Raw genomic sequence first — 71,299 nt, 5'->3', positions numbered from 1 at the left:
GTGGGCACCTGTATCCCAGCTGCTCAGGAGGCTGAGGTAGGAGAATGGTGTGAACCTGGGAGGCAGAGCTTTCAGTGAGCCGAGATCGCACCACTGCACTCCAGCCTGGGTGACAGGGCAACACTCCGTCACAAAAAAAAAAAAAAAAAAAAGAAACAAAAAAAGAAAGATGGGATGGGAGAGCAGAATAGAGTCTCCACATTTCCCTCATGGGGCTGCTAAAAGGAATATTATCTGATAAACGATGTCAAGTCCCAAACATAGCACCTACCTTGGAGCAAGCACATAAATATTAGCCATTCTTCTCGTCGCTGTTGCTATTATTATTGTAAGTGTTCATTTCAGTGCTTGCTGCCACAGAGTGGAATCTCTTACAAAGATATTTTAGGCACCAATTAGGGTTCCACATTTAAGAGACAATTCACAGAACTCGCTTGAAGTAAGGAAAGGATTGTGAATATTGCCTGTTCCCACTTGATCAGCCAGACGCTGTCCTCCTCTGCCTGCCAGCTGGCAAGTTTTAATTTTCTTGCTCTTTTAGTTTTTTTTTTCATTAATATGTCTGCATATAAAAGTGAGGCAGGAGACTGGCAGGACTTGTTTTCTGGTCACAACCCTGCTGACCAAAACAGGATCTGGCTGACAGGATAAAGTGAAGAAACCACTGCAACCAGCAGATGGAGACAAAAGCCATCCCTAGCTGTCATCGTTACTCATTAGCATAAGACATTCCCACCAGTGCCATGACAGTTTACAAATGCTATGGCAATGACCCAAAAGTTACTACCCGTTTCCTAGAAAGTTCTAAATAACCCGCCCCTCAATTTGCATTAACCCACCCCTGAATTTGTATGTGATTGAAAGTAGGTATAAGTAGGTATAAATAGAATTGCCAGAAGTCCACAAGTTGCTGGTTCTGGGTGCACTGCTTGTGAGTTAGCCTTGCTCCCTGTGATGGTTAATATTAAGTGTCAGCTTGATTGGATTGAAGGATGCAAAGTATTGTTTCTGGGTGTATCTGGGTGTTTCTAGTGTTGCAGTAGAGATTAACATTTGAGTCAGTGGACTGGTAGAGGAAGACCCACCCTCAGGAAGACCCACCCACATTGGGGGTCTTGGCACCATCCAGTCGGCTGCCAGTGAGGCTAGAAAAGAGCAGGCAGAAGAAAATGGAAGAAGCTGACTTGCTGAGTTTTCTGGCCTTCATCTTTCTCCCATGCTGGATGCTTCCTGCCCTCGAACATCAGACTCCAAGTTCTTCAGCTTTTGGACTCCTGGACTTACACCAGTGGTTTGCCAGGGGCATTTAGGCCTTCAGCCACAGACCGAAGGCTGCACTGTCGGCTTCCCTACTTTTGAGGTTTTGGGACTTGGACTGAGCCACTACTGGCTTCCTTGCTCCTCAACTTGCAGATGGCCTATTGTGGGACTTCATTTTGTGGGACTTCACTTTGTGATCATGTGAGGCAATTGTCCTTAATAAAGTCCCTTTCATATATACATCTACGCTATTAGTTCTGTCCCTCTAGAGAACCCTGACTAACACACTCCTTGAGGAGCAGAACCGTTCAATAAAGGATTGCTGTGTAACACCACCGGCTGGCCCTTGAATTCTTTACTAGGCAAAGTCAAGAACTCACCTGGGCTAAGTCCCAATTTTGGGGCCCCTCTGTCCTGCACGAAAGGGCCACATGTTTCAAACATTTCAAAAACACATTATTCTTCAATTGTTTTAGAATGTGTGGTGTGGTCAAAGACAGGCAGTTATCAGAAAACATTTTCTCATTTTATATCTCTTTTATTTCCCTGTTTCATAATGTAAAAGTGAATACTTAAAAAAAGATATGTAGTCCTGTAACTCCTACCCCTTACCAAAAATAGCCCAGCCTCACATAAGTTTAGTGTCAGCAGATGACTATGCTCCTGCTATCTCCTGCTGCATGACCAAGCGTCCTCTTGCTCACTCTTGGCTGCTGCTGGATAATGTCAGTCTCTGCCTTCAGTTCCATGTGCTTTTGTGGGGCCCACTAACGTTTCAAACGCCCGTCTCATTCAAGATTTCCTCAAGGCACACACAGGTTGCATTGTGATGCCAACCACGTCCTTTATGTTGTAATACTGGCGTTTCTCGAAGGCAGCAAATAGCAAGCATAAAACGTGGTCTTTATCAGCCTGCACCCTCTTTCCCTCTTCTTTCTTTTTCTTCTCATATGCAATATTATACTGATGATTAGCAACAGGTTTATAACCAGCTGTGACAACCTTGTCCGGTTTCTGTAGGGTTTTGGCAGGTTTGGCAGCTTCCTGTGTTTGCATTCTCTTCATTCTCATGTAGTTTTAATTTGCAGCTGGTTGGCATTCCCCTCGTTGTACCACTGTTCCTTCCGGTGAGAGCTGACTCGGTGCACGCTTAGTCAACACTGTGAACATCTGCCTCTGAGCCCGTGCACAAGAAACTGAGGCACCCTGTGTGCTGATGGGTGGGTTGTCCACCAATATTGTGAATGTTTTTAAGTTCCTCATTCAAAGTAAATGACAGCTCAGACTTTCTCTGATTCTTGGCAGTCTGCAGCTTCCCTACTTCACTACTTCCAGAAGCTTCGGACCACTCTTACGACAGGTATTTGGGAAACTCCACTAGCCACAACAGCTGTTCTGTTGGATTGCTTCCAAGTTGAGTTGCATGCTCTGGGTCTTGGGTCCGCTGCCTCCAGGCGCCATGTACGCCTGAGCTGAAGGTGCAAAGGGTAGTTGAGTTAGGGTTGAAGCAGAAGCAAGACACCAAAACCCACGTGTTTCAGCTGCCATGAAAGTGTAAACCAAATGCTGACTTCAGAAATGTTAAAAACTAGAGTCTTAGAATCTAAAGGATACTGTACAAAAATCGTCAGTTAATTCATAAGGAAAAATTGGAAGCATGTTTAAAAATGGGGAGGTTAATAAAGAAGTATGGTACCTCTTTAAAATGAAGTACTGCACGAATTAAAAAGGATACAGTAGCTCGTATCTAATAACATGAAAAATTTTCTAAGACATAGACATCTCTTTCAGGCTTTTACTCAATTGTGCCTTTTGCAGAGTGGCCGCCCTGGACTACCCTGTTTCTCCCTATCCTTCCCCGGTGTTTTCTCCTGAGTACCAGTCAACACAAATATACTAGACACCCCACTGGGTGACTCACGCCTGTAACCCCAGGCTTTGGAAGGCCAAGTAGGGAGGATTACTGGAGCCCTGAGTTCAAGACTGCAGTGAGCCACGATTGGGCCCCTGCACTCCAGCCTGGGTGACAGAGCTAGACCTGTCTAAAAAATAATAATAAAATAATTTTAAATCTATATACATATTTACACACACACAGTAGATACTATTCATATTTATTTATTCATTTATTATTCTGTCTTTCCCACTAGTAAGCAGCATGAGGGTAGTTGGTGGCAGTTATTCACAAGGTGTTTAATAATTTTGTTTTTTGAATGCGCAAAAGGTCTTATTTTATGGATTTGTTTGCTGTTTATTCATCTAGCAGAGGAGGTGCTCCTGGGGAAGGAGGATTGGGCCAGGGGCCTCCTGGGCCCTGCAAGGTCCTCCTGCTACTTCGTCTGGCCTGGTACCCCACTCCTCTGGTGCTCCATGCCCTAATGACATGGTGAGAATGGCCTCTACACAAAGTGAGAGGCGCAGAGGTCCTGGGGACAGGGATTCATCCTCCCACCTGGCCTGGGCCACCATCAGACCGGGCGTTAAGGGGAGGTGGACAGTTGCCGAGCCCTGGGTACCTTGGCTTGACCCCAACTGTGGGCAGGGACCCATGAGAAGGTGAGAAATTTCTTTCTTTTTTATTCTTTTTTTTTTTTTTTTTTTTTTTAAGAGACAGGGTCTTGCTTTGTTGCCCAGGCTGGCCTTGAACTCCTGGGCTCAAGTGATCCTCCTGCCTCGACCTCTGGAATGGCTGAGACTACAGTCAAGCGCCACCATGCTCAGCAGAAATTATGTGCTAAAATAACCTCTCAGGTGCCCTCTCAAGCCTCAGGCAAAGAGAGCAAACCCTGTGCAGGATGAGCATAATCTGACGAGATGAAGCTGGGGAGGGGAGGCCCTCCCATCAGGCTGGGGCTCCCCAGAGCAGGCCGGAAGCTGTGCAGGACGAGGGCTCTTGGTGAGAGAGGTCACCGCCAAGCAAAGCCTCTCCTTGAAAGTCAGAACAGACCTTGTGCTGCCACCTTGAGGGACTGTCTTGATTGGGTTACATTAGAGCCATCCTGAGAATTCAGACACCTTGATTTGATCTTGGGGGTTTCCCAACCCTCTTAAAGCAGGGGTCACCAACCCCAGGGCAGCAGACCAGTACTGAACCATGGCCCGTTAGGAAACAGCCCCACAGCAGGAGGTGAGCTGTGGGCGAGCATTGCCGCTTGAGCTCCGCCTCCTGTCAGATTACCCGTGGAATTAGATTCTCATAGGAGTAGAAACCCTATTGTGAACTGCACGTGGGAGGGATCTATGTTGCTCGCTCCTTATGAGAATCTAATGCCCGATGATCTGAGGTGGAACAGTTTCATCCCAAAACTATCCCTCCTGCCATCCGTGGAAAAATTGTCTTCCACAAAACTGATCCCTGCTGCCAAAAAGGTTGGGGACCACTGTCTTAAAGCATGCCCATAAGGGTGGGTAGCTCAATGGACTATTTCATCTGATGAATGATTTTTCCTTAATTCTCCAGTTTAGAGTAGGTTAGAGTGAAAAACAGCTTGCTTCAACTCCCCTAGAAAAACTTCAAGATGCAGGTTAGGCCTTCTGAGGAGTTACTAGACATGTTAATCCTAGCACCTGACCAACCACTTCCACCATGCACTGAAATTGCTGTCACCACCCTGTGGCTAAATGCAAAAAAAAAAAAAAAGTCCTTATTTTACTTCTCTGATTGCTCCCTTTATCATCTTTTTCTTTCCTTCTTTTTATACAGATGGGGACTTGCTCTGTCACACGGGCTGGAGTGCAGTGCCATGATCATAGCTCAGTGTAACCTCGAACTCCTGGGCTCAAACAATCCTCCCACCTCAGCTTCCCTAGTCACTAGGATTACAGGAGACTCCACCAAGCCCCAATAATTAAAAAAAAAAATGTTTTTATTTTTAGAAATGGGGATCTCACCATGTTGCCCAGGCTGGTCTTGAACTCCTGGCTTAAAGTGATCCTCCAGCCTCTGCATCCCAAGTAGCTGGGATGACAGGTATGAGCCACCATGCCCACCTTGCTCCCTTTTTTCCCCCAATTTTTATTTTATTGTGGCAAATAAAACATAAAATTGGAGAGGCACGGTGGCTCATGCCTGCAATTCCAGAATTTTGGGAGGCCAAATGAGGCGAATCGCTTGAGCCCAGGAGTTCGAGGCCAGCCTAGGCAGCATGGTGAAACTCTTGTTTCTACAAAAAATACAAAAACTGGCTGGGTGTGGTGGCTCACACCTGTAATCCTAGCTCTTTAGGAGGCCAAGACAGGCGGATCACTTGAGGCCAGGAATTTGAGACTAGCTTGGCCAACATGGCGAAACCCCCTCTCTACTGAAAATACAAAAAAATTAGCTGGGTATGGTGGCTCATGCCTGTAATCCCAGCTACTTGAGAGGCTGAGGTGGAAGAATTGCTTGAACCCTGGAGGCGGAGATTGCAGTGAGTGGATATCGCGCCACTGCACTCCAGCCTGGGTGATACAGCAAGATCCTATCTCAAAAAAAAAAAAAATTAGCCACGCATGGTGGCACACGCCTATAATCCCAGCTATTCAGGAGACTGAGGTGGGAGATCTCGTGAGCCTGGGAAGTTGAGGCTACAGTGAGCTGTGATCACGCCACTGCACTCCAGCCTGGGCAACAGAGTGAGACCCTGTCTCAGAAAAAAAAAAATGCTTACAGTCTTCATTATTTTTAACAGTCCAGTTCAGTGCTATTAAATACATTCGTAATGTGCAACCATCACTATCATTCATCTCTTCATCTGGTAAAACCGAGGCTCTGTACAGAGCCCCATTATCCCTGGTTTCACTCTCTGAGGTTTCAGTTACTCCCATCAACTGGGGTCTTAAAATAGGTGAGTACAGTACGATAAGATTTTTTGAAGAGAGAGACCACAATCACACAACTTTCATTACAATATATTATTATAATTGTTCTATTTTATTACTAATTAGTTATTAATCTCTTATGATGACTAATTTATGTTCTTTTTTTTCTTCAACTTTTATTTTAAGTTAAGGGATACAGGTGCAGCATGTGCAGGTTTGCTACATAATTAAACGGGTGCCATGGTGGTTTTCTGCACAGATCATCTCATCACCTAGGTATTAAGCTTAGCATCCATTAGCTTTTCTTCCTGGTGCTCTCTCTCCCCCAAATCCCCACCACCACTGCCCAACAGGCTCCAGTGTGCATTGTTCCCTTCCCTGTGTCCATGTGTTCTCATCATTCAGCTCCCACTTGTAAGTGAGAACATTCGGTATTTGGTTTTCTGTTCCTGAGTTAGTTTGCTGAAGATAATGGCTTCCAACTCCATCCATGTCCCTGCAAATGACTATGATCTCGTTCCTTTTTATGGCTGCATAGTATTTCATGGTGTATATGTAACATATTTTCTTTATCCAATCTATCATTGATGGGCATTTTGGTTGATTCCATGTCTTCACTATTGTGAATAGTGCTGCAGTGAACATATGTGTGCATGTATCTTTATATATTCGAGTATATATGCAGTATATATAAGGGAGAATATCTTCTCCCATGCTGTGGGCCACCTTTTTATTGTGTTTATATAGTCCTTTAATGCACATAATTTATAAATTTTCATGAAGTGCAATTTGTCTATTTTTTCTTTTGCTGCCTGCCAAATCCAATGTCATGAAGCTTTTGCTCTATTTTTTCTTCTGAGAGTTCTACAGTTTTTAGGTCTTAAATTTAGGTCTTTGATCCATTTTGAGTTAATTTTTATGTATAGTTTTAGATACGGGTTTTACTTCTTTTTTTTTTTTTTTTTTTTTGCATTTGGGTATCCACTTTCCCCTACACCACACACAAGAGTTTGCATTTACTCAAGTCACTTACCTAGTGAATAAAGGAGCCAGGATTCAAACTCAAATAGTCTGTTTCAGCATGCTGGTTCTTGACCTCTATCTGTATAGCCTTAATGAGCTAAGGGTAAAAATATTCAGAGGACTAGGGGACAACTTTTTTTAATCTAGTAGTTGGAAAGTTTTCCAAAGGAAAGCACAAAAGTCATGAAGCAAAACTTAATTACATAAAAAATCAAAATGTCAGCATTACCGAAGACTCTATAAACCAAGCTAAAAGACAAATGACAGCCTGCAATTATTTTCAATTGCAATATCTAAAACAGAGAAGGAGTCAATATCTAGATGATATATAAAGATTGTGACAGTAACAAAAGAAGAAAATTACATTTTAAATGAGCAAAGATAACGAATAGGCAATTCAGAGACTACTTGATCAATAAGCATGAAAAGGTGTCTAGGGAAATTAAATCAAAACAAGAAAAGCAAATTAAAATGAAATTTTTTTTTTACCCATCAAATTAGTGAAATTGACAAAGTTTGTTACTATTCAATGTCTATGTGATGGTTAGCTTTTTTTGTTTGTTCGTTTTTCGTTTTTTTTTTTTTTCTTGAGACGGAGTCTTGCTCTGTCTCCTAGGCTGGAGTGCAGTGGCATGATCTTGGCTCACTGCAGCCTCTGCCTCCCGGGTTCCAGCGATTCTCCTGCCTCACCCTCCTGGGTAGCTGAGATTACAGGCACATGCCACCATGCCTGGCTAATTGTTGTATTTTTAGTAGAGACAGGGTTTCATCATGTTGGCCAGGCTGGTCTCGAACTCCTGACCTCAGGTGATCTGCCCGCCTCGGCCTCCCAAAGTGCTGGGATTACAGGCGTGAGCCACTGTGCCCAGCCAGGACTGAATTATTAATAAACTATATTATTCAGCATTCTGCAGAGAAACATAACCAATAGGAGATTGTATCTATATATCTTGATATAACTCTGTTGATAAATAAGAAATTACTATCAGGAACTTATTATACATATATAATTGCTTGGGTCATGTGATTACAGAGGCTGGCAAAGTCCCAGATCTGCAGGGTGAGCCACCAGTCTGGAGAAACAGAAGAGCTGATGTTCCAGTTCAAGTTCATGGTCACTCATCACTCTGCTGGAGAATTCTCTTTTACTACATGGGGATGGGGTGCAGTTGGCAACTTTTGTTCTATTCAGGCCTTCAACTAATTGAATGAGGCCCACCCACATTATGAAAGGCAATCTGCTTTATTCCAAGTCTACCAACTTAAATGTTAATCTCATCGAAAAATACCCTCACAGAAACACCATGAATAATGTTGGACCAACTATCTGGGCACCCCATGACCCAGTCAAGTTGACACATAAAACTAACCATCATGGCCGGGCACAGTGGCTCATGCCTGTAATCCCAGGTCGAGGCAGGCAGATCACGAGGTCAGGAGTTCGAGACCATCCTGGCTAACACGGTGAAACCCCGTCTCTACTAAAAATACAAAAAATTAGCCGGGCGTGGTGGCAGGCACCTGTAGTCCCAGCTACTCGGGAGGCTGAGGCAGGAGAATGGCGTAAACCCTGGAGGCGGAGGCTGCAGTGAGCCAAGATCATGCCACTGCACCCCAGCCTATGAGGCAGAGCAAGACTCCATCTCAAAAAAAAAAAAAAAAAATCAGTCCTGGAAGAAGTGGCAAATGTTAAAAATAAAAATAATTCAAGAAAGGGGGCACAGCCACACATACATACAGCAGAGTAATGCTTGGCTGGGCGCAGCGACTCATGCCTCTAATCCCAGCACTTTGGGAGGCCAAGGTGGACAGATGGCTTGAGCCCAGGAGTTCAAGACCAGCTTGGGCAATACGGTGAAACCCTGTCTTTACAAAAAATATAAAAATTAGCTGGGTGTGGTGGTGCACACGTGAAATCCCAGATACTCAGGAGGCTGAGGTTGGAGGATGACTTGAGCCTGGGAGGTCGAGGCTGCGGTGAGCCATCATCATACCACTAGACCCCAGCCTGGGCAACAGAGCAAGACTTGTCTCAAAAACAAACAAACAAAAACAAACACCAAAAAGCATAATAATACTCAGTATAGGATACACTGATGAAGTAGAGGCTGTGGTCCAAGGTGAGAGGCTTAGTAATGCTATAGCCTTTCTCTTCTGCCCTAAATCATACAAATGAAAGAAAAATATGTTTATAAACCCTTTATTTTGGTGGGAACCAAAGAATGGCTTTCCTCAGTAGGCCAGAAACTAGTAGGACACCCTGAAAGCCAGACTAGATTGGCTAACAGGATATGTCAGTCCAAAGATGAGTATACAAGAATCCCAAACATTTGAGGAGTTCTAAAATCATGAAAAAGAGAGGCACAATGGAGACAGAAGAAGCCCCAACAAAACAGAGTAAACAGAGCAATCAGAATAGGACTATAGGATGGTATGGTGGCTCACACCTGTCATCTCAGCATGAGGCAGGAGGATCTCTTGAGCCCAGGAGTTTGAGACCAGCCTGGGCAACATAGTGAGACCCCATCTCTATAAAATAAAATACAATTTAAAAAGAATAAGACTTTAGAAACATTACCATCCCCAGAGATGAAAGATGATATCACATCATAGACAATAGTTAGCTAAAGAGCTTGGAAGTTAAAAACAGTCTGAAATAGGCCGGGCACGGTGGCTTAAGCCTGTAATCCCAGCACTTTGGGAGGCCAGGGCGGATGAATCACTTGAGATCAGGAGTTCAAGACAAGCCTGGCTTAAAATGGTGAAACCTCATCTCTACTAAAAATACAAAAAATTAGCTGGGCATGGTAGCAGGCATCTGTAATCCCAGCTACTTGAGAGGCTGAGGCAGGAGAATCACTTGAACCTGGGAGGCAGAAGTTTCAGTGAGTCGAGATCGCGCCGTTGCACTCCAGCATGGGTGACAGAGTGAGACTCCATGTCGAAAAAATAAAAGAACACACACAAAAAAAACTTAGTCTGAAATAAAATCTTCAAGAACCACATAGCAGCAGAGAGGCAGGTTAAGTCTACAACTTGGTGGTCTTCCCCTTCTAGGAGGTCACCAGGTAGATGCTGAACTTAGTGTGCACACCCAGTTAGCACAGTGCACTACAGCCTAGAACTCCTGGGCTCAAGCAACGTTCCCACCTCAGCCTCCTGAGTAGCTGGGACCACAGGCATGTGCCACAGTGCCTGGCCTTTGTTTCTGAATTTATAAGATGGAGAAAGTTGTAGTCAAGGATATCAAAGGTCTCTTCCAACTCAAAGTGTCCTAGAATCTTAGACTCTCTTTTAGTGGACTCTGAGTCACAAGGCAATCAAGCAAAGAAGGAAAGCAGAACACTGAACCCATCAAACAACCCTCACTTCTCAATGGAGAGCCACGCAAAGGAAATTGCCCTGCCTCATTCCTGCCCGAGTTCTACTTCATCTCACTTCTTCCCCTTCCGTGGCTCGGCCTTCAGCTCCCTCCCTTCACTCTGTCCTGTCTCTTGTCCCTATGACTTCTCTGTCTCTTCTCCCCTGCCTGCCTCAGTCACCAGCCACTCAAACCCTCTTCCTACTTCATGCCCAGACCATCTTCCTCCTCTTGTCAGTTTCTCTCCTTCCCAACTCTCTGCCTGGACCACCTCCACCCTGGCCTATCCCCTGCTCCTCCCACCACCTGCCTTCCTCCACTCCCTCTCTCTTCCATTTGCTGCCCCTTCCAACTTGCTCCCCTCTCCTCCCACACCCCTCCCTTTACCCCTGCCCCACTTCCTCACCCTACTTCTTCCACCTGCTGCATGAGCCTTGGGCCCAGATAGACCTCCTCTGCTCCTGCTAGGACATCTGCCCCAACCAGCCCTCACCAGACCTGATGATTCCCACACTCCACTGGGCAGGCCCTGTGTCCCTACCAGTGAGAACCTGGCTTGTCCCAGAGCTCCTGGGAATGTGATACCCAGTAACCTGGTGACCCAGTGAACATGGAGGACACTGGATGATGACCTGCAGACATACAGCGTGGAGGGGCATCTTCCTCAGATAAGGGCCTCTTTTCCAAGACTGGGTTCTCAGCCACCACCACGTCTTGGTTATCTTGCTGCCTGAGGTTAGCATGTGCCTCCATTCCCATTCCTTACATCAAATTTAAGTGGAGATCTTATTATTTGTACATTAGAGATTCTATAGGGATTAAAGTGCAGGGAAAATTGCAAGTGGACTCTGAATTCTGATTATTCCTATTGATTTCAACACTTAGGTCATGGGCACTCTGATAACACACACAGACACAGACCATCTTGCACAAATGGTTCACTGTTGCTGTCAGTGAAACAACCAAGTTTCTGTCTAGGTCCTGGGGCTTGCTTCACAGAAAGCCAATGACTAAGACAATGAGTACTGACAGGAAAGAAAGCTTTAGGCTTTAATTGGGTGCTGCAGCCAAGAAGATGGGAGCTCAATCTCCAGTCCATCTCCTTGACCGGTTAAAATTAGGGGTTTATATAGCAGGGAAGAAATACAACAATTTGTTGGAAAACAGGAACTAGGGAGGGGTAAGGAAACAAAACCAGGGGTCTGGCATCTCATTATTTGGATGAGGCAATCTGGTGAGTTTCAGTTCTTTGATACTTTCCAAGAGGCCTGAGGGTCCTTTCTGGAGGAAGGAACTCAGATAAAACAAATATAAATTTCAAGCTTTCAGACCAGAAGGGTCAATTTCTATGTTTATCCAAGGTCAATTTCTATGGTTTTGTTTATTTGTTTTTTTGTTTTGTTTTGTTTTGTTTTGAGGCAGAGTCTTGCTCTGTTGCCCAGGCTGGAGTGCAGTGGTGCAATCTTGGCTCACTGCAACCTCCACCTCCCAGGTTCAAGCGATTCTCCTGCCTTGGCCTCCCAAGTAGCTGGGACTACAGGTGCATGCCACCATGCCCAGCTAGTTTTTTGTATTTTTGGTAGAGATGGGGTTTCACTGTGTTAGCCAGGATGGCCTTGATCTCCTAACCTTGTGATCCGCCTGCCTTGGCCTCCCAAAGTGCTGGGATTACAAGCATGAGCCACCGCACCTGGCCCAATTTCTATGTTTATCTCAAAGAATTGTCTATAGGACTGTGGGATTGGTTTCATTACCATTACCCAATACAGAGGGACCAGCCTGGAAATATCAGGCAGCTGTAGCCTGATGGTGTGAATGGAATACTCTTAAGAAGTTCTGTTTTCCCTGCCCTTTTATATAATCCAGGCAACTTGATTTGGATCGCTTGATTTACTTCTATGTCATATTTATCCAATGAAGTCCATTTGGCCATAGAACACATTTAATCTTGGGATGAGGAAACTTTTTTATTTTAACCCTTAGGAGCAGAGGACTGAGCTTATCATATTCTCCAATTCACGACCTACTTTTATTGTTGGGCTGGGTAAGGCCCCTCTTTTATTTATTTACTCACTTTCATACCCATTCCTCAATTCTACCACCTTCATTTAAAAAAACTCTCAAAATATTTTGATATGAATTTGTATCTATTCTTGTGAAATGTGTGGTGTTATTTTGTGGCTATATCTTTAGTTTTTGCACATATTATGCTCTAGATTTCATTTTTTCTATCTTGTCACCCAGCACTCTATTTTTAAGATCTGTTGATGTGTGCATATGTCATCTGTGCTTCTAACTTCTGCACTGCATCCTTAGGGTGTCTCCTCCACATTGTCCTCATTCATTTCCCCAGTGGTGGACACAACCTGGGTTGCCACCAACTCTGACCATGATGGACAGTTCTGAACTGTATACATGCCCACTTTTGATACATGTGAGATTTCTCTGGGGTAGGTACCCAGCACTGGGAGCACTGGATTGGAGGGCTGAGTTAGAGAAGACGGCAGGGGCCTACCCTTAGAAAGACCATCACTTGACTTTCTTGAGTATATCCAGGTACTGATAGGGACAGGAAGCAGAGAAATTCTAGGCAGAAAAGGGTACCTAGAGAAAACCCTATCCTCAAACTGAAAAGCCTAAACCATGGCCCAAAGTGAGAACTTATATCCTAGTTTTCCAGCTCAAAAGTTGCCTTTTCCTAAACCACCATGGCCCCGCCCTGCTCCATCCTGTGCATATAAAAACTCCAGACTCAGCCAGTATATGGGACTATGGCTGGATGTTAGAAGCGGTTTGACTTCAGAGGGACAGCTTGATGGTATAATTTCATAGAAGACTCTGGCTGGAGACAGCTGGACTCCAGGGGAAGATTACCAATCCCCCATCCCCTTTTCAGCTTCCCTTCCCACTGAGAGCCACTTTCATTGGCAATAAAATCCCCCACATTTACCATCCTTCAATTCCTTCATGAGACCTCATTTTTCCTGGACACTGGACAAGAGCTTGGGAGCCACGAATGCAGATATAAAAGGCTGCCATACTGGCCCTTTGCTCTCACTGGTGGAGGGCAGGGCAGCCACCCCATGTGACAAGGCAAAGGGCCCGCTGAGTGGTTAGCACTTAAGCCATCCACGGACAGCAGAGCTAAAAGAGCACTATAACACGCCCTCTGGGGCTTCAGGGGTCACAGGCAGCCCCACCTGGATGCTGCCATGGGGCCTGAATGGAGTTTGCTCCTGCCAGTGCCAGAGTGGCCGGCCAGTTTCAGCCACTCTAGTCCACTCATGCACTCCAGTTCCCACCTGGTTCACTTCTACACTCCCTCCTGTGAGGAGTTGAGAGTGGCAGGCTGAGTAAACAAGGCATCCCTGTCACGAGTCCCACGAAGGGGACAGGGAAATATCCTGCTTCTGTACCATCTCATTTGTATCCCAGGAATAATCCAAGGAAATCTATTCTGCCCACCAAGGTTTTCCCACTTTGAGAATCCACCTCTTGCAGGAAGAGGGAATGTTTCCAGTGTTTCCATCCAAGCTATGATCAATTGACCCCTGCCCTGGAATTTATAAGGTAACGGGGTTTGGAAGGTGATGGTGGTCTAGATCCTACACAACTGTAGACATCTGATTTTCAGATGATATATGTTGTAGGTGATTAGCGACTATCCGGGCTGGTGGCACAGATGGTAAGAAGAATTTACCAAGCAGTTGTAGGTAAAGAAGGGCAGATTTATTAGAGAAAGTATGAAAATATGTTGCAAGAGTACAATGGGCAGGTCAGCCAGAAAGGAGCTGACTGCAAAGAGACAAAGGCTTACTGGGGATTTTATAGGATGGTGCTGTGTGCTGAAGAGGGCTTTGTACAGTATTGATAATGCCCTGGTTACAGAAAGCTCACATGCAGGTGTCTGGTGATAAGTTGGGTGCAGGAAGATTGTGAGTTATTTGCACTGGACCGTGAAGAAAGGCAGATGTATAGCTATCTGCTTTTTATTTTCGCCTTCCCTCTGTCCTGCCAGCCTGATTCATTTTCCCTAATTAGGAATCCACAATATATTTTTAAATTTTTTTGTAGAGATAGGATCTCACTGTGTCACCCAGGTTCATCTTGAACTCCTATCCTCAAGCAATCCTCCTGCCTCAGCCTCCCAAATTGCTGGGATTACAGATGTGAGCCACCATGCCCAGTCTCAGATGATATTTTAAAAACAGACATAACTGAGATATAATTTACATGAAATAGAATGCACCCATTTAAAGGGTACAGTTTGATATATTTTGATAAATGTATACACTTAATGGAGCCACCATTCAGATACAGAACATTTTCATCATCCCCCCAAACTTCTTTGTGATCCTTTGTAGTCAATATCTCCACCCACCCCAAATCCTCAGGCAACACTAACTGATATTTTGCCCCTGTAGATTAGTCTTGTGTGTTCTAGAATGTCATTTAACAGTATTTACCTTTTGTGCTTGATATCTTTCATTCAGTATTGTTTTTGCAATACATTTATTTTGTTGCCTGCAGTGCAGTGGATTGGTTCCCGGACAGCCACAGATAACAAAATGCTTGGATGCTCAAGTCCTTTAAATAAAATGACATAGTATTACACGTAACCTACACACATCCTCCTGTATACTTTAAATCATCACTTGATTATTTATAATACCTAACATAATGTAAATTCTATGTAAATAGTTGTTATACTGTATTATTTGTATTATTTTTGTCTTGTTTTGTTGTTTTTTTTTGAGACTGAGTCTCCTCTGTCATCCAGGCTGGAGTGCAGTGGCGCAATCTCGGCTCACTGCAACCTCTGCCTCCCAGGTTCAAGAGATTCTCCTGCCTCAGCCTCCCGATTCCAGGAACGGACCACCATGCCCAGCTAATTTTTGTATTTTTAGTAGAGACAGGGTTTCGCCATATTGGCCAGGCTGGTCTTGAACTGCTGACCTCAAGTGATCTGCCCACCTCGGCCTCCCAAAGTACTGGGATTACAGGCATGAGCCAACCCACCTACACTTATTTGTATTATATTTATTGTATTTTTATTTTTTAAAACATTTTTGATCCGTGGTTGATTGAATCTGCAGATGCAGAAGCTGTGGGTATGGAGGACTGACTGTATTATCAGCAATTCATTCTCCTTAGTGCTGAGTATTATCGCATTATTGTAATACACCACAGATTGTTTTTTCACTGCACCTATTGCTAGATGTGACAGTTTTCAATATGTGGCTTCTCAACTCCAAATCTACCCTTCATTGCCTGTTCTGCATAGTGACATAGCCCCATTAACCATGTCTCCTTTGCAGTGAGAACAGTGTTGAGTTTTGTCAGTAGATGGCGCTGGTAGGACAGTGCTGGAGGGAGAAACTTCTGGAGCCAGTGTGCTCCTGTTTTGCTTCTCTTTCTCCTCTAGTGCCGCTGCTGCGAGGGGCAAATGCATGGGGACATCCATTAGGGTTCTGCTCTGGCTGTGTGTCCCCAGCACGTTCATGCCTCTGAGCTCACAGCCCCAGGCCTAGCCCCATGCCCACCTCCCATAGCCCTCCCCACATGGACCCTACCCATCTCAGGCCTTGTACGGAGGTGAGCGGCCCTGGCCCTCTGACTCCCTGTGTGCCAGCTGCCAGCATGGCCCACCTGCTCCCTGCAGGATTTCCATGCCTCCCAGGACTTGGATGACTCTGCCTGTGAGTGGATTCCTGACTCTGACTCTCCCTGTGCATACGCCTGCCAGCCTTGCCTGCGTGTACCTGGGGGTGTTGCCTTGCTTACCTGAGACTCTAGACCAGGTTTGGGCTGGGAAACCCAGCACACTTCTTCACATCACATTCATTACATGTTTTCCAACAAGGTTCGAATCCCAGCTTTAAGGAGAGGGCCCTCTTCCAATTTGTTCCTTTCTTGGGCACTCTCCTTCAGCCTTAGGATAGTCTTCAGAGTTCCGTTTACACCTTCAGAATTACTCCTCTGCTAGAATTAATCTTTTTTTTAAAAAAAATAAATTTTATTATATATATTTAAGGTACACAACATGATGTTATATAAGATGCATATATATAGTAACATGGTTACTATAGTGGAACAAATTAACATATCCATCATCTCATATAGTTACTCATTTTCTCCCCTGTGGCAAGAACAGCTATAATCTACTCATTTAGCAAAAATCCTGAATAAAATACACTATTATTAACTGGAGTCCTTATGTTGTACATTAGGTCTTTCCATTTGTTCATCCTACATATCTGCTGCTTGGTATCCTTTGACCTACATTCCCCATTTCCTTCCCCACCACACCGACCTTGGTAACCACGGTTTTATTCTCTATCTCTGTATATTTGACTTTTTTTTAGATCCCACATATAAGTAAGATCATATATTTTTCTTTCCGTGTCTGGCTTATTTAGCATAATGTCCTTCAACTTCTTTCACATTGTGGCAAATAGCAGGATCTCCTCCTTTTTAAAGGCTGAATAATATTCCATTATACATATATATAACTTGTATATATATGTGTTATATATATATATATATCAGTTATATATATATATGCTTATCCATTCATCATTGTTTCTATATCTTACCTGTAAGATATAGAACATTATCTTGTAGGTAAAATAATGTGAATAATGCTGAAATAAACATGGGAGTGCAGATACCTTTATGAGGTGGTGATTTTACTTCCTTTGGGCTTATATGCAGAAGAGGGATTGCTGGGTCATATGTTTTTTTTGTTTGTTTGTTTGTTTTGTTTTGTTTTTGAGATGGAGTCTCGCTCTGTTGCCCAGGCTGGAGTGCACCCGGCCATCTGTCTTTTTTTAAATCCTAGCCACCCTACTGGATGTGAAGAATATCTCACTATGGCTTTGATTTGCGTTTCAAGTGCAACAATGAATATCATTTCATGTACTTATTAGCCATATGTATATCTGCTTTGGAAAAATGTCAGTTCATGTCCTTTGCCCATTTTTAACTTTTTTGTATATTTATGATTGAGATGTCAGAGTTCTTTATGGCAATGAGGGGGAATCCATTTCTTTGACTTTGGTTTCTGGAGACTGTTCACATTCTTTGGCTCATTCTCCCCTTCATTCATCTTCAAAGCCCCTAACACCACATCTCTCTGACTATTGTGCAATCAGAATGGTCCTACTCCCTCTGACCGCAGACGAGAAAGATTTCCTTTTTTAAAAAAAAAAAATTTATTTTTGAGACAGAGTCTCACTCTGTCCACCCAGGCGGTAGTGCAGTGGCACCATCATAGCTCACTGCAGCCTCAAACTCCTGGGCTCCAGTGGCTCACTTCAGCCTCCTGAGTAGCTGGGATTACAGGCGCTCACCAGCACACCCAGCTAATTTTTAAACTTTTTTAGAGACAGGGTCTTGCTATGTTGCCCAGGCTGGTCTCAAACTCTTGGCCTCAAGCGATGCTCTCACCTTGGCCTCCCAAAGTATTGGGATTACAGGTATGAGTGACCGTGCCTGGCCCAGACTTCCCACTGGTAAGGACCCATGTGATTAGACTGGGCCCAGATAATTATCCCAGATAATCCAGGATAATCTCCCTATCTCCAAGTCCTCAAAATACTCATATCTGCAAAGTCCCTTTTGCCATGTCAATTAACATCATCACAGATTTGAGGATTATAGTGTATCTTCACAGGGCCATTATTCTGCCTACCATACCACCACCACCACAGATGATGCTTCAATGCAAATTCTTATATGTATCTCTTTAATGGATCTATATACAAATGTACTGATCATAAGGTCTGCATAATAATTGGACCAGGTAGTGTCAGATTGTTCCCCAAAATGGCTACACCACCCTTATTCCAACATTAGAATCTGAAATCGCTGTATCTTCATGTCCTTGCCATCATTTGGTATTATCCAGCTTTCTCATTTTTGCCGGTCTCTTGTAGGTATAAATTGATCTCGTTGTTGCCTTAATTTGCATATTAATTATTAATATTAAAAGTTCTTCCTTGCTCTTAATTCACAAAATTACTTATCTTACTTTTTTAAATTAACTTTACATTTTACCTTTCAATTTTGAATCTGTCAAGCCATTTAGGGCTTCTGTTTATATCTTGGTTTAGGTAGGGATATTTTCTTTGTCCAGATAGTGACACAGTTTTTTTCCAGTTGTAGTTATGAGATCTTGCTATGTTCCCCAAACTAATTTGGAACTACTGGTCTCAAAGGATCTTTTTGCCTCAGCCTCCCAAAGTGTTGGGATTACAGGTGTCAGCCACTGTGCCCAGCCAAATTTTCCTAACATATTTATACAATCCATTTCCCCCTGTTGTTTTAATGTGCTCCCTTTATCATATATTAATTTTCCAGATATTCATATTTCAATCTTTGGGCACCCTTTTTTACACAGAAGTTAATCTAGCCATTCATGGACTTGTATTACTGCACATAAATTGTAAGGTAAGTTTACTTCTTAAAATACCAACTGAAGGCCAGGTGCGGTGGCTCACGCCTGTAATCGCAGCAGGTTGGGAGGCCAAAGCAGGTGGATCACCTGCGGTCAGGAGTTCAAGACCAGCCTGGCCAATATGGTGAAACCCCATTTCTACTAAAAATACAAAAATTAGCAGAGCATGGTGGCGTGCACCTGTAGTCCCAGCTACTCAGGAGGCTGAGGCAGAAGAATTGCTTGAACCCAGGAGGTGGAGGCTGCAGTGAGCTGAGATCGCGCCACTGCACTCCAGCCTAGGCGACAGTGAGACACCATCTCAAAACAAATAAACAAAAACCAACTGAAATTTTGATTCAGATCACATCGAATGAGCTGGGCGCAGTAGCTCATGCCTGTAATCCCAGCTACTCGAAAGGCTGAGGTGGGAGGATCACTTGAGCCCAGGAGTTCAAAGCTGCAGTGAGCAATGACTGTGTCTCTGTACTCCATCTCAGGTGACACAGTGAGACCCTGTCTCCTAAATAATAATATATATGTATATATAGAGAATTTATGGATTTGTGGAGAGCTACTGTCTTTAAACTATCTCATCGAAGAACAGTGAATTCCATTTATTCAGATTATCTTTTTTTTTTTTTTTTTTGAGACAGAGTCTTGCTCTGTCAGAGTGCAGTGGCGCAATCTCGGCTCACTGCAACCTCTGCCTCCCAGGTTCAAGCAATTCTCTGCCTCAGCCTCCCAAGTAGTTGGGATTATAGGTGCCTGCTACCACGCAAGGCTAATTTTTGTATTTTTAGTAGAGACAGGGTTTCACCATCTTGGCCAGGCTGGTCTTGAACTCTTGACCTCATGATCCACCCACCTCGGCCTCCCAAAGTGCTGGGATTACAGGCATGAGCCACCATGCCTGGCCGAGATTATCTAACTCTATTATAATTTGAAAGTTATCTCCATAGAGGCATTACATATTCTTAAATAGTCCCTAGATGTTTAATGACTTTTATTGCTATTGTGAATAATAACTCATACTTATTTTTCATTGGTTTTGGCTGTTATAGAAGAATGCAATTGATTTTTGTAGGGTTATCTCATATCCAGCAACCTTGCTGAATGCTCTTATTTGTCCTAATAATTGATACTGGGGTTTTTTGGTAGCTTAACAATCAGATGTTATTGCTTTATTCATGTGTTTTTGCAAGGCACCGTGGTATGGACTAGAAAAGTTGGAATGACACATGAAAGACAATAGGAAAGTCATTGTGAGGCAGGATGCTTTACTACATTTTTTAAAGAGACAACAAACGACTCGCTCCGTCACTCAGGCTGGAGTGCAGTGGCACAATCATAGCTCACTGAACCCTTGAACTCCTGGGCTCAAGCAATCCTCCTGCCTCAGCCTCCCAAGTAACTAAGACTACTGGCATGTGCCACCATGTCTGGCCAATTTTTAAATTTTTGGTAGAGATGAGTTCTCACTATGTTGCCCTTGCCAATTTTGAACTACTGGCCTCAAGTGATCCTCTTGCCTCAGCCTCCCAAAGTGCTGGGATTACATATGTAAGCCACAGTACCTGGCCTATATTTTACTAATATTTTAAAACCTATTACTTTGCTCACTTTTCCTTCTTGCATTTCAGCCTTTCCATCCAGGATCATTTCCCTTAATAACAAACATGTAGGATTGATTGCGTTCCAGGTGTTGTTCTTAGATATGTTTGTTCTATCTGAAGAACATCCTTTAGAATTTCTTTGGATCTCAGTTTTTGTTGTCTGCTTTTTGTTTTTTAGGGGGTGGGTGGGGGAGGGTGCAGTTGTTATTGGAAGGAATTGCTGGATAGAAGCATAGAAGTTCTTAAACTCATGAGAGTATAAGCCATGTCTCAGGGAGAGATCAGCAGTGGGAAAGAGGGAAAAGACAGAATCCTGGGAGGCCCCAGAGCTCACATATTGATCTTATGATCCTTCCTTCAAGAGATGGTGCTCACGGAAACTGCAAGGCCAAGGGCCAGAGCCAATGCAGTGGAGGTAACCTGGAGGGCTCTTGGGAGGAGGGTACCAGCCTTGTGCCAGCAAGCACATGCCATGACGATGCTACACTTCTTTTATCCATCTTCTGTACCCCCCAAACCCAACCCTAGGAGGACAATGGATCTGCCCAGAAATGACTAAATGTTAACATACTGTTCTGCTCCACCATGAGACAGGGAAAGGAATGGGTGCTCCAGGCATCCGTGACTGATGGAGGGTGCAGCACATAGAAGTCAACCACTATGTTTACTGCTGGTATCAGGTGTGGCTGCAATAAGCAAAGCCAAATGCCTGAGCAGAGCTGCTGGACCCAAAAGCTCAGAAAGAAAGGAAGAGTGGGTCGACAGCTGTGGCCTTAGCTCCATCTTACCTTCCTCTGTCATTGGCTATCCCTGTGGAGTCTGTGGAAATAGAAGGCTTTGAGGGCCTGGAAGCAGAGGGCCTGGGAGACAGAGCCAGGAAGCTGCCTGGACCTGTCAGATTTCATGGCTCAATAACATTGCTGTGACCATAAAGTTCCCAAACAGGAGTCAGAGGCCCAGGCCATATCTTTCATGCTTTTTTCTGAAATGTACTGCTCTCTCCTGCCTCTTAACCAAGGCATCCTCCTCCTCCTCCTCCTCTTTTTAGCCACCTGGAACCCTGTTTTCTTCCTCCTAGAATGAAGAACCATCTATAGAAAGCAACACATGAAACCATTTTCAGACTGACTTTAATCATGTTTTGCTGCCCAAATACTGTACATGCAGAAGCCATGTGAAGAATTTTCTCCTCAAGGGAATTGGCAAGAACGTACGAAACAGCCGGCAGTCCCTCCCAGCTGTGCACCTGCCACCCGGGAACCACAACAAGTTAGGAAAGATGCTGCACATAGAAAATGTATAGAGCACAGATATAAAAGGCTAATTGCTTCTTATCTAAACAGTGTGCTTGTCAGTCCCTATCAGCTGTCTCTCTTTGCAGGATGCTTTTGGAAAGTCTAAAAAAAGGGGTTCTTGCCTTCTGTGAGTTTACATGCTAAAGGAGTTGGTTGAGTTATCAGGCCCACTCTTCCTAAGGAAGCAGCTGCCCCACCTTCTGAGATGATGTCTGGTTAAAGACATTCTGGAGGGAGGAGTGGTCTTAAGAAGCAAACTACTTTGAAGGGAGATAAGTTCCCTCTCTCCTCCATCAGAGAACATTTCCTTTAGAATTCTCAGATCTTCAACTCTCCCGCTGATGTCATCCCAGAAGCAGAAATGAGGAAAGACCCAGCCTCATCTGCTGGTGGGGACACTGACCTACTCAGGATGTAGCTGAGGTTGTGACATCACATCAGCACCTTGAAAATTGTCCATTGTAGACGACCCTTAATTATGTCTCATCATTACACAAGAATAAAAGAGGGAGGACAAACCACGAAGAGAGGAAAGCAGAGTCTGTTAGGATTCCCAGAGTTCTTGTCTGAGGCAGCATCTGGGCGTGGACCAGATGAGGGCCTGCACCCAGCCTGGGCATCAGAGGCTGGAGGAAACCAGCCCTTGGAGACAGGAACCAGGTGCACCAGGCTTGCAACCCTCACGTGCTCCGGATCAGACTTTTAATCAAAACCGGGAGGGAACCATGGGGAGAGCAACTAATGCTCCGATTTTGCAGATGAGGAAGTTGAGGCCCAGAAGAGTGAGGAGCCCAAGGTCACAGTTTCTGGCAAAACTGCACAGAACAGCCTTTGATTCCCTGTAGCCAGCTGTCCCTGTCCAGATCACTGGCTAATGGGGTGGATGCTCAGTTGCTCCCGGAATTCCCAAGCCCCATTCTGTTAGCCAAGCTGACTGGAACCCAGGCTCAGGGACCCTTCCTGGCATCATTGTGAACTCCTTGGGAGGCCCAAGGCCCTGTCCTTACTGGCCAAGTTTCCAGCCAGAGCCCTGGAAGGGTTTCCCAAAGCAGAAACACTCATGCTTTTCAACAAGCACCTGCCCCAAGCCAGTCTAGGCCCCTGAGAGAATGCAACTTTCTCTCACTGATGTGGCTTCCCTCACAGGCACAGCCATGCTGGGCCCACACAAGCCCAAGCTCAGGGTTCAGGGGGAGGGGAGGGAGGGAAAGTTGCTTTGCTACATGGAAAGATTAAGCCCTTTATCAGAGAACAAGGTCCCACCATCGGGCATGCCAACATCTGAGCCACGTTTGTGCAACTCAGCTATCAGAGTTGGTGCCCAAGGAGGCCAAGTTGCTCTCTTTGGCATCACTGACATTGCTCTGAGATGCTCAGGCACGCTTTTGAAAGAACCCTTTCCCAGCCAGACCAGGCCAGTCCAGCCCCCATCAGGCCTCACCTGATTGTGTGGGCTTCCCCTGCTCTTCAATCATGCTTGTTTTGTTTTGCCCCAACCTCTTCTGACATGAATGAAAAGGTTGAGGGAGAAGGCAGGGGGGATGTGTCCACATTTTCATCTCCTCCCTGACTACTCAGTGAAAGACAGTCCGGTAGAAGCAGCAGCATTTTAAAGAATCTCTTTACGTGTCAGGATACTGGAGAAGAAAACTCTGAGGAGTGGAAGAGAAAGGTAGGAGGAGGCAGGGAAGCAGGGCTCTGCTTTTCCATCTCCCTGCAGCCACTGCAGAAGCACTGCCGGACAACCTTCTGGCCCTGAATGATGTGCCATCTCTCCAGCCAGGTGGAGGGCAACTCATCTACAACATCAAGCAAAGGCAGCAATTTCTTGCAGAGTTTGCACAGTGCTAGAGGCAACCAGAGAGACACAAAAGAGGAGCATCACTAAAGCCCCATTGCTTTCTGGGCTGAGGAAGATGGGGAATATGAGGTATTAGGAGGGCTGGAACCCCAGGGGAAGAGGAGCTCAGCATCTCCTGGGCAGCAGGGCATGGAAGAGGGGCCCTGGTTGCATGTCAGGGCTCCTAGTAACGTAGGCTAAGATTGTGCTACATTTCATTTCCAAAGAAGTCCCCTTGGAGGTCTTTATTGTCTTTAAAAATGGAGGCTTCTGCTCTCCTCAAGGCTGGCAGTAACGAAGAGACCAGGCATGCTTCCCTGGTGGGTGACATGAGCATGGGAGGACTGGCTTGGCCTCAGTGTTCTAACCGGCAGTGATTCCACAGGGGATGAGCTCTATGGGTGGCCTTTCTTGGAGCTCCTGGGTTCTGCCTCAGCCCCCATGAAATGCTGGCATTGCCTGGGACTTGCTGCATCCCAAGAGCCTCCTAAGTGTTCCTTTCCTAGTAGAATTGGGTGGTAGAAGAAACCAGATGGGGAGTCATTTTGGAGATGGTTCTTCCCTGAAGGATCAAGTTCCCCTTGTCAAACCAAGACTTGGCTCCATTTACTGGAGTCTTTTTCATACCAAAGACCCATTGCAGGGAAAAGGAGTCTACGAAGAAAGTGGGACAGAATGAACAGAGCAGAAATACAAAGACAGATGCTCTGAGTCATCCATCACTGTCCCTGCCCACAACCCAACATCACTGCAGGGCCACTCCTGTCTCTGCCATATGCACGGTGAACCTCGCCTGACCAGAGGAGGTGGAATGACAAAGAGCTCCATTCCTGTAACCACTGCAGGGTTTCATCTGGGCGAGGGGGCATTTGGAGCCAGGACACTGAACATGGCAGTGAGTTGGCCCCAGGGTGGGAGACTTCTGGAGGGATCATGTTCCTTCCTTCCCCACCACCCCTCCTCAAACAGCAGATGCTCCCCCACCCCAGCAAACAACCAGGAGTTACACTTGTGCATCCTCCTCTTCTGGGACAGGCTAGCTCCAGAGTGGCTTTTCAGACAAGCCCCTGTATCCAGGATGCTGAGAAACAGACCCTTAAGTGCAGCCATACTGCATCACACAGATGTGTCAGCCTCACACAACTTTACCCTCATGGGGTAAAATCCAGGTGGGGATGAGTAACTTATTTGGTGCAAAGGGTTAAAAGAATAATTCCCCAAGGTCAATTTGGGGAGGAAATTACCTTCTTTTAGAGAGATGGAATAGTGGAGCTGGCAGCCGGGGATTGTAGATAGGTCAGTCCAAGTTACCAGCACATCAGACCCCTCCTCCAGCTAGAACCTCCCCCGTGCTAACCCTTCCCCAGAGGCAAGGGGCACCATGGCCTGGAACCCCCCAGTGGCAGGCCTCTCTGTAGGCAGCTCCCCACCAGAGGAATGAGGGTATGGGTAGCCCCCATTTCCTGGGGTGACTGCTGGTCTGGGTATCACCACTCAGTGCTACATCTGCAAACATCTATACTATCCTGTGGGTCACTAACAACCTTATCATCCCAAAGGTGTAGAGTATTTTCACACCACCCTGACAGTGACTGCTCTAGGGGTGAATATATCATAAACAGGAGATTAAAATACCCTTTTGCAAGGGAGTTTCCTTCTTGATCCCCCACTAGGGTTGAGGAGGACAGAGCCCTTTGTCCATTTCTAAGAACTTGACGAATGCAATGGGCCTGGGGAGAGCATTTCCGCCTAAAGAGAAAACTCAGCCCAGTGGCCTCCTCCCCATCTCTACGCACCCAATGGTCCCTTTCTCTGATAATATAAGAATAGAGGCTCAGGCAGAGACAGGAGCCTGGGAGCTAACTCCGTTCATTTCCTTCCTGCCCTTACCCACTTCTTGTCCTGTGGGCAGGCCAGGTGGGGTTCTGGCTTCTTCCCCTATCTTTCTTGGGAGGTGTTATAGGACTCTGGCTTCAACGTAACGCAGAACCATGCCAGCCAAGGAGGCCCTTTGGGCTGAGATGACCTATCCGCAAGGCGCCACTGCCTCCATGCCCCTCCGACTTTGGTTATGAATGGAGGCCCCAAGTCATTCAGACCCCAAGACCTTTCTACTGCTACCCCAGGTAGCGCACCCCTGCCTCAGGTGCTGGGGCCACAGCCATTTCAGCACCCAGGCATCACGCCTGGGGAGAGGTGGAAAGAGCGCCTTCCCCACACCTCCACTGTCCTGCTGCTTGCTTCCCTACCAGATACAAACCCAAGGGCTGCTCTATCCATCTCCTGAGCAACCTCTCGCCTTTCACCCTAGAGCTGAGGAGGGACAGGGACAGGTCTGGGCATTCCTGAGTCAGACTTCAGGATTCCCACGGGACAGATTTCACAGGGTCTAGTTCAGGAACTGGTCCCCACCAACAGGGCCCAGTTGTCAAATCAAGTCAGGGTTTGAGTGGCTGTGAGAAGCTCCAACCAGACATGGGTGAGAAAGCAAGCAGAGGCAGGTGGGTGCCTGGAGCAGATGGCTCTGCAGAGGGCAGCAGTGGGGCACAGGAAAGCAGGAAAGCCCGGGGGGGTAAGTATTGCTTAGACAGAGCTGGTGATGGTGGCAGACGAGAGTCCGGAGCCAGCTAAGTCTGAGCTCCCAGACAGGGACCCTGGTCTGGAAATGCACAAAAACTGGAGCCCCAAAGGAACAGCTTCATGCAGCGAATCCCCAAATGTCAGATGGGATCCTCAACAGTGGCAGGGAACAAGTCAGCCTCAGCCCTCCTTATTCCAGCAAACAGCCCTACCCACAGCACTTCCTTACCCACCACCAGGTGGTAAGTCATGCCCACCAGGAATGAGCCCCGAGGGGGTCAGGGCCACCCTCAGGGCCTCAGGAGGACTGTCTGCTTTAGCAGATAACATGCCCTCTGTGGCTGCCTGCCCAGGCCCACTGGCAGAGCTCCTTCGGCATGGCGGAGTGGGGAGGCTTGAAGAGACAGGAGATGAAGAAAAAATGCTAAGGGGGCACCTGGCCAGGAACCCTGGAATCAAGACCTCGTGCTTCACTGGAAGAAGGAGGAGGTTCCAGCCTCACAGAGAAAGTCATTTCTAAGCCCTCAGCCCCCTGGGTACCCTCTGCCTCCCCGGGGCCCTGGTCAGGGAGCTAGGTGGGCATGCTACATGCTGCAGAACACATTCAGTGGCAAGAAGAGCTGCTGAGGCAGCTCTGGTGGGGTGGGGTTCCCAGAGGGCCCTCAGTGTAGCCAGCTGCAGCGGATGCTACATTTCTCAGAAAACAGCGGCAGGGCCAGGAGAGTCAAGAGTGGAACAAAAGACAAGACAGAAAACAAAGCAGAGACCACCAGGAGCAGGCACAGATGAAGAACACACAGGCTCTGCCCCAGGCCAGGACCAGGAGCCAGCACAGGTGAAGAACACACAGGCTCTGCCCCAGGCCAGGACCAGGAGCCAGCACAGGTGAAGAACACACAGGCTCTGCCCCAGGCCAGGACCAGGAGCAGGCACAGGTGAAGAACACACAGGCTCTGCCCCAGGCCAGGACCAGGCAGCACCGACCAGTGGCCGCGTGCCCCACCTCCACCCCTGGAGACTCCTCAGGGTGAGTCGTGTCCACACAACACTCCTTTGGGTTTCTTTTCAACAAGATACAAAGAGACATGGAGACATTTCAGCCCATATCATCACCAGGAGTGACTATACCCAGACAAATGAACAGATAGAACGTGGTCACGTACACACACACACACACACACGCACGCACATACACACACACACACACACACACACACTACAGTCTCCACTGCCAGCTGGGATGAGCCCAGTAGCCAACAGGCATGCAGCAAGACAAGGGGTCCAGAAAGACACGAAGACTATGTACAGGGGAGGACATGGGGCCAGCAGGCGCCCCTCCCCACACCACCATCCTGGCCTCTTCCTGACATCCTTAAGAGCATGAGGGGCTGGTGGCACTCTCCAGGGAAGACTGGGACAGGCGCCTGGTGAGGGATCCGAGTGTGGAGTCTGCCACTGAGGAGGTGGGGAAGAGTTTGTACCAGCCGGCGACCGTGGCGCTGAGGTCCAGCTCGTCCAGCATGATCTGGGCCGTGCCCATGAAGCACTTGTGGTCCATGCGGCCGTAGTCTCCCCAGACGATCACCTGCCAGGAAGAAGAGAGGGAGGGAGTGAGCCACCTCCCTAACTCCAGGACTGTGCAGCAGGCCCAGGAACCTACAAGTTTCAGCAGGGCACAGATGGAGCAGAGGAAGCCAGAACTCAGACTGATTTCACACAATAATTTACTGAGCACTTGAGGTGTGTTAGATACGATCCTATGGATCTTACCTAGATTCTTTCTTTCAATTGTTATAACAAGCCATGCAGGTGGGGGCACTCTGAATCATTATTTCCACGGAGGAAACCGTAGCTCAGAAAGGTTAATCAGCTAACCTAAAGTTGCACAGTAACTTGTGGCAGAGCTTGGATTAGGACCTGGGTGTGTGACTCCAGAGCCTCCCAGCATTTCAGATAACAGCCTTCCCCAGGAAGGGGCAAACTGAGAGTTCAGTACTTGGCCATAGCTCTAGCTGTGCTGCTGGCTTGCTGTGGGACTTGTGTAAGCTCCGTGCCCTCACTGAACCTCAGTGTTTCCAGCCACACCACTGGGAGATTTTTTGAGACGGAGTCTCACTCTGTTGCCCAGGCTGGAGTGCAGTGGTGCAATCTCAGCTCACTGCAAGCTCCACCTCCCGGGTTCACGCCATTCTCCTGCCTCAGCCTCCCAAGTAGCTGGGACTACAGGTGCCTGCCACCACGCCCGGCTAATTTTTTGTACTTTTAGTAGAGATGGGGTTTCACCATGTTAGCCAGGATGGTCTCGATCTCCTGACCTCGTGATCCACCCACCTTGGCCTCCCAAAGTGCTGGGATTACAGGCGTGAGCCACCACGCCCGGCCGTTTTTCCTTTTCTAAGCAAACACCAAAGATTATTCTTCCCACTCCCCAAAGCCTAGGGTTCCGCAGTTCTTTTTTTATTTTTAATTTTTAAGAGACAGGATCTTGCTCTGTCACCCAGGATGGAGTGCGTCGGCATAATCATAGCTCACTGCAGCCTTGACCTCCCGGGCTCAAACAATCCTCCTGCCTCAGCACCTCGAGTAGCTGGGATTACTGGCACGTGCCACCATGACCAGCTAATTTTTTTTTTTTTCATTTTTTAGAGATGGGATCTTGCTATGTTGCCAGGCTGGTCTCAAACTCTTGGACTCAAGTGATTCTCCCGCCTCAGCCTCCCGAGTCTCTGGAATTATGGGTGTGAGCCACCATGTCTGGCTCTGCAGTTTAAATTTGCAACTCCAAGGCCCCTTGCCACAGAACCATCTCAGCCCAGAGGAACAGCCCTAGATGAGAAGTTGGATGGCCCAGACAGCCCCTGGCTCTAGCCTCTTCTCTCTCACCTTCATGGCCTCAGGCAAGATCAACAGCCACCACCATGACTGTTGATACCTAGTGGGTAGCTGTTTATGTGGCAGGCCCTATGTAAGGCTCCCTACATGCAATCCTCTGTTTAATCGTCACGTCTACCCATGGCTAATGAGTGCTGAGCTGGAATCTGAACCTAGGACTGAGCCCAGAGACTGATCCACCACTGTGCTTTATCCCCACATGACCTCAGGTCCTTCGTCTATGAAATGAGCGTGAAGATCCCTCCCTCCCAGGACTGTTGAGAAGGGCTAACAATACCAACTGTGCAGAAGGCCTTTGTTGCTCTCAAGTAACTGGGATGACAGTCACCTGGTCTGGGCTCACCCCAAGCAAGTGACTTCATCTGTAAGAGACTCTGTTTCCGTAAAGTGAAGAGAATCACACCTACTCCACAGGATCATCCGCAGGATGAAATGAGGTCGTGTTTGGAAAGCGCCTAACACAAGCCTTGGCACTGAACTGATGTGCAATGAACATTAGCACTAGGGGAAGGAGGAGGCAGTGGTCACATGTGTCCTGGTTCTACCTACCAGCTGTGCAACCTGGGGAGCAATTTGGTTACGCCCAAAACCTTGGTTTCCTTATGAATCAACTGGGGACAATAATACCTCACAGGGTTGTGAAAGTAAATGAGTAACGCAAATTAATGCACCTACCACAGCACCTGGCACAGGATGAATCATAAATGAAAAACTTTAAATTACAATTTCCAGTCTGTGAGTCCACCCTGCCCTACTCGCCCTGTGACACCCACCTGCAGCACCTTGCCCTGTGGTCCCTCGTCAAAGAGCAGAGCCTGCTGGTACAGGGGATCACAGGTCTTCTTGGTCATCTTTGTCTTCTTCTTGGCCAAGCAGGCCCCATTCTCCAGCAGGTAAACCTTGATATAGGTGGCTAACGGAGGAGAGAATGTATGACAGGGAGGGGTCCAGGACAGACAGCTACGGCCTGCCCATCCCCTAACTGCCAGGTGATCTCGGAGGTGAGCAGGATGTGTGGAATAAGCCAGCCAGTGGACAGCAGGCAGAAGAGGTGACTCAAGTACTGACTCCTCCATCCTCCCTTACTCCCCGCCTTAGTCACTGGCCTTCCAGGCAAGCTGTGACTCCACTGTAAGGAATCCCGATTTAGGCCATCGGGAGCTGAGGACCTGCTAGACCCAGAGCTCGGCTCTATGCCCCTCCCTGTCAGGACCCCATTTCCAAAATCCCTCACCTGGGAGGGATTTGGAGCCTGGTTTGGGGGTCAGGCCCCGAGCTTCAATCACTTCCACCTCCAGCTGGCCACTCCGGTCCATGATGGCAATGTGCACGTCTCCTGAAAGGAAGAAGAGGGTGAGTCCAGGCAGCGCCAGACCAAGGGGCAGGCCAGCCAGCTGCTGTACTGAATGCCAGCCTGTGGAGGAGGCTACATCTTTACTAGAAAGGGAACAAGACAGCACCAACCACATGGGCCAAAACCGCTCTCAGAAGACCACTTTGAAGCAGCTGAGGGACCCTTTGATAGGTCCTTTGGGGTGGGTTGGGGTAGGGGCATGACCTTCAGGGGCATGACTGGGTAACAACAGATGGCTGCCAAACCCCCATTTGTGTCTGGCTAAGTGGGAGGCTTCTGTTTTACTGAGGAGAATAGCAAACTTGAGGACAGAGCTTCCTGTGTCAGGAAGACAGGGGAGGCTGTGGGCTCAGTGGCTGTTCTTCACCTCCCCATACATCTGTGTCAAAAGAACATCCGTTTGAGGCCGGGCGCAGTGGCTCACACCTGTAATCCCAACATTTTGGGAGGCAGAGGCGGGCAGATCATGAGGTCAGGAGATTAAGACCATTCTGGCTAACACAGTGAAACTCCATCTCTACTAAAAATACAAAAAATTAGCCAGGCATGGTGGTGTGCACCTGTAGCCCCAGCTACTTGGGAGGCTGAGGCAGGAGAATCACTTGAACCCAGCAGGCGGAGGTTGTAGTGGGCCAAGATTGCACCACTGCACTCGGGTCTGGGTGACGAGGAAGACTCCGTCTCAAAAAAGAAAAAAAAGAAAAGAAAAGAAAAGAAAAGAAAAGAAAAGAAAAGAAAACATCTGTTTGAAAAGGCACTGAGCTAAAAACCTGCCCAGGACACAAGGCACTACCAGACAACAAGGGCCTGCTACTGCATTACCAGTGGAGGGAGGGAAGGCCAGCAGACTTTCTGGGTGTGGATGGCTGAGAAATCTTCACTGTACTCCTATAGAATGGATTATCCAGCCGGGGCAAGGTCTGCGTGTGGAGTTATGTCAGTTACCTGATTTCTAGGAACTCTTAGCTTTGTTCAACATTGGTTGGCAGAATTTGGAATTATGTAGTAGTCAGTCACTCAGAACAAAGTGAAGTCCTTTACAGGGGTGCAGAATCATAAGCCTGGTCCACAAGAATCAAATGGGCCAGACTTTGAATTCAGTCACCCATTTTGAGATTATCTGAGCCATCATGCAATTGTTTGTATTTGTGTACTACGGAAGATGGGGATTTACTAATTTCAAGAGACCTCCTGGAATTCATCCACCTCCATCCAGCTATTCCTGACCTCCTTGTGAGGAAGGGAGAAGGGAAGGTCTTGGGAATTAATCTCCATTAACATCACTAACGAGGTGAACAAGGCAAACCTGTCCTTCCCTGGTCTGACACCAGGGGGTACCACACACGAATGGTCCTGGCTGCCATGGCACATTAGCCTTGTGGAAGTGGCTGGCTCCTCTCACTGCTGCCCAGCCTGTGGCTGGGTCTAGGGCTGGGAAAAGCAGGCTCCCCAGACCCTTAAGAGACTGAAAACAAGGGTCCAGCCCTAGAATTGGATTTGGCTAATTCCCAGCCCTTGCTTTCAGCTGACCCTCGCCCTCTGAGGGTCCCCATGGACTTCTGTTCCAGCAGGCAGGAGCTCCTGGGCAGGAGCTTTTGAGGGCATTGCAGTGGAAGGAGTCCTGGCCTGGAGCTCCACTGCATGACTCACAGCAGGACACTGCACTCGGCTTCCTCATTTGCTGGGAGGGTCAAAGGTTGAGCGCTGTCCTGATGGGGGCTGAGTGGGGACGTGTGGGTCAGGTGCTGCTCAGGTCAGACTGATGGGAAACGAGTGGAGGTGTGGAGGCACCTCTGGAGGAGCTATCCTGGAGAGGAGCTGCTGGAAGCCAACACAGCCAACACCTAAGAGAGGGAGGGGGCAGGGAGGTTCTGTCTGAGAGCTCATGAAATGGGCCAGACTGAAGCTAACAGGACAAAGCGTAGGCTTCAGGAAGTACCGTCATCCCTCGGTATTCATGGGGGATTGGCTCCAGAACCCTACCCCGCCCCCACCCAGGGATACCAAAATCCTTGGATGTTCCAGTCGCCAATATAAAATGGCAGCCGGGAGGCCAAGGCAGTCCGATTGCCTGAGCTCAGGAGTTCAAGACCAGCCTGGGCAACATGGTGAAACCCTGTCTCTACTAAAATACAAAGAAAAAAATAAGCCAGGTGTGGCAGTGTGTGCCTGTCGTCCCAGCTACTTGGGAGGCTGAGGCAGAAGAATTGCTTGGACCTGGGAGGCAGAAGTTGCAGTGAGCTGAGACTGCCACTGCACTCCAGCCTGGTGACAGAGCGAGGCTCCGTCTCTAAATAAATAAATAAATAAATGGCAGCCAGGCACAGTGGCTTATGCCTGTAATCCCGGTACTTTGGGAGGCTGAGGTGGATGAGGTCAGGAGTTTGAGGCTAGCCTGGCCAAAGGCTAGTAGTAGAGAAACCCCATCTCTACTACAAATACAAAAATTAGCCAGACATGGTGGCACATGCCTGTAATCTCAGCTACTCAGGAGGCTGAGGCAGGAGAATCACTTGAACCTGGGAGGTGGAGGTAGGTTATAGTGAACCAAGATCACGCCAGTGCACTCCAGCCTGGACAACAGAGTGAGACTCCATCTCGAAAATAAAATAAAATAAAAGAATAAAAATAGCATAGTGTTTGCATATAACTCCCATATGCTTTATTTTATTTAGTTTTTGAGACAGGGTCTCACTATGTTGCCTAGGCTGGCCTCAAACTCCTGGGCTCAAGCAATCCTCCAGCCTCAGCCTCCTGAGTAGCTGGGACTACAGGCACAGGCCACCTCAACCAGCTTCTTCCATATACTTTCAATCATCTCTGGATTACACTGGTGTGCCGCATAATGACATTTCAGTCAACAATGCATCATATACATGACAGTGGGCCCGTAAGATTATAGTGGAGAATATATAGAAACCTGATATATGGTACTTGATATTGGCATTGCAGATCAAATAGGGGAAATGATTGATATTCAGTAATGGTGCTAGGATATATGGTTTTCCATATGAAAAAATACATATAAATTTAAACATATATATATATATATATACACACACACACACATACACAGCATCTAGGGTTGTGTAAGTACACTCTATGATGTTCACACACTGAAAATGACTGTACTTATAATACCTAACACAATGCCTACATATCACTTCATTCACATGGATTCAAGGTAGCACTCGGCATACAGCAAATCAAGTTTTGCTTTTTGCAACTTTGTGGAATTTTTTTTCCCCGAATATTTTCTATCCAAGGTTGGTTGAATCCACAAACACAGAACCCATGGATACAGAGGGCCAGCTATACTTCCTAGCTGCAAGGAAAAGCGATAAGAAAATTACTAAAGAGCCTCTAGGTGCCAGGTGCTGTTGGGTGTAACAAGTCAAATAAGCCACAGTTCCTACGCATTAAATTGAAATACCTCATGCAAAGCATCTAATAGGAGCTCAGTAAAGTATTGTTAGAGCATAGAACGCAAGTGGGTATTATTATTCCCATTTTAAAGATGAGGAGACTGAGGTTCAAAGAAGGGAAGTGACTTGCTTAAGATCACAGAATTGGTGATAGAATAAACTCTATGATGGCCAATGCAGGGCCCCCACTGAGCTCACCCTTCCTGTCGCATGGTCACAATTACCCCACTCAACCTCCCCTTAATAAGACTCACCCATGGGTGGTGTTGCCAGTGTCTGTCGCCCCACAATCTGAGCTGGTCCCAGACCATCCAGGAAATCGCTGAACTGGCTTTCAGCCCCCAGCCGGGTAGTGGGGAAGATGAACCTGCAGGAGGAGGCAGAGGGATGCGTGAGGGGGTCAGGGCAACCTGAGGATGAAAGTATAGCTGGCAGGCTGCCATGCTCTGCCCCTGGGGCCCTGGGCACTTCCCTCTGTGCCTCAGCTTCTCCTCTAGACAGTATGATTGCACTACTCTGGGAAAGGACAAACAGAACTGTTCATTTCTGCATACTGAAGAAAAATACTTTGATGTCACTTGATAAAATAAACTAATAACAATACATAATGATGCTATTTAATCCTTAAGGTCCAGGGACTTCTGAAGTGACCCTTACAAGGCAGGGCTTGCTGGGCACCTGTGTCCTCACCAGGGCATGTCAATGCTAAGAACCAGAGACATAGGTCAGAAATTTCAATGCCCGGAACAAGTTACAAGAACTGAGGTTTGAGTTGACTGCAAGTTTGAAATCCAAGTCAAACATGAGGTGGTGCCCAGAACAGCAGCTAAGACCAAAACAACACAATTACAGGGTTGAGGTGAATGGCAAGTGATGGTGGTTGGTGGCTGTTCCATGACTGTGTGGGGGTCTAGAAACAGTAACAAGAAAAGCTGACAGTGATTGACAACTGGCCAGGTGCCAATGGTACATTAAAAATTCCACATGTGTTATATCATTTAATCCTTACAACCACTCTGTGTGGTAGGAGCTATTATCCAATCTTACAGATGAGAAAACAGAGGCTCCAAAAGGTAAAATTGCCTTGCCTGCAAAACAAAACTCATGGGGTTTTATATGTTGAGGATTAGGGTAGGTGAAAAGTTCCAGACAAACAGAAAACACTAAATGATAGTTCCAGTTGCTGCTGTTGTTATCATCAAGGGAAAAGTGCTACTTCTCTCTTGTGCTCCAGTCTAGATGTTCTAGGTGTGGCCAGCTGAGAAAGGACAGATGAGGGAGGGTTGGCCCTGCCAACCCTCAGGGGCTATGATAGAACAAAGTTCTAAGATCTCCTAGAAAGGCCCAGGCTCCTGGCTGCAGAGATAAAAGGCTGTCCAAGGAAGAATCTCCTACTAGATAGTTTGGCTTGAGTCCCCCTTGGCTAGCGGCCGGCAGGGAGGAAAAAGTAGGCTGTGTAGACTTGTCAGAGAGAGCCTGTGTCTCTCCCTGACTAGGCCCAGCCTCCACCCCACAGGGAGGGGCTTCAAGGCCCCACTTTTATTGGCCATGGTCAACAACAGCCTAGTATCACATTCTTAGGACAATGATATCTGAGAAGGTTAAATAAAGAAACTTAGACTCTCAAGGTCACAGAATTTTAGGAGCTGGATATAGTGTGGAGACTGTGAACAAAGGTCATGGAATCAAATGGAATTATCCAATTCTGATTCCATCACCACTTAATAGCTGTGACCTTGGGTAAGGTGCCCCACCCTCTTCCTCTCCCTGTTTCTCCACTTGTAAAATGGAGGTAATGGTAATACCCACAACCCTCAGGGTTGCTCTAAGTGTTAAATGATCCCTGTTAGGCCGGCTGCGGTGGCTCATGCCTGTAATCCCAGCACTTTGGGAGGCTGAGGTGGGCGAATCACCTGAGATTGGGAGTTCGAGACCAGCCTGACCAACATGGAGAAACCCCATCTCTACTAAAAATCCAAAATTAGCTGGGCGTGGTGGTGCATGCCTGTAATCACAACTAGTCAGGAGGCTGAGGCAGGAGAATCGCTTGAACCTGGGAGGTGGAGGTTGTGGTGAGCTGAGATTGCGCCACTGCACCCCAGTGTGGGCAACAAGAGCAAAACTCCATCTCAAAAAAACAAAAAACAAAACAAAAAAAAACAATGATCACTGTTCCTGGTCTGATCACAGCTGGCAGATCCCAGTGTAAGAATCACCTATTTGAGGCCGGGCGCGGTGGCTCACGCTTGTAATCCCAGCACTTTGGGAGGCCGAGGCGGGCGGATCACGAGGTCAGGAGATCGAGACCACGGTGAAACACCGTCTCTACTAAAAATACAAAAAATTAGCCGGGCGTGGTGGCGGGCGCCTGTAGTCCCAGCTACTAGGAGAGGCTGAGGCAGGAGAATGGCGTGAACCCGGGAGGCGGAGCTTGCAGTGAGCCGAGATTGCGCCACTGCACTCCAGCCTGGGCGACAGAGCGAGACTCTGTCTCAAAAAAAACAAAAAAAACAAAAAAAAACAAAAAAACAAACAAAAAAAGAATCACCTATCTGAGATGCCCAGGCATGCTCTGCACCTGGGAAGATGTAATAAATGCTTGAGAGTACTCGCATTCATGGAAGTAGGTGCAGCAGTGAGACACACGATCACTGAATCTCAAACGAGGGAGCCACAGAATCCTAAGCGTGGAAGTCACTAGGCCTTGAAGCAGAAGCAGAAAATCTTAGTCATACAACTATAATTTCATAGACTTAGAAGAGATCTGTGGGAATATCTAACCCAGTGACTTTCAGATTTTTTAATGCAACCTACATGTAAGAAAGGAGATTTAACAACATGACCCAGGACAGACCTGTGTGCATCTATACATAAAAAATGGAAACAAAAGTTCACGAGGCAATTTATCCTTACTTCATAAGATATGCCTATTTCTTTTTCTAATGCTGGTTTTGACCTACTAAACCTATTTTATTTCCTGTCTATGAATCACCATCCATGGTTTGAAAAACACTGATCTAGTCCAATCTCCTTCCCTCAGCTCTAAGCAAGCCTCCTTGAGAATCCACTCATCTGGGCCACAACAATGGTTTTAGATTTAAAAGGATTTTAGGGCCACATTTTCCTTTCCACTCTTTCCTCTGGAGCAGGGCAGTGTGTGCATGGTGGGAGGTGGGAGGTAAGGGTCCCTTCCTGAAACATACAGAAGGAACTGATAGCTCCTGGGTATCTGGATATTCCAATGGGAGCAATGGAAGACCTGAGGTCCAGGCACAGAGTGTTGAGGGGAGGGGTATGAAGGAAGGCAGAGACACAGGGGACCCAGACATTTTAGCTGGAAACAAAACAGGGAGGCTTTCCCACCCTGCCCAGTGGCTCTGTGACTGGAGGACCGAGGAGGAGGGAGGGGACCACAGTGCGGGGCTGCACGCACGTGCCGTCAGAGCTGTTGCTGTTGGTGCTCCCATCGGTGGACTCCCGGCTGCCCTGGCGTGTGACCCGGCTCCGCATCTCCACCGCGATGCCTGTCTCCGTGCTCCGGCGGATGTTGCTGCGCAGCTTCTTGGTGGCCCCTTCTGTGACCCCCCCCACCCCAAGCACAGAGAGGGAACAAGGTCAGATTATGAATGGGGCTTCTCTAAGAGTCCTGCCAAAGTCACTCTCTTGGCATGGGGGGTTGATGGGGAGGATGAGCAGGGCTCTGACTGGAGGCAGGGGCATGGCTGAGCTGACCTCAGAGCTGGTCTGCAGCCTGACACCTGGCCCTGCTCAGGGCAGTGACACTGACAGAGCAGACTAGAAAGATGGCTGCAGGCAGAGTCATGATGGCGCCACCACGCAGAGCCGCAGATCCGCAGCTGGGGCCCTCGCCTCACCCTCATCAAGCTCCCCTGACGCCCGGCTTCCCACTCGATTTCAGCCCTTGCCCCTTGGCCCAAAGGTTAAGTGTGCCTCCTCCCACTCTCTTCTGGAAAGTTCATCTTCTCTGTGATTCTCAGACTGACTTTCCCTCTCTCAGGCACCCTCAGACCCTATCACACCCAGACCTCACAACTCACCGCTGATACCTCTGGAGGCTCTATAGGAAAGCCTCCATGGGAAGCCTGGCCACTCTCAAACAAACCCGCCTTCTCTAGGTGGGGCTGGACATGGAGAGGATGTGTGTGGAGAGCTGGAGAGGCCATTAGGAAAACGAGACAGAGAGGGACTGCTGGGGTGACCCAAATTGCCTTTGGCTTTGAGAAAAGGTCTGCAGAAGAACCCCCGAAGCTGGCCTGTGAGAACTTACCCCTGTGTCTCTGTGCCTCCTGTTCAGAGGACCTTGACCCCCATATCCTAGCCTCCCCCTCAGCCTTGCAGGGAACATGGGACACTTTCCCTCTCCCAGCAGCACACCATCCTGCCTGGGTTTCCATGGCAACCTCCTCGGCATTGCAGTGTGGTCCCTCTAAACACCCTCTCCTCCTGGGGGGGGCGGATGGGGGAGACGGCCTGAGGGTTTGCAGGGACTTCCCTCACTGAAGCTTGGCAGCTGGAGGAGCTTGATGGGGAGAGAACTGGCCCTCAGATAGGAGCTGCACCAAAGGAACCATTTGCTGTCACTGGTTAGAGGCCAAGTGAATTAACAGTGGAGTTGCCTACAGGGAGGGAGAGAGGCCAGGGCAGGACAGGCAGCACAGCCCCTGAAAGCAGTGGGGAGCAGGGAGCTGGTTACCTTGGCAATTCTCTCCTACCACACCCAATGGTGGGCTGGGGAGGGGATGCTCAAGGCCCCAGCCTGGGAAAAGGAAGACTTTATTCCTCCTGCTTCGTCTGCTTATCTTTCAGAAAGTCCCCAGTGGAGGAGGGCAGGCAGAGAAGTCTAGGATCACTAGTGGATGGAAGGGTGGGTGGCGGGACAGGCTGAGAACAGGGTGCAGGGTGAGGAGGAATGTCTTCTCTGAAATCATCCCAGCTTCTGGGATATTGGAACAGCATATTCAGGAATCCATGACACCATCAACATGTCTGTCTGTCTCTCTCATACACACACACACACACAGAGTCACATTAGCTCATACATATTTTTTTCACAAAGAGAGGCATAGACAGACATGCATGAGCGGCAGCAATCACATATATGAATACAGTAATCTCATACACAGGGCTACATGCAGGTTTATATCATAGTCACACAGTCACAAATGGTCCTACCAGGTCTTGGTCACATGTACACATGATGTACTCTGCCACCTTCAGTCAAGTCACGGACACATGATCTTCACATGTAACACTTGGAGTTGAACCCTCCCATTCAATCACATACGTTGATGAAAACCCACAAATGGTGTCTGACTCAGCTCACACACAGAGGCCTGGGTAATAATGCTGGTGTGTGGGGCCTCTCCCTGTCCGGGGCTCCCTCGCCTTCATATCTCTACCTCACAACACACAGCCTGAGTTGGGGTCACCTTCTCATGACCCCAACCCTTCTCTTTCAGAGTTTAGGGAAGCTTTGACCCATTTGGGAGCAAATTTGCCTTTTTGATAAGACTTGTCCAACCGAATGTGAGACCGTGAGTCGGGGAGTCACAGAATCCTGAAATCTTAGAGATACTTTGGCTACCCCTCCCCCAAATTTCACAGATGGGAAGCCTGAGGTCCAGGTGCCGAGAGAGCTGGGACTAGATCAGGCCCACAGACTCCCAGTCTGCTGTCATGCTCTTTTCACTCCCCTCCCAATCCCCCATCTAGCTGAGAGGTGATTCAGCAGAGATTAAGTTCCATGACTTCAGAGGAAGGGGAAAGCTCTTGCAATCTCAGAGACGATCCCTCCACTGGCTTCATACATGTCCATACGATCCCTCTACTGGCTTCATACATGTCCATACGATCCCTCTACTGGCTTCATACATGTATAGTCTCAACCCCTGCTGATTTAAGGAATAACTTTATATAATCTCTCTCTCTAGAGAAACAGGCCAAGTTGCTTGCAATAATTCTATGGGCTCCAGAGACCAAAAGACTCCAGGAACCATCCCATCTGTCCCATCACAAACAAAGGAGGGGCACTCACAGCCTGTACCACCACTCCCTATGGCATCTTCTGGAATGGTCCTGAGCCCTCTCTCTACCCTGACCCAGATCCCAGAGTCCAGAAGGGGAAAGCCGCTGTCCCTGGTACTGAAAACACTAGCTCCGTTTGGGCAGGGGCTGGGACAGCCCAGGATGGTCCTGTGTAGACCCAGCCAATTGCCAGACCAGAACCCACCTGTGTCCTGGACCCGAAGCTCTGACCCCACCCTCCTCACTGCTCCCATGACTTAGTGAATGTCAAATCCAGATGGAAACTGGGAGAGAGCATTTTAGCTGCATTTTACAGAAGAGGAAACTGAGGCCCAGTGGAAAAGTGAATTTCCCGAGGTCCCATGGTGAGTTAGAGAGCCAGGACTAGCCCTCTAAAGTGAGTTTTTGTAAGTCCACTCTAGAGCAACATGAGGAATAAACTGGAAGAAGGCAGGCAGGAGGCAGGAGAACTAGAGAAGAGGGTGGTGCAATAGTCCAGGCTAGATATTATGGGTCCTGTACTAGGGCAGGGCCTTTGAAACAAAGAAGGATGGGCAGGGGTCTAGCCAATGCAGAGTATGGACACACTAGGAGGAAAGAGGCCCTGGGAAGGGCAGACCTGAGCCCAGAAGACAGAGTCCAGGAGAGGAATTCCTCCCCACTTCACACAGCCCAGCGCTGCAGGGAATGGAGCCATCCCATCTGTTAGGAGTGGGGGCACCCTTCTAGGTCTTTCCCAGAACAGTTTCTAGAGCCAATGCCCATGAGTCTGCCTCATATATTCCTCTGGCACCAGATGCTTCCACCCACGAGGTGGGTCTGAGCTGGGATACTGGCATCCTCAAGGCATGGGGGCAAAAAATGGAGAAGGAATTTTAGATGGAGAGGAGTGTGCTACAGGGAAGGAGCAGAGGTGTGGAGGCTGAGAACTCACTTCTCTTTTGGCTTTATGGTACAATGGCAGGTAATAATAATAGCATCAACACTTTGCTGAGTGCCTATACTATGTGCCAGGCATGACACTGGGTGCCTTTGCATACCCTATCTCATTTAATTCCCTGGATAACTCTGCAAGGCATGTATCATTGCCCTCATTCTACAAACAAGGCAGCAGGCTCCGAGAGGTGAAGTAACTTGCCGTAGTCACCCGGCTAGTAAATGACAGGGGATGGATCTGAACTTGAGGTCATTCTCCAGGAACATGCTTTCTCCCCAGGCTCTGGATGCCTCATCAATAAAATAAGTATGGCGTACTAGATGATCTCAAGGGACTCTCCCCACTCTGACATTCAGCAATTAGCTGATTCACAGAGACCTTCAGTTAGAAGGGCATCTGGGCAGTTCCCCTAGCTCCAGTCCTTTAGCCATGCCCTTGCATACCAAGGAGACAGGGGATTCAGAAGCCCCATCATCATTCATCTCTTCTCAAGATGAAAGGTCTTCCTGGTATCTGCTCCAATCCCTGCCTGCAGCCTGTAAAGTCAAGGCAGACCACTAGAAGGTTCTCCCAGTGACTCAGGTCCCTATCCTGGCCTTGGAAGACTGTCCCTCCAAATCACTTTGGGCATGAAGAAGTCTTTGGGTCTGAAGCTGAATCAGCTGGATTCCTGGGCTTGGTCCCCTGGAGCCAGACTCTTGGGGTCCAACACCTCCACGACCTCCTAATCTTAATCTCACTCCTTAGTCCTATCTCAGCCCCCTCCTTGTCCCAGCCCAACTTCTAGATCCCCAAGTCCCCATCTCCCTGACTCTCTAGTACCAGGCCTAAACTGCATATTCACAGTGGCCATGCCCACTCTAGGGCTCTGATAACGTCAAGCCCCTTCCCCATCTGTAATAGCTTTCCCCAGCCAGAAACCACATCACAGTTTGATTGCTGGAAAAGACCAGCCCACGTGCTACTGTCGAGGGCTTTGTATAAATCTATTTTAAGGCCTGGAGAAGTCCCCCACCGCCAGCCCCAACTGGGAGCCTTGATGAGCATTCTCCCTGGATCCTCCGGAGCCCCCGCCCCCTCACCATCCCATCCAGCTGCCTATTTGAAGGTTTCTGGGGAAGTTGTTACTCTGAACAAAATAAGCCGGAAGAGATTTTCAAACAAAACCAGCTGGTGTCTGGGCTGATACCACAAAGTGAGGAGGTCTTGGTGGGGAGGGCTGTCTCCTCTGTGATGTGGGGTCTATGTATTTCACAAGGTGGTCACCCACCAGGCTGAACATAACTGAGATTCTGCAGCTAGGTGTCTGAAAAAGGATCCTGTATTGATGAGGATGGAGCTGTTAAGGTGTGTGTGAATGTGGCTTTGTGATGTACACCTGCATACATGTGATATGTTTCTGTGATCTGGGTCTGCGCATGTGTAATCAGAGGGCCATGTCTGTGTGGTTTGCATGACTGGTTTTATCTGTGACCATGCGCAGTGTGAATTACTCTATTGTGCTTCCCTGGAAATATGGGCAGCTTACCAGAGCCACTGAGCGTTCTATTTATGTAACTGCACAAGTCACACATCTTTGTGTGTGTCTCCCTTGTGCTTTGTAACATATACATGGGACTACAGAACTGCATTTGTGTGGCTATTTGTATTTACGAGACTAGGAGATTACAGGTGAGACTGAATCTTTTTTGTTTTTTAAACCAGGGGGTCTTACTATGTTGCCTAGGCTGGTCTCAAACTCCTGGGCTCAAGTGACCCTCCCGCTTCTCCCTCCCAGAGTGCTGGGATTATAGGTGTGAGCCCTGCACCCAGCACTTGAGAATAAATCTTGTGGATGTGTATGTCTGTAAAATTGTGGTGTCACTTACACAGTGCCAGGATCATAAGGCTGTTTAATAAGTAATTACTGGTTAATGTCTAAGTCTGTGTGTGGAGACAGTGGAGTGTAAAGGTTAAGAGCATCAGCTAGAAAGCCCAACTGCTAGTGTTTGAGTCCAGGCTCCACCACCTACTAGTTGTGTAGTTTGAAGCATCTGACCTCCCTTTTCTGTTCTTTGGTACCTGCCTCATAGAGCTCCATGGAGATGTAATCCGTCCATACACCTACTGGACCTAGAACAGCACCTGGTGTATGGGAAGGGCCATAGTATAAGTGTTTGTGGGCATGGAAGTGCAGACCCATCAGGGCAGTCTCTGGGTAGTCTGTCTTTGCAAAGTGTCCCCCACCCCCACCCTGTGATGTCCCATGCCCCCTCACCAGGCTGCGGAAGCTGCAGTGTGCTCTTGCTCCACTGAGTCAGACCCACGATGGCCACCATCTTGGCACCCAGGCTGCTCCGCCGCTTCTTGGCGGTGGTGGTCCCAGCCCCGCCCCCGGCTTGCTGGGATCCGCAGATTTCACCGCTAATGCTGGAGCTCCGCACCACGTTCCTGGAGGCCCCAGATGAGGCAGGACCTGGCTCCCCGTTAAACATGGTCCCCGGGGCTGCAGGGCCTCAGGCAGCTCTGAAGGTGGGCAGGAAACAAAAGGATCCCACGTCAGACTTGGATGAATCTACTGCAGTCCCACCACTTCCTAGCTGCATGACCTTGGGCTAGTCACTTGACCTCTCTGAGGCTATAAGGTTAGATGCACAAACAAATGTCAAGAGCATGCACAGGTTCTGGCTCAATAAAAGAGACTATTCCTATTAGCACATGGCTATGAAGAACCTTGCAGGTGACCAGTTTGATGGAGAGGACCGAGGCTGTGGAGTCACATGGCCCAGGCTTGAATTCCAAAGGCCTCTACACACTAGCTGCGTGGACTTGTGACCAAACATCCTGAGGTTTCAGTGAACACCTCAGCAAGATGTGAAATAAAAGCACTTAGCTCATAGGATTGTTCTAAGGTTTAAATTAAATAATGCATGGGAAGTGCCTGTCAGGCTTAGAGGAAATATTCAGTAAGTATTGGTGGTTATTATTTTCATAGCAAATAATAACAGGGAGAACAGAACTGGCTCCAGCCTGTGCAGACTCTGGTGGGGTCCTTCTATGTGAAGGGGATACTGCAGAAAAGTCCAAAGCAGCAAGAAAGTCACCCTTTATCGTACTCTTGAGAGGCATTTTAGCCTATTCCCTTCCAGCCATCCTTCCATGCATTTTTTAAAATAATTGAACTCATACTACAAATATCATTTTATATCCTACTATTTTTTCATTTAACATTATATCATGGCTGGGCACGGTGGCTCATGCCTGTAATCCCAGCACTTTGGGAGGCCGAGGCGGGAGGATCACCTGAGGTCAGGAGTTCGAGACCAGCCTGACCAACATGGTGAAACCCCATCTCTACTAAAAATACAAAAATTAGCTGGGTGTGGTGGTGGGCACCTGTAATCCCAACTACTCAGGAGGCTGAGGCAGGAGAATCGGTTAAACCGGGGAGGCGGAGGTTGCAGTGAGCTGAGATCACACCATTGCACTCCAGCCTGGGTGACAGACCGAGACTCTGTCTCAAAAAAAAAAAAAAAAAATTACATCATAAGCATTTCCCAATGTCATTAACACTATGTATGCTACCGTGATATTCCATTGTATAGAAGTAGCATAATTGATTTAAGTATTTCAGTACAGTTACCGCTTAGATCAGGCCCAAGTTTCTCTCCTCTTTCTCTCTTTCCTCTCTTTTATTTTTATTTATTTATTTATTTATTTTTTTGAGATGGAGCCTCACTCTGTCACCCAGGCAGTGGCGCAATCTCGGCTCACTGCAACCTTTGCCTCCTGGGTTCTAGCAATTCTCCTGCCTCAGCCTCCCGAGTAGCTGGGATTACAGGCGCCCTCCACCAAGCCTGGCTAACGTTTTGTATTTTTAGTATAAATGGGGTTTCACCATGTTGGCAAGGCTGGTCTCAAACTCCTGACCCCAGGTAATCTGCCTGCCTCAGCCTTTCAAAGTGCTGGGATTATAGACATGAGCCACCGGGCCTGGCTTCTTTCCTCTCTTTTAAATAAACATGGCAATAAACATCTTTCTTTTTTTTTTTTAAGATGGAGTCTTGCTCCGTCACTCAGGCTGGAGTGCAGTGGCACGATCTCGACTCACTGCAACCTCTGCCACTTAGGTTCAAGAGAATCTGGTGCCTCAGCCTCCCAAGTAGCTTGGATTACAGGCGTGCGCCACCATGCTCAGCTAATTTTTTTGTATTTTTAGTAGAGACAGGGTTTCACCCTGTTGACCAGGCTGGTCTCAAACTCCTAATCTCAAGTGATCCACCCACCTCAGCCTCCCAAAGTGCTGGGATTACAGATGTGAGCCACCATGCCCAGCCTAAACATCTTTCTACATGGATTTTGTCTGCTTATTTCTTTAGGACTGATTCCTCGAAATGGAATGACTGGATCGGGCGTACAATTACTGCTAGGAGCTTCCCTAGCATCCACTCCCTCTTTCTGCATCCTGACAGAGGGCTGGTTTTGTCCAGGTACCACCCATCCCTTGTTTTAGAGGCAGATCTTGATTAAGGCAATCTGTGAATGGCATTCACCTTAGCAACTCTTACTTGTCCAAGTGGGGGAAGATTTCGATCCCATGCTTACAAGAGAGGTGGGGGGCTCTCTCTCTTTCTCCCTCTGTCCTTCTCTTTCCTACACCCTAGAGAGGGCTAAGCCCTAGGACGAAGCCAGTGCTACTGTGAACAGACAGCACTCAGACAGAAAGTACCTCAGGCCACACCTAGGGCCTGCCCTGCGCTGGCCTTCCAATGATGTGAGACAATACATTTTCCATTGCTTAAGCCAATTTGAATCAGAGTTCTCTGTTACCTCCAAAAGCACCCTACCTGATGCCAGGGTCATAAATGTCTTTTGGATTCTTGGGATCTATTGTCAAATTCCTTTTTAAAATATAGACATTTACTCTCCCTGTTAGCTGCATTCAACAAATATTGTTTGTTGAATTGCCCCTAAAATTCCCAGGCCCATGCTGAATGCCAAGGATACAGCAGTGAGCCAGGCCAACTTGGTCCTGCCATCCCAAAGCCGCCAGAACAAGAGGGAGACAGACAGTAAATAACTAATTCTACAGTTAAAGATTTAATGATGGTTATGCTAAGTGCTAGGGAAGAGGACAGAGGGCCCTGAGAACCACTCTGGGGGAGGGGGCTGCAGGAGTCTATGGCTCTGTTTTGAACAGAGCTGGGATCTCCAGCTGTCGGCCTCCACAGTTTGGCTGCAAAGTCCCAAGCTGAAGTCAGTCTCCTCTGCTCAGGAAGAACCCAACAAGGCCAGCCGTTCCAGCATGCTCTGCACCCAGCACCCTACTGGCTCTGTCCTAGCCCACAGTGGTTTTCCTGGGGCAGCTGACCATCCCAGGGTTCAGGGCACTTCACTTGACCCTGGGCCCTCAGGCCTGGAACACTGAGGGAGTCCACCTTTTCAAAAGGACACAGAAAGGGGAGGGAGAACAGGTGAAAGAGGAAAAGCACCATTGTGGCAGATAAAGGAAGACAGTCCCCAGACAGCTGAGAATGGTCACCTGGTCAGCATGGCTCCTGCCAGCCTGGCAAAGTATAGCTGACAGAGGGGATGAGTTAACGCCTCATTTTGCCTTCTCTGTGGCTGCCTGAACCGATCTCATTCACCCTGTGACGTGTGCAGAGTCCTGGATTGTATTTCTCCATCCTCCATCAACCCTGCAGCTAATGGAAAGTCCCCCTGGACTGGGGCCTATGATAATCTCTTGAGTTTCCAATTCTAGTGCCAGTTTGTGTGTTTTTGCGGTATCTGCATGGTCTTTTGGTGGAAGGTGGGAGAAGGCTTATCTGATCCTGTGACTCTGCCATGGTGTAGGTCTAATTTACTCCTTACAGTATTTCTGGAAGGCATGTGGTTATCTCTGTATTGTAGATAAGAAAACTGAGTCTCAGAGAAGTAAAGGACTTGTTCATCCTAGCCAGCTAAGAAGAGGTAAGGCCTGGACTTGAACCCAGATCTCCTGTTTCCACAAAGAGACAGAATGCTTAGCATCCCCTGTCCCTTCAACTAAAACTGGAGGCCCGGCCCTTAAGCTCAGACTCTGCCCTGGGTCTCTGGGCCCTTTGAGAAAACTACAAGGAAAGTGTCTATGTGAGAAAAGCCCCTCCGGCCCACGTTCCCACAGCTGTCATGAGCATCTAAGTTAGGGCAGTAGAAATCCCAACCGGACCATAGCTGGAGAAGCAAAGTGCTTCCCTAGCACAGCCTCTAGGAAGCAGGAGAGTACCACCCCCAGGGGGAGAAAAGGGAAGGGGGTAAGGGACGAAATTCCTGACCCTGCCAACCCAGGGGCTCATGTTTCCTCACGAATAATAAATGGAATTGACAAGCAGTTGGTTTGGCATCAAGGTCTCTGCACCATCCAGAGCTATTTTCTCATCTTTAACCATCTAGGGATCAACCAGGGGGGCTGGAGAACTGAAAAATGCTTGAGAGGGCCCAGCCTGCAGGCCACTCCCCAAGGGGCAGGAGGAGCCAGACCCAAAGCACTGGACCCAAGGTCCTAGGACTGACCTTGTGGGTCAGAAGTCCTGGGTAGGGCAGCTTAGGAGGATTAGGAATAAAGACGTGGGATTCAAATGTGAACAGATTCCTTATGTGAACTCCTCTGGGCCTCGGCTGTCTCATCTGGGTGTAAAATGAAGGGGTCAGGTTAAATAATCTCTAAAAGTCCTTTTGACTGTGAGAGTTGTCTATGAACGCACATTGCAGCAGAGGTCTCGGAATTAGAGATCTAGTTTCTTCTCTGGCAGCAGGTCTAGCTCAGGAAAGACATGCCAAAGTTACAGATAGGGAACCTAAAAGGAGGGCCATCCACTGCATAGCAACCCCTGAGCCATCAGACCACAGGGATGGAAAAGGGAAGGTGGTGGAGACCGCGGCAGAGTGGTTAGGAGCAGGCAGGACACACAGCACACCATGTCACATGTTGGTGATTCCAAACGATTGCTAAATAAACTATACCCTTCCCACGCAAGTCCCTTCACCAATTCCCTGCTTCTGAGCAGACTGTCCCTTTCTCAGCCCAGGTCATGGCACCTCAGGGAAGGAGACCGTCCTATGATCTCAGTGAGTCACACAGACCTCGCTCTGAAGTTCTTCCTGCTGACTCCCAGCTATTGCCACAGCAGCAGAGAAACTTTGATTTATCCTCCAGGGAGACAGCTACTGCCCCACTCCTGCCAAAACTCCATGCCAAAAGACCTGCCCAGCTCCCCAGGAATAAGATTTGTGTTTTCTTTTTAGCCCTTGGATGTTTGGCCTCTACCCTGGGGTCTCAGTATCCTAAAAGGGCCCTCCAAACTCTCTCTTGAATCGTGACAACAGCAGGTCTCAGGGCCCTACCAGGCTACCCCGGGCACCTCAGTCCCTTTAACTGTGGGTCTAACCAGATGATTTTTTTTTTTTTTTTTTTTTGAGACGGAGTCTTGCTCTGTCACCCAGGCTAGAGTGCAGTGGTGCGATCTCGACTCACTGCAACCTCCGCCTCCCGGGTTCAAGCAATTCTCCTGCCTCAGCCTCCCAAGTAGCTGGGACTACAGGCGCCCACGACCACGCCCAGCTAATTTTTGTATTTTTAGTAGAGATGGGGTTTTGCCATATTGGCCAGGCTGGTCTCGAACTCCTGACCTTGTGATCTGCCCGCCTCAGCCTCCCAAAGTGCTGGGATTACAGGTGTGAGCTACCGCACCCAGCCCGGATGAGAATTTTTGGTAGTTCAAGGCCACACAAAAGCTCAAGATGAACCTAGCCACCCACCTTTCCAACAGTAAAGACCAAGGAATGCATCACAGGGTGACGGAGTGTTAGGCTGGAAGGGACTGCAAATAACTGAGGCTCCCACCACCCCTCCCCATCCTCTACTCACAGTGGTCATCATTAACCTCTCTCTTTCCCATCAAGGTCAGACTTAGCTTCAGAGTCCCTCTCAACACAGGGCTCCAGCACCAGCTGATGACAAACAGCTTATGAGCTAAAACTAACTTGCTGTCTCTATTCTAGCCTGAGCCTTTTATTTTGCAGAACAAGAAATCAAGGCCCAGAATGGGGGAAAGACGCACCAGGGTAATACAAAAAATTGGTGGCAAAATCACTGCTTCAACCCTAAGTCCCCTAACTCTCAGGTCTCACATCACCTATCGGGTGCTCCCTCCCCACCCTTCACCTGGAAGAAAACCCAACTCACCGAACTGATGAATCTGAGCCTGGTGTTCCGCATCACAGGGGGCTGCCTCCCAACAGCACACCCCTAGGGCATTTGCACAAGGCTTCAATCGACTTCTGCCAAAACACCAATTTTCAAGAAATGAGGTGAAGGCAATCAGGGCAGGCTCCCAGGAGGAGGCGATGTGATAAAAGGGTCTGGAAGGGAAGAGAGGAGCTTAGAGGAAGGGCTAGGTAAGGCATCTACCCTCAAGGGCTTCCAGTAGATTGTGGCATAAAAAGATAGACTTTGAAGAAGCTGTGTGACCTTGAGCAAATCATTTAAACTCTTCAATTCTCCGTTTCCCCTTGTAAAATGTTCACAACTCCTGGGCCCCCTAATGTTCCTTTAGGTACTTGGATGCCAAGCTGCTGAAGACCCACAACTTTGAGATTTTTAAATACATGTACAGAGACTCAGCCAGGACCAACTGCTAAGGAGCTCTAGACCCTATCCTTCCTTCCTCCAACCTCCCTCTGATTAATGGGGTCTGTGTCCCTCCCCAGACACTCCGTGACATGCCCAGCAGCTGCGGGACACACTCCTGGCTCTACCCCCAGCCATGTGATCCTGAGCAGCTCCTTCAGCTTCTCTGAACCATTCCCTCCTCTACAAAACGAGTCTCATCACCACCTGGGCCCTCCCTGACTCTCCCAGCTGGACTAGGGGTCAGATGAGACAAAGAGGAGCAGAAAGGCAGAGTGAATGAAACACATGCTCTAGAGGCAGACAGACGTAAGTGCAAAACCTAGATCTGCCACTTACAAGCTGTATGATACAGGGCTTCCTTAACAAATCCCCTGAGCCTAATGCTCCTCATCTCTAAAGTGGAGATGATAATGCCTGCTTTAGGATTCTTATATAAAACATTACAAAACAAGGATTGGGATGTGGTAAATGATCATCAGTTGGGCAATTACATTATTATTACTAATAAGATTCCTTTATAAATCGTAAAGCATTGTCCAGGTGTTAGTTCTTATTGGTCTGGAGTCCACACCAGGTGCAACCACTGCAGGGGAAGGCCCAGAGACTAGGAGCATCGCCTCCCACCACAGCCCTGAGTGCTCCCGAAGTCTGGGATCAGGGTCCCTGCACTTTTCAGTTGAGGTGAGAGGCAGCGCATGAAGCTGTGCCAGCATCTCAGCTCCTGACCCCCTGCTGGATGCTGGGTCTGGCATCTGAGACCCCTGGCCCAAACCTAATCCAGCACCAGGACGGCCCATCGCATCACCTGTGCCAATCTGTGCCCCTGTCAGAGGCTAGTGCCTGCATTCACAGAAGGGGGAGAGGGGCTCCTTTGGCTCTAGTCTCTCCTGTCCCCACTCAAGGAGAGGTGGGCGGGTGATGGGTTGGTAGGTGGTTGTGGTGGGGAAGGCAGTCTGTGCCAAGGAAGCACACCCAGCCAGAGTGGGCAGCACACAGCGGCGGCTCCTCTCCTAGTTGTGCAGACCTTTGTCTCCCCGAAGCCAGGCTGGCACGTGAATGCGCAGACACACACACACACACACGTGCACACACACATGCAAGAAGAGACATGGGGTACAGAATTCCAAATGTGTGATCACACAGACTCGTATCAATGATACACACTTAAAGACGCAATCACATGTGCACACAGATATGCACACCACCCCCCATCAAGACACTCATACACACAGAGACACACAGAAGCAGCCACAACGACAGCCATAGGCGTTCACAGACTCACAAGTGTACACACCTGCAAACACCCACACACACCCTCCCCATTGGGCCCCTGCCCAGTCCAGAGAGGCAGGAAGAGCCCCATGGCTCCATTGGCAGGGAAGCATGAAGCGTCTTACCCTGAGCCGTGGGCTCCCTTGGCTAAGGCACACACCCCACCTCTGAGCAGGTGTGTGCGAGCTTGAACACATGCACAAGGTGTGTGCGAGCTTGAACACATGCACACTCATACACACCACAGCCCCAAATCTCACTTGCCTGGCCCCCATCCCTGCCAGACCGGACAAAGGAGCTCATCAGTGAGGTTTGTGGTGAGGAAAGGAGAAGGCTGGCAGGGAGCAGCTGCTGTCACCATGGCTACCAGGCTGACCCACTTCTCCTCCACCCAGCCTGGCCCACCCAGCCCGGGCAAGGCAGGGACAGGCAGCTTTGGGCAGGGTGGGCCCTCTCCCATCAGACACAGGAAAGGGGTGGCCCTCTGAGGGCGTGGCAAGGGATGGGTTGAGGACCCCAGAGAGGCTGGATACTGTGTAGGAAAGCAATACAGACTCCAGACATGCCTTGAGGGGAGTGGGGTGCTGAAGGCATGGTCCCTGCAAGACCTACAAGACTGAGCTCCTGACATTCTCTAGGGCCTCAGGGCACCATATTGGCCCTAGATACATTCTCAGTCACAGTCCTTATGGCAGTGCAGGGGATGGGGTGGTCAGACTCAAACCACAACTCTAAGGACTCAGAACACACAAGGGTAAGGCAGACCCAGGGCTGGGTGAGCCATGTCTCCCATTCAGAACAAGGTTCCTGAAGGCTCCACTAGGGGCTGCTGGGGTCACAGCCATACCTCCTTCCCAGGACAGGGTCACCATGGGCCTTCACTGGGCTGGGGTCTCCTGAGGACAGGGCTGTGTGTTCTTCCTCAGAAGCAGGGACTTGGAGGAACAATACAGCCTGAGTCAGTTTTGGGAGGAGCCAGCCTACAAAGCAGAATGAATCTCTCCTGCTTGACAACCTCCCTTAGCTTCCCATTTCCTGCAGGACAAAGGAGAAGGCCCTTGCCAAGGCCCACAAGCCCATGTGACCTGGGGACTGTCTTCGTCTCCTATCTCCCAGTCCGTCCCATGCCTCTTGCCCCTACTCTGTATTGCAGCCACACTTGCTTCTTTTCAGTCCTCAAAAGTACCACCTTGGGCCGGGCGTGGGGCTCATGCTTGTAATCCCAGCACTTAGGGAGGCCAAGGCAGGTGAATCACATGAGCCCAGGAATTTGAGACCAGCCTGAGCAACATGGTAAAACCTCGTCTCTAAAAAAAAATACAAAAATTAGCCTGATGTGATGGCACACACCTGTAGCCCCAGCTACTCGGGAGGCTGAGGTGGGAGGATGGCTTGAGCCTAGGAGGCGGAAGTTGTAGTGAGCCGAGATCACAACACTGCACTCCAGCCTGGATGACAGAGCCAGACTCTGTCAAAAAAAAAAAAAAAAAAAGAGCCACTTAGCCACTTTGTCTCCTGTCTGCCTGGCATACCCTTCTCTGCCCCCACCCCTATGATCTGGTGGCCCCATACTTGTCTGTCCTGCCACCTTTGCCTGGCTAAACGCTATTCTTGGCTCAATCCAAGTTTGAAGGTCATTTCCTAGGAAAGTCTTCCCAGATAAGGTTAATCCCCATAACTCCCTTTGTACTGTCCCTGTGTGTTATAAGTTGAGTTGTGTCCCCCCAAAAACTGTTGAGGTTCTAACCTCCAGTGCCTCAGAATGTGACTTGGTTTGGAAACATGGTCATTGCAGATGTGACAAGTTAAGATGAGGTCATGCTGGAGAAGGGTGGGTCCCTCATCCAATATAACCAGTGTCCTTATAGGAAGGCGGCCACGTGAAGACAGACACGGGGAGAGCGCCATGTGCCGATGGAGGCAGAAATGGGAGTGACGCGTCAATGCGCCAAGGAATGCCAAGGATTGCCACCTGTCACCAGAAGCCAGGGGAGAGGCATGGAACAGATTTTCCCTCACAGCACATAGAAGGAAGCAACCCTGCCAACACCTGATTTTAGACTTGTAGCTTTCAGAACTGCAAGAGTCTACATTTCTGTTGTTTTTAAGCCACCCTGTTTGTGGCACTTTATTGCAGCTTCCCTAGGAAATGAACACACTGCTGTTCCTAACTTGTTCCGTGCTTGTCTCCCACACCCCGCCCCCTGGCTGTGAGCTGGTTAAAAATAGGAACCTTGTCATCGTCTTCACCCTGAATCCCTAGTACCTGGCACAGGTCTGGCATATAGCAGGACTCAGTAAATATTTGTAGAATGAATGAATGGCAACCTAAAACATTAAATTAGCAGTATTTATAGCATTGTGAGTCACTTTTATTTTCTCCATGTGACATACTGTGTTTTCTAAAGTTACTACTTAAGAAACTGTATTAATGTTATAATAAAGAAAAAAACCAAAACCACATATTTTTCTTTTCAAAACATACATTAAAGTAACAGGCATTTCCACCAATGTGTGTTTTGTGAAGAGGGAAAAGTTCTTCTATCTGCTTGATAACTGCTCTTTTATTGATTAATTGATTCCTCTTTGTGTCACTAAAGTGCTTTCTGGAGTCAGATTTACAGAGCTTGAGCTCTGGGGCCCTGCAGGGTACAGATTATGGGTGGGAAAGGGCCAGCCAGGGTACGCATTCTTCTCAGCCATCTCCACCACTCGCCCCTCCCTTGGTTTGTAGGATCTGGCTAGATGTGGCACCTGTCTCCTTACAGGGGCTGCTAAACTTGGCACTGGAGAATACCACTACTCCTGGCCAAAGGTGACTCCCCAAACAGAAGCAAGATCCTGTCCTCAATGACCACATCATCCAATGCTTATCAAACTGCAATGTGCAGGTGAATCACCTGGGGAGCTTGCTCTGATCCATGGGTCATAGGTGGAGCCTGAGACTCTGCATTTCTAAGAAACTTCCAAGTGATGCCCATGATGCTGGTCCATGGACCACCCAAGGCACTGAAAGGTGAAGAGACATTGCTCTGGTTGTTCTGCAGAAACAGTGAACACTTCAGGGTGGGGGAGACCAGAGAAGGCATTACCCCAGTAGTTGCACCTCAAAAGATGGGTGAGGTTTTGGAGAGGAGAGGCAGAGGTGGCTCTAAAAGAGAAAGAGGTAGCAACTACTGGGAAGGCCCAGGGAGAAAACGTTGTGTTCAGAGGCTGGTGAACAGAGCAGTGCAGTTGGAGAGGAGGTAGGTACAACTGCGGAACAGAGGGCTGGAAAGATAGGCTGGAAGCAGCCAGTGCAGGGCTCTGAATGTGGGGCTAAGAAGCTTGGCTTTCATCCTGTAGGAGTGAAATCTGACATGATTTAGATGTAATGCTTTACAGAGATCAATCTGACACTGAGTGCAGAATCAGAAAGAAGCCTGACAGCAGGGAGAGCAGCCAGGAGGCTGCTACATCCATGCAGGAAGAAGGGCTGCACTGCTTCAGAAAGTGAGGTGCGAAGAGGAAATGGGGCCGGGAGTCGTGGGTGGGGTTAGGGGATTGCCTAGAGTGAGTGAGGGGACAAAGTAGGGAAAAGGGAAAAAATGAAATCCAAGGTGATTTACAGGAAGGATGGGAGTGAGAGATGCCATCAGCAGAGCCTGAGGTCCTAGCGGAAAAAGCCTGGCTTAAGGAGAAGATGAATCCCCATTTTAGTCCCGATGGGTCTGAGATAATGCTGCAACTCCCACATTCAGGTGTTGGCCAGGTAAGCCGATTCACTAGTGCTCAGGAGAGCAAGGTGAGTGGGCAGGATTTGGGTGAGTTCTCCAAAGAAAAAATGGGGTGTGGAAAGGAAGGAGAATGCCCAGAAGAGAGCAGAGAGTGAGGAAAGATTGAGAGGTAATACCCACAGTTAGAGGTAGGAGGAAGATGGAGCCAACTGAAGGAGGGAGAGTCCATGGTGAAAAGTAGGAGAGGAACTCACAGAAGATGCCATGAATATACAGATGGCCAGGCTGGAAGCCCTACAACACCCTGATATTGAGACCGAGAAGAGGCCTGCCCAGCTCAGGACGCAGGAGGGAGGCTAGGGGGGCACCCTGACTCCCTCCCTAAGGCAAGGGGAAGCCCAGGCCTGAAAGGAGCACAGCTGGAATGGAAAGCAGAATTTGGACTGAAAGAAAAGGGGGCTGGATGCATTTGGGAGGGTTTGGGCTGTGGCGGGAGCCCGGGGCTCTGAAGCACTTATTCCAGCTCAGTCCTAGCACAGGAAGGACAATTTCCACACATGCAACTACACACACACTTACATGTCCACATGGCTGGAGAACTCCCAGGGCAGAGTAGAGGCGACTGGGAAAAGGTCTTTGGATCAAAGCCTTATTACCGGTGAGCACATAATTTACCATCCACCTGGGACCCTTGTGAGAATGAGCAGGGACAATACTCACAATCACACCGGACCGCAGGTGAAAATGAGGACTGTGCCAGGCAAACCCGGCCATATAGTCACCCTAGCTGGTGGATACTGGATCCCAATAAGATACACATTTGGTTCCTCTGCTCCCCCTTCCTAGATGGGGGATAGCAGAAGGGACAGGCAGGCTCATCCTGAGAGGCAGGGGCCCCACCTAAGGGTGTTGGTGGATGGGACAATCTCTCCCTCTCCCAGGCCCACTCTCGCCTAAGCAACTACACCCTCGCTGGGGGAGACGCGGCAGCACCACGGACAGCGGCTGGCGGCTCGCTCCCAGTCCCTCCCCCGCCTGCCCTCCCCTCTCCTCCCCGCTCCTCCCCGCCCCTTCCCGCCCCTCCCCCCTCCCCGCCCCTCCCCCGCGCCGCTGACGAGGCCGGATCAATATTTCATGGGGGGAAGGGGCTCCAGTTACCAGCCCCGCGCCAAGCCGGAAGGCGCCGCCCGCGCCTGCTGCCCACCCTGGGGACCCTCCTCAGAAACCCAGCACAGGCTCGGCCCCAGGCCAGACAGACACCGTCCAAAGAGGCGCACGCATTCCCTGCAACCTCTCCACCCCCGGACCCTTTCAGGGCACAAAGACCCGCGCGCAAGCCATACACCTCCGGTTGGCCACTCCAACGCGCCACAGAGCGAGATGCACGCTGTACAAAGAAGATGACGTACACAAAACAACAGGCACACACCACACCCAGCAGGCAATCCACCTAGACAGGCACTCAGACACAGAGCACACACATGCACACAAACACACACCTTGTGCACCACAGACTCACATGGCATGGAGATGCAGCTACCACAGACTCACACACATCACACAGACCCAAAACACACCCTGCCACACACACACAAACTCGCACGCTGCACAAAAACTCCCTCACAGAGAACTGCAGACATATCGCATGAAGATACGTTCACCACAGACACACACACAGTGCACAAACAATATGCCCTCAGAGACCCTCAGACATATCTGTGAGCTACCTAGCTACATTCGCCAGGGACACACACACACACACTTAAACTCTCTCATACATACACACACACATTATGCCTTCACAGAGATCCTCAAACATTCACCATGGACACACAAGCACACACCCCACACTCTACCCAGGCCCTCCATCCTCCTGGTGCCCAGGCCACCCTTCTCACTGTGAACATGGGACCAGGGAGGGGGCAGACAGGACTACCCTCCCTCTTTGCCATCTGCCTTCTCTACTTTGGCCCTGCTCGTGGGCCCTGAGGGTAAATCCACTGTGTCCTCCGAGGCCCCCTGGGATCTGCTGCGAGTTCCCAGGGACAAGCAGTCGGCACAAAGCAGTGGGCAAAGCGGGGAGTAGGGGAAGAGGGACCTGAGACTCCGAAGCCTTCTGCTTCACTGTCCCTGAGCCCCAAGCTCTGGGACATGAAGCCTCAGGGGCAGCCTTGCCCTTACCTGTGGCTCCCAAAGCTTCACTGCTCCCTAGGCCTCCCTGAGGCCTGTGTTATACATAGGAAGCAGGAGAACTGGAGGGTATGCAGCCCCTACTCCCCCCAGGAGGTCTCAAGTCCTGGCCTCAGAGATGAGGGGGCATCCTACCACATCCAGACACCTCATCTCCATGAGCCCCCCTCCCAAGCAGGTTGTGAAAACAATGGCACAGATTCTCCTGTCTGCAGGGAAATCATGGCAGGATACTCCAAAAGAAGCCCAAGCCAGGGTTCAAGGTGAGCAGAGGAGAGCAGGCCAGCGCAGCAGGGGGAGACCCCTAGATTTGTTGGGCAGGTGGAAGGGACCTTCAAAATTATCTAGGTCAACAGTGCACATTTCTGACATCCCCATACCACTTCCCAATTTTGCATTAAGTGCATAACACTGTGTGCCACCTCAATGATTTCTGCCAAATCTACAGACTCCTAGGCTGGGCACGGTGGCTCATGCCTGTAATCCCAACACTTTGGGAGACTCAGGCAGGCAGATCACTTGAGGTCAGGAGTTCAAGACCAGCCTGGCCGATATGGTCAAACCCCGTCTGGATGGTCAAACTAAAAATACAAAAATTAGCTGGGCATGGTGGCACGCACCTGTAATCCCAGCTACTTGGGAGGCTGAGACAGGAGAATCGCTTGAACCCGGGAGGCAGAAGCTGCAGTGAACTGAGATCGTGCCACTGCACTCCAACCTGGGCAACAGAGACTCTGTCTCAAAAAACAAACAAACAAAACAAATCTACAGACTCCTGTACTGTTTATTACTTATTTTCTTTAAATTGACACTTTGGCTAGGGGCAGTGGCTCACACCTGTAGTCCCAGCTATTTGGGAGGCTGAGGCGGGAGGATCACTTGAGTCCAGGAGGTCAAGGCTGAGGTGAGCCAAGAACAGGCCTCTACACTCCAGCCTGAGCGACAGAGTGAGATCTAGTCTCGATAAATAAAAAAATAGATAAAAATAAATTGACACTTTTAACTTTAATGCAACTATTTTCAATAGAAACCATGTTATTACTATAAATGGAAAGCCAATATCACTTTTAATAAATAGAAAATGACAATAAAACAAACACAGTAAAAACAGTTATGTTATGTTTTAGCTACGTGGAATTACCAGGCAATGTTCTGAGCCTAGCCTGAGAGCTCTCTGTTAAAAAAGGGAGGGCAACCAGTGTTGGAAAGTTGTTAAAGACACATTAGAGGCTGGGCGCGGTGGCTCACGCCTGTAATCCCAGCACTTTGGGAGGCCAAGGCAGTCGGATCAACTGAGGTCGGGAGTTCATGAACAGCCTGACCAACATGGAGAAACTCTATCTCCATTAAATATACAAAATTAGCTGGGTGTGGTGGTGCATGTCTGTAATCCCAGTTACTTGGGAGGCTGTGGTACGAGAATCTCTTGAACCCAGGAGGCAGAGGTTGTGGTGAGCTGAGATTGTGCCATTGCACTCCAGCCTGGGCAACAAGAGCGAAACTCCGTCTCAAAAAAAAAAAAGACACACTAGAAACTACGCTGACACGTTCTCCCTTGGACAATCTTGGACTTGATAATGTTGAAAGGGAACCAACTTTCTCACTATGTGAGCCAATGTTAAGAAATGGCACTGAAAGTCATCCCCGGTCCCAGTCCACACACTGGGAAGCTCTAGGCTTGTCCACCTCTTGCAGGAGTTCGGGCACAGTGGCCCGCTAGTGCCCTGTTGCTACAGCCTATTCTAGTAATAACAATCTTTTAGAAATTCCTTGGTCCTTTCCTATTCACAAATTGTCATAACGGGCACCATCTAATACGAGCCTCAGAGCAGGAATTATCATCCCCGTTTCTGAATGAGAAATGTGAGGCTCAGAAAGGATGAGACACGTCCATAGTCACAGAGCTAGCTACACGGGAGATCCACACGTCAGAGACTTGACGTCCACCCAGACACCTTTTCTACTCTACCTGCATCCATCTATCCCACAGTTGGCAGCCCTTGCTGGGCAGTGGGGAAAGAGGCAGGATGGTAACCTGCTACCTGCCCGTGAGACCCTCACAATCCCAAACAGCAAGCAGACAAGTCATCAAATCACCGAGATTAAGAGAGGTGAAGAGCCTTAAAATCTAGCCTGCAAATGCCTAAACTGCAGTTTCCTTGTCTGTAAAATGAGATGACAGACTGGGTGTGGTGAATCACATCTGTAATCCCAGCACTTTCAGAGGCCAAGATGGGAGGATTGCTTGAGCCCAGGAGTTGAAAACCAATCTGGGCAACAGGGTGAAACCCTGTCTCTACAAAAAAATACAAAACTGAGCTGGGCATGGTGGCATGAGCCTGTGGTCCTAGCTACCAGGGAGGCTGAGGTGGGAGGATTACCTGAGCCCAGGAGTTCAAAGCTGCAGTGAGCCGTGACCATGCCATTGCACTCCAGCCTGGGTGACAGAATGTGACAATGTCTCAAAAAAAAAAAAAAAAAAAAATTAACCAGGCATGGTGGTGTGCACCTGTGGTCCCAACTTCTTGGGAGGATCATTTGAGCCTAGGAAGTTGAGACTGCAGTGAGCCATGTTCAAGCCACTGCACTCCAGCCTGGGCAACAAGGTGAGACCTTGTCTCTAAAATAAAATAAAATTTATATGTTTTAAAAAATAAAATAAAATGGGAATAATAATAGTACCCGTCTTATAGGGAGTGAAGATTATATGAAATGTGTGAACACGATGTCTGGCACAGAGTAAGTGCTTAAAAAAATGTTTATTGCCAGGGCAGTACAAAGAACAGAATCAATACAGGTCAAGAATGAGTGACAGGGGGAAGGTGAGGTAGACATGGTTTGGTTTTTCACTGACGAAAAGAAAGAGTTACATCTTGGAGGATGAAGATTTTCGTGGGGAAAAACTCTTCCGCCTGTTCCTGCCTTCCTCTTCCCTCTCTCCTCACTCCAAAGCAAGGTGAGGAAATTCAGGCTTTCTTCTCCCTCTCTCTCCTCAGGCCTCTGAATGACATTTGACAGGTTCTTCAGAACCTGTCCTGGGCACTGCTGCCCAAGAAAAGACTCCCCTTTAAGTTACAATTCCAGGCCTTTTTCTCCAGCTGCTGTCCAGATGGAAGTTTGGGGCTCAGGCCCAACGGCCTGCACCCACATCGGCACTCTAAGAATTCCAGGAGATGTCTTTGAAAGCTAATGAAGATCCCTCTTCTCTGAGGGAGGGCACTGAGAGCCATGTTTTCATGTCTCTTTGACCCTTCCCAGTAGGCTACAGATGACTGGACCAGGGTGGGCACCTGCCTCACTCTGAGCCAATCAGATCCTCTCCTGGGAGTTTGGGATTGGATCTGCCAAGCCCCAAGTTCTCTCTCTCCATGTGGCTGAAACCGAGGGATACAATACAGGAATTATAGGTGGCTTGGTGCCTGAAAAGGCAGAGATATCCAGTCTGTGGAGACAGAAAGGCAGGGTGCAGAGAATGGCTGCTTCAAGTTCCCTTGGCCCTCCAGGTCCCGCCTTCCTGAAGCTAATGGTTTTCCTTCCCCTTAGTTCCAGGGAATCCCTTCTGTCCTTGTAATAAGCCCTTCTTTATTACTGAAGCTGGTTGGAGTGGGTTTCTGTATATAAGCAAAGACCTAATTAAGACAAGAGAGAAGCTGGGAGCCGGAGGTACGCAGATGAACAACCCTGAAAAAATAATCACTGTGCCTACGTCGGAGAAGCCCAGTGCAGTGGGAGACAGCGAGTAAGAGATGTAGACTTTGCACAGATGTGGTGGAGGGAGGGTGGGCTAACTGCCTGGGGAGGAGCGGAAGGGCTCCACAGGCTTCACAGCGAAGGTAGCAGCTGAGCCGATTTTGAAGAATTAAGGACGTTCTCCATAGAGACAAAGTAGGGGCGGGGAGGCATTACAAGCAAAGGGAACAGCAAGTGCAGATGCACAGAGACCCAAAACAGCCTGGTGTGTTAGAGGGACTGGAGTTCAAAGTGTGGCGGGGAAGCAGGGAAGACAGGCAGTCAGGCGCACATCATAAAGGGCTTTGAATACCATGATAAGAAGCCGAGGCCTTTTCCTGTCAGTGACGGGGAGCTATTGAAGTATTTTAAGTAGCAGGGGGTGACAGGGTCAGTTCTGTGTTTTAGAAAGATTGTTCTGGGGCTGCTTGGAGAAAGGGCTGGAAAAGGCCGGCCTGGAGGCAGGGACCAGTTAGGAGGCTGCAGCACTCCTCATCTAGTCCCTTCATTCATCCAACAGCTCACTGTGTACCTACTATGTGCCGGGGTGAGGCAAAACGGATTCCTGAGCCCATAGAGTTCACAGCCTAGCATGAAATAGACATGACGGAAAAGTGATTCGAGTGTGCTGAATGTTATGAAGAAGTACAAGGTCTTCTGGAGCAGGGTGCTGTTTACTGTCTGGTTTTTAGGCTTCCCTGCGGAAATGACGTTCGAGCTGGTATCTATCTGAAGGATAAGTAGGAGTTAGCAGGGCCCCAAGAGGGGGCGTGCATTCCAGGATTGGGGACAACACGTGTGGAAGTCCTGCAGCTGAGGGAGAGTGGCAGAAGAAGACGCAAAAAGGTAGGCAAGGACCAGATCCCACAGGGCCTCGGAGACTGCGTCAGTGTGTCTGGCTTTCATTCCAAGAAGGCTTGGAAGGGTCCTAAGCAGGGAAATGACACAATCCAACGTTTATCCTAAGAAGACCATGAAAGAAAGCGGGGCAAGAACAAATGTCAGGAGACCAGGTAGGAAGCTGTCACAGTGGCCCAGGTGAGAGCCAGTGGTGGCCTGGAGGGGGTGGTGGGCAGCGAGAGGGTCCACGGACTCAAGGAGAGATTCAGGAGGACTAACAGGGCTTGCTGAGGACTGGTTATAGGGGTGTGGGATGGGAAGAGGGGCATATCCAGGAGAACTTCCAGCTTTCTAGCTTGACCAGGTGGGAGGATGGCGATGCCAGAGATGAACCGGGGACCCTAAAGGCAGAGCAGGTGCAGGTGGGAGAGTCGGGAGCTGGATCTGGACCTGAACTGAAGCTGATTGTGAGACATCTAAGTGTGGGCCAGGAAGCAGTCACACCTGCAGATTGTTGGGGCTTCTTTTTTTTTTTTTTTTTTTTGAGACAGGGTCTCGCTTTGTCACCCAAGCTAGAGTGCAGTGGCATGAACATGGCTCACTATAGCTTCAACTTCCCAGGCTCAAGCGATCCTTCCACCTCAGCCCCCCAAGCAGCTGGGAATACAGGCACGCGCCACCATGCCCAGCTAATTTTTGTATTTTTTTGTAGAGATAGTGTTTCACCACGTTGCCCAGGCTGGTCTTGAACTCCTGGGCTCAAGTGATCCGTCTGCCTCAGCCTCTCAAAATGCTGGGATTACCAGCACTTTGAGGAGGTGTGAGCCACTGCACCCAGCTAGACCTGCAGATCTTCAACCCAGAAGAGATCATTAAAATCAAGAGAAGTAAACGAGATTACCCAGGAGGTAGGGAGGGAGGGGGCAAAACAGTGGGAAGAGGGGTTGGGGCAACCTGAGGAGCCATGGTAGCAGCAGGACCTAGGGGCAGAGTGACAAGGGGCTCTGAGCTTGGCAAATCAGGACCATGAAATGGAAAGGTTACCTTCTCTCAACCCCAGAAGGCACCAGACTTTGGCTCCCCCTCTCCTGGCCAAGCATCATGCCCTTAGCCTGGACACTTCCCAGCTGAGAGAGTCCTCCCTTCCCCACTGCACTTCTTCCTCTTGGGCAAACTCCAAGTTATCCTCCAAACCCAGGGGAGGTGGTCGCTCCTCCTAGGTGGAGACTTCCCTGGTGTACGCATTGCTCTGCAGTTGGACAACCTGGTTTTGAATCCCAGCTCTGCCACTTGATAGCTGTGTGACTTTGGCTAGGTCACCTCAGTTTCCTCATCTATACCACAGAGATGATAATAGTACCTACCTCATAGGACTGTTTAAAGATGAGCATGTAAAGTGATGGGCAGAGAACTAGCACACAGTAAGCACTAAATAAGTGTTATTCTTATTAACATCCCACCCACTTTGGGACAGTTAGTAATGCCCTCCAACTCATCCTTGGGAACCGTTTGCAGGTCCATGTCTCTCTCTGCCTCTTCCTACCCCTACCCGATTTGTGGGGCTATATAATACGCAGAGCCCGGTGCCAAATGAAAATGCAGGACCCCTTGTTCAAAGTTACTATGAATTTTAAGATGGTGTCAGCAGAACATTAAGTGTGGGGTCCTTCTAGGTGCAGGGCCCTGCGTGACCACTGACTCTTGAAACCAGCCCTGCTCCCACCCGCAGCCAGCCTTGGGTCCGGCCCAGAGTTGATGTCAGCCCCCACACAACAGAGTAAAAATGCCAGCTGACATCGAGGTAGGGTTTATGATTTCCACGTGGAATTTCACTTTATTCTTTTCCTAGAGATATCATCAACTCCATTTTATAGTTGAGGACACAGAAGTTCAGAGACAGGTATGCCTTCCCAGAGATTACCCAGCTCAGGAACTGCAGAGCTGGGATGTGAGCACAGAGCAGCCTGGTGCAAAACCCTGCCTCTTGCCCTCTGGCTCCCCAGGGAGGTTGGGAGAACCTGGCCCCAAGGGCTGAGCTTTGTCAACAAGGCCACGATACAGCTTAGACCAGAGAGAGGGAGCTGGAGGGACTGGGACTGGCCGCCCTCCCTCCTGGGGCCAGCCACATAAACAACCGGTTCCCTGGGACCGAGGCTGCTGCACAGGGAAAAGGGTAGGAGAGGGCAAAAAGTCACTCCCAAGAAGGCTCTGCCTGAGGGCCATAGACCCTAACATTCTGGGGAAATCTGATCTTGCCTTTTCTGCTTAAAACCCTTTAGGGGTTGCCACTGGCCTCAGGATAAATTCCCAAGTCTTTAGTATCCTGCTAGTCTAGGAAATTGGGCCAGGCTGTCCTGGGCCTGCCCACACTGCCCTCCCTCTACCATGCCAAGCCTGTTCTCACCATCACCAGGGCCTCAGACACACAGTTCCCCTTCCTCATCCCTTCTTCTTTGCCTCTACAATTCCTTGGCACCCTTCATGACTCAGCTAAGATGTCGCCACCTCCAGGAACCTTTCCCAGATTACAGAGGGCAGGAGAGCAACTTCAGTGATAGGTTCCAGAGCTCCCCTGAGTCCCTCCTTTCTACACACATGCCATGTGTAATTACCTGCTCTGTGTCATGTCCCCACTAGAATGTCAGCTCCGTGAGGGCAGGGGCTGCCTGGCTCATAGAGCCTGATACATCAGAGGTACCTAGTGGACTGAATGCATCCTTCTGCCACAGAGGCAAGAGGGCCAGGCATTCTTTCTCCTTTTTTCTTCACTCCTCCCGGACTCTCCTTTTCTTGTCCAGGCTTCCTGAGCTCAAGCTATGAAGAGCCCAAACTTGCAAAGGGAAGAGAACCATCATACAGTATGCACCCTCCCCCTGCCAGCCTTGGACTAGGTACTATAATCTGGTTACTACATTTAATTCCCCAACCACATTCCAGATGGGGTGGAGCAGTATGGGTATAAATTATTCCTATTTTGCAGAGGAGACTGAGACTTGGGAGTTGAGGCCACCTGCCTGAAGTGGTAACAGGTTGGAAGCGGAAGGCATTAGATTTGAATCCTGTCTGTCTGATGCCCAAATGCCTGGTCTCTTCTCTGCCCCAAACCACAAAACCCCTGTGACTCACCATTCCCAGCAAGCTCACCTCCAACCAGAGAGCACTTGTTTCTAACCTCCGCCTTCAGTTCACACACACCCCAGCTGGTAAAGCTCTTCTGTGAGGTCAGCGATATACCAGTGTAGGAGACAGCCCCACTGTCAGTGAGAGGACAGTGTAGAAGTCACTCCTCCCCTGGGTCAACAAAATGCCAGTGTGGGAGAAACACCCCCATCGTCAGCAAAATGCCAGTACAGGAGACGCACCCTGCACCCCAAGTCAGCAGATTACTAACAGGAGAGACAGTGCCACAGTCAGCAAAAGGCCAGTGTGAGAGACACTTCCCTCCTCTTCTGGGGCCCATGACATTGACTGGGGGGTACACACAGAGAGCTCTCCAAGGTGGTGCCCCTGGAGTGGGAGGAGGCACCGAGGCAGCTGTTGCCTGGGGGAGAAGGTTGTGGCTGGGGAGTGGGGCAGGTGAGAGTTCTCACATGACACTAATGAAATCAACCACCAGCCTGCTCCCCCCTCCCCAGGGACCCTCCAGGCTCCAGCTGATGCAATGCCCAGGCCAGATAATTGTTTTCTTCCCTCCTTAAAGGGCCAGCTGCTACTGCAGCTGCAGACATCACCCAGACCCCTGACAGACCCCACAGAGCTCAGCACCTGGGCAGGAAGTTGGGAAGCCCAGAGAGTAGCAGCTTTAGGCCTGGGCTCTGCGCAGTAAAATCCAATTAAAGTCCAGAGACCAGAAGCGTCGTTGAGCAAGGAGGGAGGGAGAGAGAATAGTTAAGGCAGTGACACAGACCACATGCCCTGGGAGAAGAGACCGTGGTCCCTGCTGGGTCCTCAGCACCTGGCTCCTGCGCGCCTGCCCCAGCAAGTACTTGGCACAGGGGTTGCTCATGAGTTCAGCAGTTAGCTGCTGAGCCCCCCTGAGTGCCAGGCACTGTGCTGCGCAGCTCAAATCCACCATTTCACTCCCTCCTTCCTGCTACCCACATAGCAGCTGGGTTTGTTTTACTGAAAGAGTCTCAGAGAGGGGAAGTGATTTCCTCAATATCACACAGCCAGAAAGTGGCAGAGCTTGGGTTCGAAGCCAAGTTTAACCAACTCTGGGCTTCATACCCTGCAAAGGGTCGGATAAGTGTAGAAACCCAGGGCTGGAAGTCCCTAAGCAAGGCAGTCAGGAACAGAAGGCAGGGAAGGGGTCTGTGGGCCTTAAACAAACAACAAAGGGCATGGTGCCTGGTTTAAGCACAGGGTGCATGGGTCACCTCCCCAGCACATCCCTGCCAACCCACCCACCCCCCCCAACCAAGAATGCCCCATTAGGCTACCCACATGCCCCCAGGGACAGTTGGCAGCTGCCTGATTACAGACTAATTGGTGGCTGGCAGCAACTATGGTGGGGTGGGGGAGATGGCTCATTAACCCCTTGTTGACCAGGCCCAATCCTCCTCCCATGACTTCAGGCCCCAAACCCAAGGAACCCAGACTTAAGAAGTCATCATGGATAGAGGACAGGACCAAAGGAGCAGCAGCCTTCTTCCCTACATCCTGATAACACCCCTGGGGCTAGGGTTGGACACTGATATTCACCCAGGTGTCCAAGCCCTGAAGGGCCACATTGAAACAGGCCCCAAGTGGCAGTGCCAGCCAATGACCCCTGTTCTCCAGCCTTGATATGCCATTGCCCACCCCATTCCAGGATCCTTCCTGAGCCTTCAGGACCAGGACATTGAAGAAACCCACTCCTCAGGGCTGAGTTGTCCAGAGGTGATGGGGACATGGGGTCCAGGTGCCCAGGCGGCCAGTCAGGGAAGAGCTCCTCCCTATGAATGACAGCATGCCCAAGTTGCCCATTAAGGGTCCTGCCAAGCCTCCCTGAACCCTGGGCTCTGCACCATGCTGCTGACCAACTGCTTTCCCAGCTTCCCAAAGCCCCCTCTTCCCACCCCAGGGCTGGAGTAAGCAGCACTCCTTTTCTTTCATGGGGCGGAGGGGGTCCTCTGGACACCACAACGGTGTCATGTTGTGAGGAAAAAGTGGCTGCTTCTCAACCAGGGCACAGGCAGAAGGGAGAAAAGCAGGCTGCCTTCCAGCTCCCTTTCCAGGAGGGATTTTAAGCACTTTCCAAAAATGCCATGCCAGGCAATGCTGTTGAAGACCAGGGCCCCAGGAGCTCTGAGCATCAGCAAAGAACTCAAGACTCTGGGCCCCCTTCCCCATTTTCCAGGCTTCCCCAAACACCCCACGTCCCTCTCTCATCCCTTAGTCCCCTCTCCAGAGCCCTCTCACACCCTGTGTTCATCCCCCCACCCCCGCCCCTGCACACTCACATCCCTACGTTGCGCTTCATGGCCAGGGCCCCCCTCCCCCCGTGGTCCTCCAGACCTCTGCAGCCCCCTCCCCACGTCCACTCCCAGGAGAGCAAGGCCTACTGACTTACCCGGAGGTGGGGCCGGGGTCCAGACAGGGTGGGGGCCTCCACAGGCCGAGGCGGCTCCGCAAGGCGGGGCAGGTGCTGCCCCGGGACCCCGCCCCGCGGACCCGGCAGTAGGCGCGGCCCGGCCCCAGGCGGGCGCGGACTCCGAGTGGATAGGCACGCGGGGCGGGGAGGGGCGGCGAGGGAGGCTCACGGGGGCATCGCCCGCCACCACGGGGGCAGCTCCGCTCCGCCCGCCTGCGCTGCCGGCTCCGCAGCAGCCACCGTTTTCAGTCGCCGCCGGGTGCAAAGCCCAAGCTTGGGCTGGCGGGAGGCGAAGGGGAGGCGGGGCCTGCGGGGGGCGGGGCCGCATGGATGGGCGGGGCCAGTGGGGCCGGGCCTCGGAGGTGGGCGGGGCCTAGGGGAATCCGGGGAGTTTGGCTTGCCGGGTTGGGGTTGGGGGAGACCTACATTAATGAGGCCTCCAAGAAGCGGGGTCTGGGGAAGCCTCATTCCTCTCCGTGTCCCTAGGACTCTCTTGCCTCCTGCCTGGCCTCCCCTCTCCACCAGCAACCCTATCTGTTCTTTCTCATCCTTCCTTTTCTTTGGGGCACCTCCCAGGACCTCACAGGCACCGCGGCGCCCCCTGCCCTACCCTGAACCAGTTCCAGGAACGTCAGATGGTAAGAGAAAAAGAAACGACTTACAAACGTCAAGTCCATTTTACAGATGGAAAAACTGAAGCTCAGATAGGAGAAAAGACTTGCCGAAGTGCGTGGTATGAAGAGAAAGACTTTATAATGTCCCTGTCAGACAGAAGGAAGTAGAGTGGCCGGCCCTGAAGCCCAAGTTAACCTGCTTCCCCTGCGCTCTCTACTTCTACAGCAATGGTTTTAAACTTGGGGCGATTTTGCCCCCCAGGGAACATTCGACCATGTCTGGAGACATTTTTGGTTTTCCCAACGAGGAGGTTGCTACTGGCGTCTCATGAGAAGAGACCAGGGATGCTGCTACACGCCTTCAATGCACAGGACAGCCCCCGCTCCAGAGAATTGTCAGGCCCGAAATGTCAGGTTTTTGAAGTTGAGAAACTCTGTTCTAGGGCCTGGCATCTGCCTATATAAACTTCCAAATAGACTCCTGGAGTCCTGGGTTCTTCTGCAGCCCTGGAGGATACTGTATAAAGTCTTTCCTAGGGTCGTGCCTGCCCCAACTTGTCTATTTAACCTTGCTTAGGACTGGTCAGTTCCACTCTTGGGCTCCAGTGTTTTGAATTCCACCCGTTGACAGAGAGGACAGAATAACTAATATTTGCTGGAGGCATGTAAAACCAGTAGTCTCCCTGCTGAGGGCATGAATTAAAATGTAAATGGGAGCGGGGTGCGGTGGCTCATGCCTGTACCAGTGTTTTGGGAGGCCAAGGTGGGCGGATCACTTGAGGCCAGGAGTTTGAGATCAGCCTGGCCAACATGGTGAAACCCCATCTCTACTAAAAATACAAAAATTATCCAGGTATGGTGACACACACCTATAGTCCCAGCTACTCAGGAGGCTGAGGTACGAGAATCACTTGAACCCAGGAGGCGGAGGTTGCAGTGAGCCGAGGTCGCACCACTGCACTCCAGCCTGAGTGACAGCGGGAACTCTGTCTCAAAAAAAAAAAAAAAGTAAGTAGGGAGTGGGAAGGTGGGGAGATAAAGGAAAATTATTGGGATTAAAGGATCCTCCTGGGGATTGCTAGGAGGCATACTCATCTTACGCCTTCCCTTCTCACCTGGTCTGTGAGAAGCATAAACTGAGGCCCTACAATGTGAAAAGCCTCAAAGTGGGTTCCATAGCTGGTCAGAGGTGGAGCTGGGGCTCCTAATTATATTTACACATTAATTAAAGCTTTTTCATCAGCTATTCTACCTCAGGCCTAGGCCTGGAACTAGGGCCTGGGTGGTAGAATGTTTGCTCTGGAGCAGCAAGGGGGACTAGATTAGGGGAGGTAGGATGGAGGCCAGGGCAGGACCTGGAACAAGGGTGGAGTTGAGGGGTGGGAGCACAGAGAGGAATCAGGCTTCCTGTGTGCTCCTCCCTGGCCCCTTTCACAGAGACAGGTAAACCAGAGGCTCCCTTTGCACATCTGATGAAAACTTTGCATTATCTCTCTGGAGATGTGCAATGTACATTTTGCATATAATTTCAGTATCTTCAAAGTTCTATATTGGTTACCAGAAGGATTGGATGGGAGGTGGGTGGAGAGGGGGTTGATTCTTAAGTGTATATAGAAGAATAAACATACAGGAATAAAAAGTCCAGGAAGAAAAGTAATGAAAAGGGATTTGTCTTACCCGATACTAAAACATACTATAAAGTCAATGTATTTAAAGCAGTACGGTATTGAAGCAGGACTAGACCGATCTGTGGAACAAAATGGAGTATGGAAATGGATCAAGCCCCACAAGGGAATTCAATGTATGATAAAGATAGCACTTCAGGCCCAGCACAGTGGCTCATGCCAGTAATCCCAAAACTTTGGGAGGTTGAGGCGGGTGGATCCCTTGAGACTAGCCTGGGCAACTTGGCAAAACTTTGTCTCTATAAAAAATACAAAACTTTTGGCCAGGGGCGGTGGCTCACACCTGTAATCCCAGCACTTTGGGAGGCCGAGGCAGGCAGATCACAAGGTCAAGAGATTGAGACCATCCTAGCCAACATGGTGAAACCCCGTCTCAACTAAAAATACAAAAATTAGCTGGGCGTGGTGGCGTGCACCTGTAGTCCCAGCTACTTGGGAGACTGAGGCAGGAGAATCGCTTGAACCCAGGAGGCGGAGGTTGTGGTGAGCTGAGATCGCACCACTGCACTCCAGCCTGGTGACAGAGCAAGACTCTGTCTCAAAAAAAAAAAAAAATTATCTGGGTATGATTGCACACACCTGTAGTCCCAGCTACCAGGGAGGCTGAAGTGGGAGGATTACCTGAGCCTGGGAGGTCAAGGCTGCAGTGAGCTGTGATCACGCCACTGCACTCCAGCCTGGGCAACAGAGCAAGACCTTGTCTCTAAATGAATGAATGAATAGAAGACAGCACTTCAGACAAATGGGGGGCGGGTGTTGGTAGGGGGTTGTGGGGAGGAGACCAAATGGGTGGAATAACCAGCAAGTCTTTTGGGGAAATTACAAAAAACTGTGCCCTTATTCTACACTGAAATAAATTCCAGGTGGAGCACATATTTAACACCATAATGTATCAGAAAAAAGACATGAGTGAATATTTTAATAATCTTGTGATGGAAGAGATTTTCTAAGCATGATGAAACCTACAAGCCATAAGAGAAAATATGGAAATGTTTGACTACAAGACTTCTATACAGAGGAAATGGCCATAAGCCAGTTTGAAAGACAAATGACAAAACGGAGGGGATATATCCTGGTTGCCCCCTACTCTGTCCCCTCCTGCCCGCCAGCCCCTCCAAGCCGAGACGGGGACGAGCAGGAGGGATGGCTGGGGCTGTGAGAGTCGAGACCAAGCACCTGGCAGAGGCTTCTCCCGCGGCGCTCTGGCCAGCGCCCACATGTTTAGGGGCCGGGAAGTCCCGGAAACCCTAGGCGGGCCATCTGGGTCCTCAGCAGGTGCCTTGGCACAGCGGAGCCGAAGTCCTCCTGGAGGCTGCTCACCACTTCCCTCGCGTGGCCATCCTAAGAACTGCAATCCTCTGTTCCTGCTCAGCCCCTTCTGAGTATCAAGGCGAGAATTTAAAAATAAATAAATAACAGCTAATTTTTTGAGGGAACTAACCATGTTCCAGGCATTGTGTTAAACACTTAACCTAGCATATTTCATTTTCCCCTCAAAACAGCTCTTCGAGGTAGGTGCACTGTATTCTTATCTCCATTTGATGGACGGAAACTGAGGCTTGAAAAAAGTGACTTGTCTAATCTCTAAGTGGTGGCACCAGAATTTACTGCCACATTCCTGGCCTCAGCTCTTAATGTAATAAAGCCAGGTCTTTGGGAAAATTCAATAAAACAAACTTTTTTGAGGCTTACCTTGATCCAGGCCTTTTGCAGGTGCTGGGGATTCTGAACTGAGGAAAATAGTCATCAGAGGTGACAGCAGAGGAACACTCCTGATACAGCGAATCCTGATGGCTACAGAGGACTCATTCACCCCGGGAAGCGGTGGGGGCAGTGGGGAGGGATCCCAGAGGAGACGTCCTCCAAGCTGCATCTTGTGGAGAGAGCGTAGTGGGGTGGCACTTAACTAAGTGGGCTGGATGACAAGTGGGGCTTGGGGGAGGAGCAGTGATCTATATGCTCTGAGTTTGGGGGTAGACCACAGATGGGGCTGAATAAAGTACACCAGAACCAAGCTAAGGAGTTTGGGTGCAAAGATTTTTTTGAGAGCTTTTCCATGTTTCAGTTGCTTGGGTCTAGGGACCCAACCCAACCTGCCTCTTTTGCAGATGCTTCCCCACCCCAGTTCAAGGTTCTCTCAGAAACTCAAAGTCCCTCCTGATT

The 71,299-nt window shown here is 49.2% G+C and overlaps 1 protein-coding gene across 3 annotated transcripts; it reads right to left on the bottom strand.

The window, feature by feature from the left end:
• Positions 1-21,610: 21,610 nt before the first annotated feature.
• Positions 21,611-67,116, bottom strand: RIMS3 (regulating synaptic membrane exocytosis 3). 3 transcript variants are annotated; one of them, XM_055254868.1, is made up of 9 exons: positions 66,817-67,116; positions 52,141-52,258; positions 49,072-49,247; positions 43,123-43,370; positions 37,317-37,458; positions 34,138-34,250; positions 30,339-30,440; positions 29,878-30,017; positions 21,611-27,797 (listed from the first exon to the last, which is right to left on the bottom strand). In XM_055254868.1, exons 4-9 carry the CDS (start codon positions 43,337-43,339, stop codon positions 27,585-27,587), a joined length of 927 nt encoding a protein of 308 aa, XP_055110843.1. In that variant the 5' UTR covers positions 43,340-43,370; positions 49,072-49,247; positions 52,141-52,258; positions 66,817-67,116; the 3' UTR covers positions 21,611-27,584. The 3 variants fall into 3 exon arrangements, with proteins under 3 accessions (XP_055110843.1, XP_055110842.1, XP_063481251.1); XM_055254867.1 differs by lacking the exon at positions 52,141-52,258; XM_063625181.1 differs by lacking the exon at positions 52,141-52,258 and having other exon boundaries at positions 49,072-49,166.
• Between the last annotated feature and the right edge of the window lie 4,183 nt (positions 67,117-71,299).

The sequence above is a fragment of the Symphalangus syndactylus genome, chromosome 12 (assembly GCF_028878055.3).
Source record: "Symphalangus syndactylus isolate Jambi chromosome 12, NHGRI_mSymSyn1-v2.1_pri, whole genome shotgun sequence".
Taxonomy (NCBI): Eukaryota; Metazoa; Chordata; class Mammalia; order Primates; family Hylobatidae; genus Symphalangus; species Symphalangus syndactylus.
This window is presented reverse-complemented; position numbering and strand designations above follow the sequence as displayed.

Excerpts from the sequence above, each read along its gene's own strand:
- RIMS3 (XM_055254868.1), bottom strand. The coding sequence starts at position 43,339 with ATGTTTAACGGGGAGCCAGGTCCTGCCTCATCTGGGGCCTCCAGGAAC. Across the intron at positions 37,459-43,122 it reads ACTGCAGCTTCCGCAGCCTG|AAGGGGCCACCAAGAAGCTG; the intron begins GTGAGGGGGCAT and ends GGGGGGTCACAG. Across the intron at positions 34,251-37,316 it reads AGCAACAGCTCTGACGGCAC|GTTCATCTTCCCCACTACCC; the intron begins GTGCGTGCAGCC and ends CTCCTCCTGCAG.